The following is a 72,089-nucleotide window of genomic DNA, read 5'->3' as shown; positions in this document are numbered from 1 at the left end:
CATCAAATCTGCTTCCTGCAGGACGTAGGGTTTGGAACCAGCAATGAACGGTCTCGGAACCAGCTGCAGATGGGTTTAGAACCAGCTGCAGATGGGTTTGGAACCAGCAGGAAATGGGTTTGGAACCAGCAACGGATTGAATCGTCAATGTCAGCAGAGAAGTTTTCCATGAAGCAGAATTCAGAGAAAGTCTGGATCATGCGTCGCTGTGGCTTGTCAGAACGGCTCGGTTTGGGACCGGTCTGCTCAGGACAGTCTGGGGCGCGGGGAGAGGAAAGTCTGGGTTTTCCTGCTTGGGCTGCTGACCCCGCGACCCGAGCCCGGATAAACAGAAAATGGATGGTCCTTTAACAGAATGTTTAAATAAAACATATTGGTCATACTTGCATCCTAATATTTTGCTCCATGTTTCCCAACCTGCAGCTTATTTAGCCGTTGTTGTCCAGCAGGTTTAAACGAAGAGATGAACAACTCCATTTGGGTCTGAACGTTTGGATTGGTCAGAGTTTTTACAGATTTACAGTAAACTGAGGGGTCTAACTATATTTCTTATTGTTCATGATTACAGAATGTATAGACTACTATCAGGACGAGGAACCAGTTCAGCCAGAGGAATATGTCTCTCAGCAATATTACCTGCTAGAGCAGATCAGCTCAGTGGTTAAGGCTAGCGTCTTTCAGCTATGGCTTCTAGCCAAGTTTAAACCTTATCTGATGAAGACTGAGCTGGAGAAGTTCATCTTCTGCTGCTTATCCGGGGTCGGGTCGCGGGGGCAGCACCCTAAGCAGGGAAGCCCAGACTTCCCTCTCCCCAGCCACATTTGCCAACTCTGCGGGGGGATCCCGAGGCGTTCCCAGGCCAGCCGAGAGATATAACCCCTCCAGCGTGTCCTGGGTCTTCCCCGGGGTCTCCTCCCAGAGGGACGTGCCTGGAACACCTCACCAGGGAGGTCCAGGAGGCATCCTGACCAGATGCCCGAGCCACCTCAACTGGTTCCTCTCGATGCGGAGGAGCAGCGGCTCTACTCTGATCTCCTCCCGGATGACCGAGCTCCTCACCCTATCTCTAAGGGAGAGCCCGGCCACCCTGCGAAGGAAACTCATTTCAGCTGCCTGTATACGAGCTGTGGGTCGTGATCTTTCGGTGTATATATATATATATAGGAAATCCTCTGTATGGCTGGCGGTAAACTCTGGGCCCCCGTCACTGGAAAGCTCCTCCGGTACACCGAAGGTAGCAAAAAACGTACGGAGGTGGCGAACCAAGCCAGTCGAGCCCCCTAAGCCAGTGCCCGCTGTGGAGCTCAGGACCTCCACCCATCCAGAGAGGCGGTCCCTGATGACCAAGTAGTGGCGGCCCCCGTAGTCAAAGAAGTCATCGAACACAGCTTCGAATGGTGTGGATGGTGGCGAGGATGGGATGGGGGGCGTGGCTGCATGTGAAGGGGCATTGCGGTTGCAGTCCGCGCATATACAATTGCTGACACCGTAGCCTTCGAGCATGAACCCCTACTGCGGGTGCCGCTTCCGGCCAGGTTATCAATCGAGACGCGAGGGTGGTCCCTCAGTTTGGCGCGTCTCCACTCACCCCTCGAGAAGATGTGGTGGTCAAGCCTGATGGTCGTGGGCCCGACGGCGCCAGGAACATGGCAACAGGGCTGGCCCCTGCGACGTCTGGTAGGCAGGGCCTTGGACCAGGACAACATGATCTGAGAGATCGGCTCCGGTAGCTTGTTGGCCGACGTGTGGCAGCTACAGCCGCCTCTGGCGCCGACGGGCCCTGAAGCAGTCAACGCAGACTCGGTGGGGCTTGGTATTCCAACCGCGAGGTCCCTCCAAGAAAACTTCAAAAGCGTTCTTGCAGACTGGGCATGAGGCCTTTTTAGCCCTGTCAACCGGGGCTGGGGTCAGGGTAGGCCCCGTCTGCTGAACCTTGTTCAAGCGTCTGAATGAAGACATGGCTGAAAGGTTGGGTGATGGGAGTGCATTGCGAGCCATTTCCTTGTTCTCAACGAGCGCGATCACCTCATTCACTGGTCTCCGCAGGACATCAGGTATCCCCAGCGTTTCACGGCGCATGTCTGGGTCATAAATGCCATTTACCAAAACATCACGGATAATATGGTCCGTATAGTCCACAGTCCTGCCGCATACACACGCTGCATTGTAGGCACAGGTCTCCGCCTTCCCCGGCACCCTGGCAGAAAAGGTGCGGAAAGATTTGTCGCGCTCCTGGTGTAATTGAAGGAGCTCGGTGCGCAGGACGCACGTGGCCACAGGAATGACTGCGAGTGAGCGCATGGCAGCTAACAAATCTGGCAGGGGTCCAGATGCGGCATCGTGGTTCGCCTTCAACAAACTATCTCCAAGTTCGGGACCAGCACACTGGAACAGCTGGAAAGGGGCTTGGGCGTCTCCTATGCCAGAGCCAACGCGGAAGACATCCCAGCGACAAGTGAACACGTTCCATTCTTCTATCGATATGCTGATGTCGACCCTGGGACGTTCGAGTTTGGGGCCCAGAGGAGCACGGAGCTGGGCAGACGTGGCAATTCCAGGCGGGCCCTGATGGGCGAGCCCGTGATTCGTCAGCAGGGCAACGGCGAGGGCCTCAGACACATCATCTGTACCGAAGGTGCAGCCAGGAACCGAGCACTTAACCATGGCTTCCTCATGAAGAAACACGCTCCTCGATGTCAGACCACTTTAATGACAACGATGAGGAAGCCCTGTCACATTACAACAGTATGAGCGTAAACTAATGCAATTTCACCATAGAAATGCCTAATACATAACGTAGAAACTTGAATCAGCTTAGCAGCAGTAGTAAAACATAAGCAGACTTACAGGAAATAAGCCGGACAGGTTAACATCTCTGTCTTGACATGAACACGGTGTAAACGTGGCTACTTCATCTGCTAGCTTAACCATGTCTTGTTTCCCTAGCCTCTAGTGACACCCAGTGGCCGGTGGAGAACTCTGCACAGGTCAGTGGTTTGAGTCCTGCTCTCCTATGCTGCAGCTCTGAGGGGTACACAAGTGTTCTCAGAGGGCTGGTCCCAAGCCTACATAAACGCAGAGGGATGCATCAGTGAGGGCATTCTACATAAAACGTGTGCCAGAGCACAACTGTGCACATAGGGGTTCTGTCGCGGCTTGGTAGCTGTAAGATGGCAGTGGCCCCTTCAGAGGGAAAAGCTGTAGGCCAAACATGTTAAGTGATGTTTTCTATCAGGTTTTCATGGTTGAGACCTACCTGAGCTCCACAGCAACACCAGGGGATGACTGAGTTCCCTCCTTATCTAATCTTAAAGATTAACTTCCTTTTCTGAGAACATGTAAACACTTTGTAAGCATGATAAATAAAATTAGAGATCACAAGTTTTTTTTTTTTTTTTAATGAAGCTGAAAATTGAACAGTGTTTGATCATTTGCCGGCAAAATCTCATTTGTCCTGGAAAATTAAGTTTGCAGGCAAGTGATGACGGGATGGAAGGAATACAAACCAGAGTGTCATCTGCATAGAAACTTGCATTATGTTTAGCCTGTTTTACACAGGAATTTATCACAGAACAAACATGCATAACGAAAGAAAGGCAGAGGTCCGCATGCTTACCCCGGTTGAACCTCTAAATGTTAAAGTAGAGAAATAAACCCTTCATCACCCTCATACTTGGGTGTAATTTTCATTTTCAGAACTGTCAAAAAATGTTCTGAACAGCAAATCCATCTGAACTTCTGAAACAGCAATATAGCAATAATTAAATTACAAGGGGTCAAATCTTAGGTTTATAATCCCAAATTTTCTTTTTGTTGAAGCATTATGGGAGAATGGTTTCCCATTATAGATTATAATGTACAAATAAAGGCAGAAAAAAAAACAACTCATTTTTATCTTTATTAAATTCAAATTGTTTTGTGGCATATTTTCAGTTTATCTGAGCAAAAATAAGACGGTTTTTAAACAGTTTATTTGGATATTATTTCTAAAGATTTAACGAGTTATTTGCACTTGATCAAACCTAAATAAATGAAAAGGTAGAGACGGCTAAGTCAAACAGGAATATAGATTTTGTCTACTTCCTGGAAAGTAGACATCTCTTCCTCCCATTTGTGGATATGTCTACTGCCTGGAATATGAATTTAACCATTTCCTGCAAACCCTTTGTTAAGGGAAGATGTCTCTATGGGACAAAGCTGAGGTCAATGCTCACAACCAGGTTAGATTCAGAAGAAAAATCGGGTTTAGGGTTTGAATTAGGGCTGAGCGGTTTTTATATCACGGTTTTATCAGAAATCATGTCGGTTTTACATTATTTGACATACAAGAGTGTTCTTACCCTCATCTTCTATTAAGAAAAGGATTACTGCCCTTGATCACTGTAAGGGACTGTAGACAGCTTGGTCTGTAATTTCCCTGTGGTCCAGGTACATGGTGGGAAAGCCGTGTTGCTAAAATATTTGCGGTCTGGCAGGACATACCTGGGATCCAAAGTTTTCACCATCGTCTTCAAGCCGTCTTTCTCTACGGTATTTATAGGAAACATATCCTATGTGACTGTTCGTTATCTCGACCCATTGCTTTTTTTTGTCATACGCAGTTGTTTTAGCAATCGTGTGTTGACTGGATGTCTGACTGCAACTTGCAGGTTTAGCTGTGGATGTGGATGGTGCGGATCATGACCTAGGACATTCCTGGTACTCTACAATGTGTTTTCGGCTAAGTGGTGAAGCAAGTTGCTGCTGTTATCACCACCAGCTACCACTTTTGCTCGGAACATCTGCAAAAGATTGCTGTTTGGTCCATGTTCGACCTTTTAAAGCCAAAGAACTTCCAAGCCGGGCTGCACGGTGGCGCAGTGGTTAGCACTGTGGCCTCACAGCAAGAAGGTCGCTGGTTCAATCCTTGGCTGGTTTGGTCAGTGGCCTTTCTGTGTGGAGTTTGCATGTTCTCCCCGTGTATGCGTGGGTTCTCTCCAGGTACTCCGGCTTCCTCCCACCATCCAAAGACATGCATGATAGGTTAATTGGTCACTCTAAATTGCCCCTAGGAGTGAGTGTGAGCGTGCGTGGTTGTTCGTCTCTCTGTGTGTGTCCCTGCGATGGACTGGCGAGCTGTCCAGGGTGTACCCTGCCTGTCGCCCAAAGCCAGCTGGGATAGGCTCCAGCTTCCCCGCAACCCTGAATTGGAATAAGCGGTTCGGAAAATGAATGAATGAATGAATGAACTTCCAAGCCACAGATGTGGCTCCTCTTTTTGGAATTAGTTGGTCTTGGGAGCTCTTCTGTTCGGTCCAAATCTTTCCTTTTCACACGCTGTGGTGTTTGTGTCCAGCAGTGAAATCAGTCCCCGCTGAAACACTTTCTCACTGCGCATGTTCTGGCCGTTGTTTGAGCCGGTATAGCAGTATTTAGTTTCCTAACAGAAGTGAACACTGGGTCTGTATGAACTGGTTTTCTGCCAGCAGCAGTCAGCCATCCTGCAGACTGAGTTAGCTGTTAGCTACATCATCTGTTAGCTGCTTATTGTGTCCAAATATGGGACTACCGTCCCACGCTGATGTTGCAGATCTTGCAGCTGGGGTCTTTTTTGGCGTTGAGGGTGGACAGGCTCCTGAGCTGGTGTCCGCTGATCTGGGTCACCGTCCCCAGAGACAAGTCCAGTGGCTCTGTGTAGATCACTTCCAGGATGACATCTTGAGCATGATGGAAGGACAGCGAGCCGTCTTCTTCCTCGGTACAGGTCAGGAAACAGTTGTTGGACCTGTCCAGAACTGGCAGCCGGCCCTTACAGAACACATCTCCTGTAGAACCGTTTGGAGCCAGAACCAGGATGACATAGTGGTATGATGTGTACATGCAGTAAAAATCCCCAAAGTAGATGTTGGTGTTCTGGTTGAAGAGATTCCTAGCCTGGATCTGTAAAACACCACAAATCATGTGATCATGTTTATTCAGCATCACAACCGGACGTTCGCTGCACTGACTGCAGACTTAAGTCAACAACTCAGGTCTCAGGTGAGATTTTACACTGACCTGTACAGTCAAGATCCTTCAGTGTTTCCAGAAGGCCTTTATGCGCCCCCATGCAGGGACATTACGATGCATTTAAAGGTAAGTCATGAACTAATGGAATTTGATCAGGTTCATCTCGATGACAGTTTGTGGGTTGAATGGTAGATTGTGAATGGTGCATTTAGGTACCTGAAAGCGGTAGGGTCCATACGGGGAGTCCTGAGGAGGTTTCCCCGTGTTGAACTCTGTGTTGCAGCTGAAGAAGATCCCCTCTAGCTTTCCACTGATGGGTGAGCCATGGCTGCCGCTGTTGTCCTTTACAGACGGCAGCATGCGGCAGCTCTGAGTGTCTCTGGAACGGTAAGCAGGGTTGTTCACAGCACACACAAGTGTAACCTGGTAGAGCTGTATCGCCATTTTGTTTTTTGTGTGGTTGCTGTGGAACTGTGTGTGGGTGTGGTGAACCAGGTGTTTTCCATCTGCTAGTAAATCACTGTCCTATGTAAGAGGCAGACACACAACATTCTGGCTCTCTGTGGCTCGGTGAAGTGTGTCCAGGTGGGCTCAGAGGGAGACCTGCAGGTTCTGCTCAGGAGGAGGAATGGCAGAGGTCTGAGTCGGTGGTTCATGGCTGACAGACTTAGCTTCGCTACTGCTAGCCTGATCAAGGCTTTGCCACACAGATAGGAGCTGCATAACAGGCCCAACCTCCTCCATTGACTCTCCAGTTGGCCTACTGGCACGCCAACACTGAAGGACATGTGCCTGTTTTTTAGTTTAATTTTAACCATTTTTGTAATAAAACTTAACCTTTTTAAGCTTGACTTCTGACTCTGTGCATTTTGTCCACTACTCACTGGTTGGTCAGAAGTAACTGGCGTTACACAAGATTAAGACAAAGTCCTGGTACAGCCACTGCTACACACCTGTCCTGCTGGAAGTACTCCTTCTCCTGGTTTCTGTAGAAGATGGTGAAGGGTAGCATCCTGCCAGCGATGGCTTCAGCTTTCTGCAGCAGCTGCTGCAGATGGATGCTGGAGTAATCTGCAAACACATTTAAAGGAAACTTTAGAGGAAACTCTAAACAGAAGGGAAGCGGCTGGAGCAGCAGCTCCATGTTCCAGGCCTGTCTGACCTGCTGTGCAGAAGTCGATGATCTCGCTCCATGGAGAAACGGCATACTCTCCATCGGGCTTTTTGGTGGCGGTCTGGACGGCTATGGTGTACTCTGTACGTGGACTCAGGAACCAGTGACCTCTGACTGTCATTGGCAGCGGGATGGCCTTGGCCACCAGCTTGGTGGGAACATCCTGCAAACCAACAGTGGAAGCAGAAGCTTATTTTCCTTATTTTCTTATTTTTCTGTCTGAGGGCTGATCAGTCTGAAGGTTTCGCGGCCCCCACCATGTGTTTGAACTTATTGGAGCTTTTGTCCTCCCTCTTGTTGAGGTCGATGAAGTAGTGTGTGATCCGGTCCCGGCCGCTCACGTCCATATGCCAGCTGATCTTGAAGGAATCGCAGGTGATATTGGTGATCTGGATCTTCTGAGGAACCGGCAGGTCATCCACGTGTCCAATGTGGCTGTCTGCAGACTCTGTTCCTGCCGGTGATATGCAGATCACAGATCAGCTGGTTCCTATCAACTGAACCACTTTTGCAGATACTCCTGCATGCAACTCTGCCCTGTGCTGCTTCAAATCTAAAGTTGCCTCCAACTTCATGCTTGTACTTTACTTATTATTGAAGCTGTATCAAGTTGCATGATAGCTCTCATTGCTCCCGCCTGAGCGTTGCAACTGGTAGTCTGCATGCTGCACAAAAAAGTGGATAGAAGCTGCACAAAATAGACATTATTTTATGTTCAAAAGATTAAATAAAGCATGATTCGGTTATTTTCTGCATTTAACAGTGGTTGATGCAACATTTACACACAATACTACTGCTATTGGCTGAAGGTCTGTAATTATTTCTGCAAACTTTTTTCAGCCATCTTTAGTTCTTCAGAACATTACAGTTAAACATTTCACATTTTTCTACAAAGTCTCCACTTCCATAAATGCAGAATGCATAATCTTCCCAATGGCAAAACTTTGTCTATTTCTATCTGTTCCCTCAGTGGTTAGATCTCAAGTTTGTGTTTCAGAGGATCACTGGTTCAACTCCAGGAGGAGCACGTGATCTGAAATCAAATCTGGACAGGACACTAAAAAATTAGCTCAGCGGTTGGTTAGTTTTTGCATATTGAGGTCCAAACGGCTTCAACAGGGTTCAGAAGTCTGCACCAGGTCACAGTGCCCAGTACATGGCAGTTTTGCCTCCATTATCTTTTCTGCAAAACTTTGGCACGCTCCTCCTTCCTACACCTATTGTGCCACTTCACCCGTTCAAATATTAAACTTTTAGGCACATTCAGCAGAAGGGTGTTATGACTTTTGTCATTTATAACTTTTGAGATATTTACCATTTTGTACAAGTTTAAACCCACTTTGCTGGACTTCACAGTATTATAGTTAAACGTTTCAGATTTTTCTGCAATTTCTGTACTTGCACCATTGAAGAATGCATCATCTTCTCAGGGGCAAAGATTTATATGTTTTCACCCATGTGTCATGGTTTTCATCTGTGGATGGTATTTCCTAGCTGTCCCTGAAGGCATCCCCTGTCAGCTCTGATTTGCTGATGCCTTCTGACCTGTGCCACTCTCTACTTAAGCAGCAAGGCCAGAACTGCTGATTGCTGGATCGTCAGAGATTCTCTGTTCATCTCCTGTCCTGATAAACCTGTACCTGTTCTCAGTGGATCCTGACCCCTTTCTCTTGGTTTCCAGAACCTACCTACACCAGCATTTTCCTGACTTCCCATCCCCGTGGCTCTTCTTGGTGTTTTGGGGATTGGATTGTTCTTGGACTTAGACTTTGGATTTCAGACCCTACTTCCTCCTTTCACATTGGAATCATATACCCTGCGTACCACTCTGCCAACCCTCCTATCTTCTTCAGCTGCTTTCTTTCCTGGATATCTTTAAGGGAGGATTCTTTGCATTCCACTGAAGAACTGGCTGCTTGCTTCCCGGCTCCTGTCATTGTTAACAAAATGATCCTGAGTTTCGGATTTGTTTTTCGGTTCCATCTTCTGAGGTGTTACAGCTGCTGCTAGCCATCTGGGGGCCCTAAGCACAACTGCTTTGTGGCCCCCACATTCAAAGCAGGAACCCAGAGTTAGTTTAATTAGTCAATGCGTCTACTGTTGTTGTAGACAACACTTTTCAAGACAAAATGTCCCATAAAGCACATTAAACATTTGACACACAAACAACTGGCAGCCGTTACACAACATAATGATGCATTCTTTAATGTTCAAGTTTCACTGGTACAGGTGCACAGCAGTGTTGAAGTATCTACTTATATGCAATCAAAACTTATATATTCTGTGAAGAGAGACTTCCTATTAACAGTTGTGCATGCAAGATCTGCCAAACACCAGCATATTCACATATTTAAAACAAGGAATTCCCAGTGCAGTTATCTTTATTTATATTTCAAGCTTGTTGGAGACATGAAAACCTTGACAACATGAAGCCACTCTTCAATTAACAAAGTCAAACATGAAATAAAAAGAAGAATAAAACGTAAACATCAGAATATGAAAGATCTTTGCAATGACTCCTCTCAAAAAAACAGAACTTTTCTCCATTTAAAGTGTCTGAAACTAAAGACTTGTATGAAATGTTCCTTCATCAGGTCCTTTTGCAAAACTGAAGGCTAGACTTTATACAGACCTCTCCGTACAGTTTCCACCTGATCAGCATGTAAAGTGTGTGCTGGCCAAAGAGCAGGACCAGCTGGAGGGTCCTATAGTTCTCTATAGGGTCACTGGTTGGTGGTCTCCCTGTAGCAGGTCTCTCTGAGCCTTCAGAAGTCCAGAGTCCACATAGCTGCTGGTTGGTGTTGGGAACGTGAACAGGAACTGCTGGTAGATTGTTGCTCATCTACATCTGCCTCCTGGCCTCATCTTCCTCCATAAACACACTTCAGCAGCAAACCTGCAATAATTTAGGAAAACAAAAAGATTAATAAAAATACTCAAACTTCAAGAATTTATTATTGAAATACAGCTTGGGGGGTTGAGTCCCTTGTCGTGTGGCATGATGGTCGGCTGTTTGAGTCCTGCCCCGAGGAGGGCTTGTTTTGGCCGGTCCCAAGCCCGGATAAATGCGGAGGGTTGTGTCAGGAGGACTTCCTGACACGTGTGCCAATTCACCGAGCGATGATTCGCTGTGGTGGTCCCTCCAATGAGGGAGAAGCCGGAAGGGAAACAATTGATTCAATATGGCTATTTACTGTTGTCTGTCAAAGATGACGTGGCATCCATCACAACTAACCAGTCGGGAGTGTTTTTTTTTAAATGTGCTTGGGGGAGGGGGCAGGTCTGTGTACTTCACGGCCATCCATTTTTTGTGAAAATTGAAAACTTGTCTGATTTCCAATTTTAGTTTCTTGGAAGGCAAATAAAAAACGAGAAACAAGTAATCTCTCATTTTTGTTTGAAAATCGGAAATTGAAAAACAGAAAATGAGCCTTTATCTGATTTTCTATTTCAGGTTTATTCTTACACAAAGCAGCAAATAAAAAACAACAGTTATTAATTTAGCCAAGATTGCGGTGGATTGAACCAGAAGTACCTTATACTTCTTCTGTGGCTGAAACTACACTACGATGTGTATTACTGCCCCCTGGTGATGTGGTTGACTTGCTGCTCAGTTTACTGTAGACCTTCGATTCAACCTGAAAACACTCATGTTGACCAAGTGATGGAGTCATTTGTACTTTTATGTGGTGGAAGAAGAGTCAGTTTACGAGAGGACGATATGATGGTGGAGAATGTTCCACCTTGTAAACTTAGCTGAAACACCTTACGCACCTAGCTTAAACTTTCTGACTTAGTTCACAGGTTCCTGAATAAGCAGGAACCTGTGAACATTATGAAAATTAAAGAAAAGTGATGTGATTAATGAGAAAAGAAAAAAAATCTGACACACCTTGTAGAATAGGCCACTACCCCATTGCAAAGAGTCATTTTTAATGGTTTCTAATTCTATTCTGTGAAGATTTTGGAGTTTTAGTTTATTTGTTTTTGGTTTTGCTTTTTGCAACAAAAATGTGGGAATTCTTATATGAAGCATTCAGTGATATAAATGGCAATAGTGGGGTGTGCTTGGAAAAAAAAAATATTGTTACCTTTATTACTGCTCAGTATGATGGCAATAAACTGATATAAGATGAAATTTCCAAGTATTATAATTAAATAAACTATAATTACTGAGTGTGTTCTTTCTTAAATGGTAGGCATATTATTTCCATTAATACCCCTTCCAAAGATGATTTGCTGTAGTGTGTTATTTTACAGTCTGTCAAAATAAATAGTAATGTCATAGTTAATTTCTAATGCAATTTGTTGTCATTTCTACGTAATCATACAGGTTACCGATGGCAGTATGTACATCACAGATGACACAAACACAGACATCTTCACAGAGGTTTCTGGGAATTTTTCTATGATGAACCTCACAAACCTGGGGTATTACAAGGTGCACAGAGATCAGGGGCCAAGTATGACACCTAGGACTCCTGTAAACAGAGCACCTGTCCTGGTCATGTTATTGATATGTTAATACATACAAGTAAATGAATGTAATGTTATTAAATCCATCTATTATCCTGAAATCAGTTCACTGTTCTTTCGGATCTCAGGTAATAGTTATACATTATTTTTTATTTCTTTCTAACTATAATTTATGCGTTAAATATCTATAAATTGTGCAGTACAAAAGAAAAGAAAATTCAACTTTTTTAAAATCACTTCATTGGGAGAGAAATTTAACTCTGTAGGAATAAATGATCCATTAAAGTAATTTGCATTTTGTCTTTCATTCACTGCATACATGGACAAGGTATTGCAGCGCATCCAGAAAGGCCCTTGGGTTGTCATTGATTTCACCATCAAATAATACTGTAATGTCCTCAAAAGCCTCTGAAAATCGCCTACCAGCCTGTTGTCTTCCTTCATCAGTCATAAAAGGATCTGTTCTAAAACTTGAGATCTTAGTCAGAGATTAACCCTCCTCAGCATCATACTACCGTCTGCTGCGACTGAAGCACATGGAAGAAGGTTCTCGGTAAGCTCGACTGGACAGCCATCTGATGCTAAAACATTGGGGATCCGTCTCCCTGCAATATGTTATTTTTAGACAGCAGACATTTTTGTCATGTTGTCATTTTTAGATTCATATGCAGCATAATTGTCACAAAGCAGTAATGTTTACTTCTTGGTTCGTTTTCAGTCTGTTGGAATTCATTTTTAAATCCACAATTAAATTAACTTAAATATATTCTGATGGAGGAGCCGCTGCTCCTTCGCATCGAGAGGAACCAGTTGAGGTGGCTCGGGCATCTGGTCAGGATGCCTCCTGGACCTCCCTGGTGAGGTGTTCCAGGCACGTCCCTCTGGGAGGAGACCCCGGGGAAGACCCAGGACACGCTGGAGGGATTATATCTCTCGGCTGACCTGGGAACGCCTCGGGATCCCCCCGCAGAGTTGGCAAATGTGGCTGGGGAGAGGGAAGTCTGGGCTTCCCTGCTTAGGCTGCTGCCCCCGCGACCCGACCCCGGATAAGCGGCAGAAGATGGATGGATATTTTGATTGATATTTAAGTTGCAGTAAATATTTAAAAAATCTAATTTAGTTCAACAAATATATTTTCTCATTGCAAAGGGGAAAAACATTCATGTTGTTTTACACATACAAACCTCTACCTAAACCCACTATGTGATAGTTCTGAAATTGAAAGAGGAAAAAAGCTGCAATGTGACAAATGACCAGAGTTCATAAGCTAAACATGAAAACTTGAAATGTATGATTAAGTATATGATTAAAACTGTAAACAATGTAATTTCTGCTGAGCAACAGCATGCTATTTTGACAATGTACCAAGAGCAGAAGAGGAACACAAACAATGAAAACTTACCGATGTCTTCAGAAATTCTGGCCTATCTGTGTTAAATCTGTAGCCAGAGAGTTTGTCCAGCATGAAACGACTCAGATGAAACTGTGTCCAACAGTCTGCTCGGAGCTGATCCCAGAACCTGTAGGCCATTGTTGCTTTCCTTGAAGAAGAAAAAAAAAAAAAGAATAAGAAAACACCAAAACAATATGAATTGTACATATGTTTACATAACTGTTTTCGAGAAAAACAATCCTAAGACATCAGGATCTAAAATCATTCTTACATGCTCAAAACATGACATTGTGTTTCTGTTTGGAATTACTGCACATGCAGCAAATAACACTATACCTGTACACTTCTTTATATATTTTGAGGTTGTTCCTTACTGGCATAGTGGAATGAGCCAATAATTTCCCACTGTATCCATCGATGGCTAAACCACAGGTAACCCCAAACATCACCAACTTCTCACTCTGATCCATGTGCAGTTTCTGTCCAAAGTAGTCTGCCCGGTATGGGGTTGGATTAAGGTCCGGGCCCCCTCAAAAAAACAGCAAAGAAGCTTTAAAATAATCAGTCAGTATGCTTAACTACTGCTGAATCCATTTAATATGGGTCGTGTGTGTTTGAGCTGGGATCTATGGGAAACACTGGCCCTTGTGGACCCACTTTGGACGGGCCTGCTTTAAATGCTTGCTGTAGTCACTATCAGGCCTATTAGATTATCTTTGCAACTGCAAAAATTTGGCACTGCATTTGGTGCAATGTTGGGTGATTTCATGGAAAGGGACAAAAATTTCAACAGGAAAAGGGCGGGAAAACATCTTGGAAGCCTTGATTCTCCAGCAAATGGGCTTACATGTTGCCAAGCTTCATAAATTGAATTGAAATTGAACATGAATTGCTTGCAAAGCTGCTCCCACTCTCTTTTTACTGGGATGTGTGCCTTTTGAAGATCAGTATCCTGTCATCATTTTTCTTCCATATGATGGCCCAACCGATCAATTCAGGTAAAATTATGGATGTATTGATGGATTGGATGGGTGGGTGGCTTTACTAATATCACATAGAAATGAACAAATGAACACATTTTAAAGCAGATAATCAACCAACATGCAAAACAGTATCAATTGTCCATTAGAATGTGTAAATATTGTTTTACTGCAAAATGACCATTGAGAACTGGAGATTCAGCATCTGCAGAGTATATAATGGATGTATCTACAAGGTAACTGGAGCTACAAACAAAATAAGATTAATGCTACTATTTTAAATAGCTTAAACTATATTACATGACATATCAAACATATAATAATAATAATAATAATAATAAGAAAAACATGTAACATGGCACTTTTGTTTCTTTTTGCATTCCCCTTATATACTGTATAAAGAAGATATGAAGTTCCCATGTATTTTTTTCCGTTACTTAGTAATAAGGTGTGCAGGTCATTCTGCTCCACGGTAAGCACTGTCAGAACAGCTGCAAATCAGCTGCTACCGCATTATTGATGGTTAACAGTGGTTGGGAAAATGCAAAAGTATTGCATGACAACCTCTTTTATATACAGTCTATAGTGATAACGCAAAAAGAAGAAGATAAATACTCATGTTCCCTGGGGGGCTCCGTTAGGATAGACACATTATGAAATATTATATATTACGAATCAAGGATGCTACTTACCTCAGCAGCAGCTGTAGCTACTTCATCACTGACGTAGATAGGGAGACCCTGCTCTAAGATCCACCTGCAAACATTTCTCTCTGAGAGACCTCAAATGGGGCCGAATAGTCAGCACAGTTGTGCTGCAATTTCACCAGAAGTCATGCCATTAGTTTTCATTTTCACGCTCATGTTGCTGTGACCATCTAAAGCCAAAGCGGTCCCAGAAAACTGGTTTAGTTGGGTTAAACACACAGCAAGTAAACCATATCACCAGGGGGCAGTAAAACACACAGTAGTGTAGTTTAAGCAGCAGAAGAAGTAGAGGGTAGTTTGGTTCAAGCCACCACATTATGGCCTAAATATTGCCAAAATAAATAATTGTTTTTTATTTCCCGATTTTTGAAACATAAACTTGAAATAGAAACTCAGATGAAGGCTCATTTTCCATTTTTCAATGTCTGATTTTTAAACAAAAAACGAGAGATTATTCCCTTTTTGTTTTTATTATTTACCTTCTAAAAAACAGAAATTTGAAATCGGATGAGTTTCTGATTTTTGTTTTCAACACGAAAAATGGATGGCGGTGAAGTACATGGACTGGGGAGCTTATAGACCTTCATCTCGGGCGGTATATTTTTTAATGTTAGTTTTGTATTAATTATATTTTTTATATTAACACATAACTATGGATATGGAACATTTATTTTGCTTCAACCTGATGATTTTTGGGGCCCCCCCTCCAGTCTTGGGGCCCTACACGTAGTGCGTGATGTGTGTGGTGGGAGCTGCGTTACAGGACTTGTAGGTACATCTTGTACAGAGGATCATGGGTTTGAATCCTAGAGGGGCATTTTATCTAATATGTCTGCACAGTACCTCCCGTGGGCTCACCATCTGCGGGAGGAGCCGTAGGGGTCGGGTGCAATGTGAGCTGGGCGGCAGCAAGGGGCGGGGACCCTGGCGGTCCGATCCCCGGCTGCAGAAGCTGGCTCTAGGGACGTGGAACGTCACCTCTCTGGTGGGGAAGGAACCTGAGCTTGTGCGCGAGGTTGAGCGGTTCCGACTAGATATAGTTGGACTCACCTCGACGCATGGCTTGGGCTCTGGAACCAGAACCCTCAAGAGGGGCTGGACTTTCTTCCACTCTGGAGTTGCTCATGGTGAGAGGCGCCGAGCAGGTGTGGGCATTCTCATCAGCCCCCAGCTTGGTGCCTGCACATTGGGGTTTACCCCGGTGGATGAAAGGGTAGTTTCCCACCGCCTCCGGGTGGGGGGACGGGTCCTGACTGTTGTCTGTGCTTATGCACCGAACAGCAGTTCAAAGTACCCACCCTTTCTGGGGTCTTTGGAGGGAGTGCTGGAGGGTGCACCTTCTGGGGACTCCATTGTTCTGCTGGGGGACTTCAATGCTCACGTGGGCAATGACAGTGAGACCTGGAGGGGAGTGATTGGGAGGCATGGTGTCCCCCCTCTGAACCCAAATGGTGTTTTGTTATTGGACTTCTGTGCTCGTCATGGATTGTCCATAACGAACACCATGTTCCAACAAAAGAGTGTCCATATGTACACCTGGCATCAGGATTCCCTGGGCCGCAGTTCAATGATCGACTTTGTAGTCGTATCGTCGGACCTGCGGCCACATGCCTTGGACACTCGGGTGAAGAGGGGGGCGGAGCTTCAACTGATCACCACCTGGTGGTGAGTTGGCTCAGGTTGTGGGGGAGGAAGCCGGTCAGATCTGGCAGACCCAAACGTGTTGTGAGGGTCTGCTGGGAACGTCTGGCTGAGTCCCCCGTCAGAGCGAGCTTCAACTCCCACCTTCAGCAGAGCTTTGAACATGTCCCGAGTGAGGCAGGGGACATTGAGTCTGAATGGGCTGTGTTCCGTGCCTCTATTGCTGAGGCGGCCAGCCGGAGCTGTGGCTGTAAGGTCGTTGGTGCCTGTCGTGGCGGTAATCCCAGGACTCGTTGGTGGACACCAGCAGTGAGGGATGCCGTCAAGCTGAAGAAGGAGTCCTATCGGGCCTTCTTGGCCTGTGGGACTCTGGAGGCAGCTGATGGGTACCGGCGGGCTAAGCGGCATGCGGCTTCGGCTGTTGCCGAGGCAAAAACTCGGGCATGGGAGGAGTTCGGCGAGGCCATGGAGAAAGACTTCCGGACGGCTTCGAGGAGATTCTGGTCCACCATCCGGCGGCTCAGGAGGGGGAAACAGAGCTCCATCAATACTGTGTACAGTGGAGGTGGGGAGCTGCTGACCTCAACTCGGGACGTTGTGGGTCGGTGGAGGGAATACTTCGAAGACCTCCTCAATCCTACCAACACGTCTTCCGATGAGCAAGCAGAGCTGGAGGACTCAGGGGTGGACTCTCCTATCTCTGGGGCTGAAGTCGCTGAGGTGGTCAAAAAGCTCCTTGGCAGCAAGGCCCCGGGGGTGGATGAGATCCGCCTGGAGTTCCTTAAGGCTCTGGATGCTGTGGGGCTGTCCTGGCTGACACGCCTCTGCAGCATCGCGTCGACATCGGGGGCAGTACCGCTGGATTGGCAGACTGGGGTGGTGGTCCTCCTTTTTAAGAAGGGGGACCGGAGGGTGTGTTCCAATTACAGGAGAATCACACTCCTCAGCCTCCCTGGTAAGGTCTATTCAGGGGTCCTGGAGAGGAGGGTCCGCCGGATATCGAATCCCGGATTGAGGAGGAGCAGTGTGGTTTTCGTCCTGGTCGCAGAACAGTGGACCAGCTCTATACCCTCTCTGGGGTCCTGGAGGGGGCATGGGAGTTTGCCCAACCAGTCTACATGTGCTTTGTGGACCTGGAGAAGGCATTCGACCGTGTCCCCCGGGGGCTCCTGTGGGGGGTACTCCGGGAGTATGGGGTACCGGACCCCCTTGTACGATCTGTCCGGTCCCTGTACGACAGGTGTCAGAGCTTGGTCCACATTGCCGGTAGTAAGTCGGATTCGTTTCCGGTGAGGGTTGGACTCCGCCAAGGCTGCCCTTTATCACCGATTCTGTTCATCACTTATATGGACAGAATTTCTAGGTGCAGCCGAGGTGTTGAGGGGATCCGACTTAGTGGCCTCAGGATTGGGTCCCTGCTTTTTGTGGATGACGTGGTCCTGTTGGCTTCATCTGGTCGTGATCTCCAGCTCTCGCTTGAGCGATTCGCGGCCGAGTGTGAAGCGGCTGGGATGAGAATCAGCACCTCCAAATCTGAGACCATGGTCCTCAGCCGGAATAGGGTGGATTGCCCTCTCCGGGTCGGGAGTCAGGTCCTGCCTCAAGTGGAGGAGTTTAAATATCTCGGGGTCTTGTTCACGAGTGAGGGAAGGATGGAGCGTGAGATTGACAGACGGATCGGTGCAGCGTCTGCGGTAATGCGGACTCTGCGCCGGTCTGTCGTGGTGAAGAAGGAGCTGAGCCAGAAGGCGAAGCTCTCCATTTACCAGTCGATCTACGTTCCTACCCTCACCTATGGTCATGAGCTGTGGGTCGTGACCGAAAGAAGGAGATCTCGTATACAGGCGGCTGAAATGTGTTTCCTCCGCAGGGTGGCCGGGCTCACCCTTAGAGATAGGGTGAGGAGCTCGGTCATCCGGGAGGAGATCAGAGTAGAGCCGCTGCTCCTTCGCATCGAGAGGAACCAGTTGAGGTGGCTCGGGCATCTGGTCAGGATGCCTCCTGGACCTCCCTGGTGAGGTGTTCCAGGCACGTCCCTCTGGGAGGAGACCCCGGGGAAGACCCAGGACACGCTGGAGGGATTATATCTCTCGGCTGGCCTGGGAACGCCTCGGGATCCCCCCGCAGAGTTGGCAAATGTGGCTGGGGAGAGGGAAGTCTGGGCTTCCCTGCTTAGGCTGCTGCCCCCGCAACCCGACCCCGGATAAGCGGCAGAAGATGGATGGATGGATGGATGGTCTGCACAGTAACAACTCTCACCACGTCCTGCCTCTTTATAATCCATTCATTCACTGTCCGAACCACTTAGTCTAATTAAGGGTTGCGGGGAAGCTGGGACCTATCCCAGTAGCTTTGGTGAGAGGCGGGGTAAACCCTGGACAAGTCGCCGGTCCATCGCAGACCTCTAAAATCTTTCAGAAATGATGTTTTCTGCATACTTCTCCTCCCTCCAAAATTTACATTTTTTTCTTTGGATTTGTTTTATGCTTTCTTTGATAGTAAAGAATGGTGCATGGCTGCTAGTTGCAGGAATATGCTGCTGCAGTTTCCTCAGAGGGAGACTTGCATCCACAGATAGTTTATGCATAGGGTGGTGCTTCCAACATACAATGACGGTGTTAATGAGACTGTGGAGTGCTTACGTTTTAAAAAGCAAAAAAAAAAGCAACAAAAACAACCAAATGAATACAAAACAATCATATTATGTTGAAATGACAGTTCTACACTGTCATTTCAATAAGCTGCATCAATGCCCTGTGAGCAGACATGAAATGAAACGTGCGCCCTTGATTTGTCACCAGATGGGACCAGAAATAAATGTGTCACGGGGGAATTTGGGATATGGTCTATTGTGGGGTTTTATGTTATATTTTGTGTGTGAGCCTGAGACTTTTGACTGAAGGCGGACTAAGCCAGAGTACTGTGGACTCATTGACTGATCAGTGACTGCAGCTGTGAGATATCAGGTCATATCATCAGGTGGTTGGCAGGTACATAAGGAGGACTCATCAGAGTTCAGCAGAAGAAGTTGGCAGAGGACTGGAAACTTACCTTAGCCTCTGGGAGAACGGTTTGGAGCGGCAGAGCCAACGCAGAGCTGTAGTAAGCTGAGCTGAGAGATGGGAGGCATCAGAGACAACGGAGGGCAAATAACCTGCGGACAGCAGGTGGGCCGAGAACTACGGCGGCATGACAGGCAACTCAGAGATCTGAGATCAACGCCTGCTAAGTATTCCCTAAAGGCATGTGTGTTTGCCTGACAGCTGAATAAGAAGGTTGGCCATTGCTGCATTTCTGAGGTCTCATTGCTCCTGTTTGCTCCCCACAGCTACCCGTGACTATCTGAGGGCCAGCGGAAGACATGAACCAGCAAGCGGAGTCACGCTTGTGCTGGGTATAGATGTTTTATTTTTGTACTGGTTGCGGGAGGCAGTGACCTGGCCCGCCAGACTGGAGCGCTCTACATATTCAACACTGAGCGCCTCAGTCTGGAGTCCCTCCCCTTCACAGATTCACATCGGTCTTAAACAAACCGGCCACTCTGATTGGTTGATCTGGGGAGAATCTTGCCTTGTGTCACCACACATTTTTCAAAACATTCAAGAGGGCGCTTGGACGTAGCGGAAGTTTGTTTCTTACGATTAGGTTCTAAAAGCAACGGCGAGTTGCCAACGCCATGTAGCCTCAGGTTTGTACAGCAAAAACGACACGGCTCATTTATGTCTTCTGTTCCACACGCCATGTTTGCTTCTGCTGCGTTCGCTCTACTGAACACTTCCAGACATTGTAGGCTGCCGCTTTACTGACCGCCATCTTTGATGGTGACCCATATTATCATCTCCTCTCTGGAATCCGCTGTCTTTCCCTCTGTCTTCCAGCAAGCTCGGGTCACCCCGCTGCTGAAGAAACCCACACTCAACCCAGTCCAGGTTGGAAACTACCGGCTGGTCCCACTGGTGCCGTTCATGTCCACACTACTGGAGCGGGTCGTCTTCAGTCTCCCAGTTCCTCCATGATAGAAACCAGTTAGATCCACATCAGTCTGGCTTCACTCCACTGGAACTGGTCTCCTGTCTGCTACTGGTTCCCTAACACCAGATCCACCGGTCAGTCCTCAGTCCTGGTCCTGCTGGACCAGAACAATAAGTCTGGTTTACAAAACAAGTCAAACGTCTACCTTCACTCCTTCATCCAGAGCTACACTCCCTCTCCACAGCTACGCTCTACCAGTGGTAGACGCCCAGCATGACCATGGAAACATCTTAAAATAACAATTTGGAACTAAACTGAATTCCAAATGAACTGGATGGTTTATTCCCATTTTAAATTTGAGTTGCTTAATTCCTCCGCTCTGAGTTAATTCCAGGGAAGTTCGGGCAAATGTGTTGATTGGTTGCTCTGGTTAACACCATTAGTCCCAAATGAACAGCTAATATGAGCTCCTATGGCGAGTTCTAAATTAAACCATAGATAATCAGAACAACAAAACCAAGAACAGGACAAGGAAATGGCAGAAAGTCACAGACAAATTATAAGGACAAAGCGGATACTAGCGACCACGACTATGGACACCATGGAAACAAACATAGTTGGCAAAAGGAAAAAAACAACCCCCACTACTCCAAGTAACATTCAAGTATATAATAAAAGTAAGGGTGCAAAACAAGACGAGGGTGCGTCATCGTCCACCATATTAAAAGCCATTTGAAACAGCGTGGAAATTTGAGGAACAACTAAAGTGGGATGTGTGGGATAATAGTTCAGTCTACCCCCGGCCCCTTCCTCGCTTTTCCTCCGTGAGTGAGACGAACCTGCTCACAACCTCTGCAGTTGCGAGTTGATCTCCCCTCCCGTCTCCCCCTGCCTTTTCTTTTGACACACACACACAACCTGTACAGACCTGCATGACTCTCAGCAGCAAGTTGACATGGTAATATTAACTATTAGTCTGGAGAACCGCTGATTTTTAATTTTTTTCAGGACGCTCGTGCGCCTCTCAAAAAAGTTGCGCCCTGGGCGGCCGCCCACATTGTCCATAGCAAAGACCGTCCCTGCCAACAGGCTACTAACTTGCCTGCAAGCAGGACAGCAAGAGAGAAAGGTGTGAAACGCAGAAGGCGTAGCTGGAGCTGGAGCCAGGTGAAACCAACCAATAGAAACTCTGCTGTCATTCACCAGCGCAGGCCCCGCCCATCAAATGCAGTAAAATTCACAACCAAAACTTAAGAAGTTGCAAGCAAAGAGGACTGATTTGCAAACAAAGCTTTACAACTTGTGACCAAATGTTTTTAACTGTAAAGAGAAAAGGACTTTTTTTAAGCACAATGGTTGTAGTTTTTTACTCACAAACATGAGTTTTCATTGAAGAAAACTGTAGTTTTGATTGAAGTTGGAGAAGTATGCTTTCTCAAATATATATTTTTGTAATTTGAACCTAATTAGTTTCTATCTCTACAAAAAAATTTGAGTCTCACTTTTTTTTTTTGCTCTCAAAAATAATTTTTGGTTTTAAATCTAACTTATGTGATTGGATAATAAAGACACAAATTTCTCTCCATAGACTCGTCTATCCAGGGAAGAGTGTCTTCACTGCTCTAAGGAAGGTAGAAACTTCAATTGTGGATTACTCGGGCACTTTATGGACCAATGTGATGTCAAAAGAACCAAATCCTCACCTAGCAAGCAGCTTAGGGTGAGCAAAAACATTATCAATAGAGACCCTTTTTTTCTGATCCCAGGGTGAAGCTCACCACAGACTCTGGTGATCTAACCATTGGTGTTTTAACTGATTCTGGTTCGGATGCTAACTTCATGCACCCCTCGCTTGTCAGGCAATTGAGGCTCAAGACATTCTGTCTCAAAAGTCCCTTGGAAGTCAAGGCTGCTAATGGTGCTGTCCTGGGAAGGGTCGCATACTGTACAGTCTATCCGGTTCTCTTTTCCATATTCCCACACTTTGTTTCCACACTTTTGAATGCCATGTCACACCAGGTAATTTTTGGGCGGCCCTGGTTAAGCCTCCACAATCCTGATATTGATTGGAGTAGTGAGAAAGTCACAGGATGGAGCCCCAGGTGTTCCAAAGCCTGTTTTCTTGGACCCAAGTTTTCATCTGGCTCACAGCAAGTCCAAAGTCAAGATTTACTGAATGTTCCTGCTTGCTACCATGATTTAACTGAGGTTTTTAGCAAAGCGAAGGCTACTTCACTACTTCCTCTTTAGACCTTATGATTATCCCATTGATTTGCTTCCAGGTACCAACCCCCCCGGTAGGTTATGCTCCCTCTCAGCTACTGAATGACAAGCTATAGAGCAATACATCCAGGAATCCCTCGCAGCAGGCATCATTTGTCCTTCCTCTTCCCCTGCTGGAGCCAGTTTCTTCTTCGTGGAGAAATGAGATAAGTCCCTTCGCCCCTGCAGCGATTATCGTGGGTTGAATGATATAATGGTAAAGAACAAGTACCCTCTCTGTCTTAACTATTAGAGGGGGCTATGATTTTCACTACACTGGATCTCTGAAACGCCTATTATCTCATCAGGATTAAAGAAGGGGACGAATGGAAAACAGCATTTAAACACACCTACAGGACATTATGAATACCTGGTTATGATTTTTGGACTTACTAATGCGCCGGCTGTTTTTCAGAATCTAGTCAATGACATCCTTCGGGACATGCTTGATGATTTTGTGTTTGTCTATTTGGATGACATTTTGTCCTTTCCCCCGACGCTAACGGTGTGTTCAGACCAAATGCCTTTTGAGCGTCAAAAACACTGAACACTCGCTGCTGGTCACTAAACTGTCACTTTTGAGTATGACACCCAAAATGCTCCTGACACTCCCGCCGCGTTTGCCACTTGTCTAGAGCGAGCGGCAGACGCAGCGGAAAAGAGAGGAGGGAGGCGGAGCTTTCCTTCCGGTCAGTCTGAATGATGGCGGTGCAGTAGACAGACGGCATGGTTTTATTTAATAAATAAAGCTGGAGGACGTCGTCGTAGGGCGGTGATAGTCACTGTTAATGCAACAAGAGCCGCACCCCCCCCCATCCACGCTACGTATCCTGCTACGTTGCCAGATCAGTAACATTCAGCTTCTTAGCAAGGAATGGTTATCCTAAATGTTACACGGAGTAACGGCGTTCTTATGCAACAGTATCTGGTGAAAATACAACAATGCCTCCAGAATGTGGGCGTTTCTTTTTCATCATATATACGGAGCGACCGACGGAGCGGCTCTGTGGTGGAGTTCACTGCAGCTGAAATCAGCCAGAACTGGCAACCCGGACAGGGTCAGTTAGGGCCGTTAGGACAGCAGAGTTTCTGCAAGCAGCCTGCAGCTCTTGTTAGTGGAGAGAACTGCAGCGTTGAGGATCATCATGACGTGTTTAGATGCATTTTCTGAAACGTGCGACGAGCTTAAAAAACTTCTTAAATTTTTGGCGGTAACACACGTCACGCCGATGCTCAAAATGCGACGCAAAAAGCTCACCACCTCCTTGACACGCCTCTTGACACTCCAGAACAAACTGTATGTCAAGGCTGAGAAATGTGTGTTCCACAAAGCCTCTCTCTTTTATAGGGTCGGTGCTGGCTGAAGGGGAGATCAGAATGGAAGAAGGTCTCTGCTGTGGCTGATCGGGCCACTCCTGTGTCTCAGAAGGAAGTTTGGAGGTTTTCTTTGTTTTGCAACCTTCTATAGAAAGTTCTTTCGGAATTATTGTTCCATTGCAGCTCCCTTACACGATCTAACTTCTTCCCACAGACAATTTGAGTGGATTCATGAATGTGAGGCTGCCTTTCAGAAGCTCAAGAGTTTCACCTCAGAGCCGGTCCTCATTCTTCCAGTGTCCAGCAGTTTGTGGTTGAGGTGGATGCTTCTGATGTGGGAGGTGGAGCAGTTCTGTCTCAGTTCAGCCCTCTCTTCCTCAGAGAGGAGCTATCACATCGGGGACCGCAAACTGCTGGCTGTCAAAGTTGCCCTGGAGTAATCATAGACATGATTACTAAGAATTCACTTGTAGACATGGAGAATCCAGAATCGAGGGAAGAAACGATTTATATATTAAAAAAAAAAGCTGAAGGTAGGTTTGTAAGGTCAAGAGCAAAGTGGATCGAAGAGAAAACTACAACCTATCCCAATAACTTTCAACAAAAGAAGACAAACAAAGCTGGAACAAGTCTGTGTTGGGGAATTTAAAGAGTCACAAAATAGAATAAGAAGTTTATAGATTTTACAGTTCTCTCTATACATCCAACCCCTCCCTCCCAGATTCTACTGCTTTTATTATGACCATCAAAGAGCATACACCAAAAATAAGGGCTTATAACACTAGTCCCAAAATACAGTAAGGGCAAGAGACTGCTGGAAAACCTGAGACCTACTACACTACTAAACATAGATTACAAATGACTATCAGGATGTATTGCAGCTAGACTCAAGACGCATATAACCCAAATCATAAGCGAAACTGAATCTGGCTTCCTGGTGTTACAGCCCTCAGTCTGCAGGGCTGCAGACCTGAATGCAAATAGAGACTATGACTGGCTGAAAGCAAGCACACCTGGTTAACTGATGAATCTGTCAATCAGTCCTAAATTTGATCGACAGATTAATCAACCAATGGTGACATTTGTTGTCCTGTGACGTCAGGGGAGTCTCAAAATCCACCAAACACATTTCTCCCACAAATGCAGAGATGTTCACAAATGAGAAGCAGCTTGTAAATGCACATTTACATGTCAGAGTGTGTGTATTTGTTGATCAGAAAGCGTGCATTTCTGAGTATTGATACTGATCTGGCCTCATATCCCCGCCCCCCCCTTTCTGTCTCCTCTTCATCGCTCCATCCTGCCAGTCAATGGCGGAGAGAAGCATCCATTCAGCCGTCCTGGGAAAGAAATTGTCGTTGGTGATGTGGAGACCAGCTCCTGCCAGATCAGGACAAACATCTTCACCATCTTTTTCTGGTACATCAGAAATCACCATGACGACCAGCTTTTCCACCGTGAACCTTGAAATGATACTCTGAGATCCAGGACAGGAAACTGGGAGGACAAATCCTGAAAGGGTCACTGAGGATTATGGTCCAGGTTGGTACTGTTGGTTTTCCGTCCCATTTTATCTTCAGAACCAGTTTGGTTCTGTCCCACTGCTTTCTGGTTCTGGTTCTTTTTGGTTCAAGTTTAATTCAGATTTAAATTTATTCCCATTAATGGCGACCTGGTTTTGATCCAGAACTCTTGATTGGCTCATAGAGATGTTTTCCATCTGAGTCCTACGGGACAGTCTGACGACCTGCTAGTCACATGACTCTGGTCAGCAGCAAGACTCCTGCTGCTTGTTGTGACAGGAAAGTCAGGACTTCATTTATGTATATTATAACACATCAACAATTATAACAGCAACAGTAACAATGACATTTAAGGGTTGGTTGTGTTTAACTGGAGCAAGAGGGACTTGTTTACTGGCAGATGAAGACAGAACACATTTTACTGATCTTCATTGTGACTTGGAAATGGTTGTCCCTTTCTCTCCTCATCCTTTTCACACGTGGAGGAAAATGAGAAGAGGATTTGTATTTTTCTCATGTTTGCTTTCTCTTAAAATGCTTTAATATGAAATAAAAAGTACAGAAAAATGTTCGTTTCAGCCTGAACCCTATTTTTTATCGTTCATGCTGTCATTTCTCCAAACTGTAGAGAAACTGAGCATCTTCTCCAGATCAGTTGAGAATCTTTCATTTAAACCCAGAAAACGTGATGCAGATGATTCCAGGTGTCCCCGTGTGGGAGAAGCAGCACGAGTCCAGATGTCTGGCCTGAACGTGATGAGCAGGATTATAATCCAGCAGATGATGGAAATGCTCCGATGCTGCGTTCACTGACTCTGCCACAGCTTGGACACAAACTGAGAACAGATACCAGGAGCCTGTCTGATGGAGACTTGTTAAGTCCTGACTGTGTGAAAGGTCCTCAGAATATTAGTAAAGTCAACACACACACACTGACCTGTGCGATCATCCAGCTGCAGACTCTTCAGCTCCATGTTGGGACTGAGCGGAGCCTCCATCATGATGCGCTGGAGACAACAGGAGAACCAGAAGCAGCGAATCAGCTGTTAGAGAGCTGCCCAGTCCGACTACAGCTTGCTCACCTACTGCCTCTCTCTCTCTGTCTGACTCCGCCTCCTCTGATGATGAAACCTTTAATCTGATTGTTGTTTTTCTGAGTTTCACATGTAAACAACTTCTGATGATTAATAATGACTTTTTTAAAATAGGAATTTTAATAAATATATTTTCTAGATGCAACATATTGATGGCAGAGCAACAGCTCACTCCTCTGATTGGTCGTTGCAGGACCACTGCAGGTCTGCATCCAGCTGCACATCCTGGAACCTGAATTTAGATTCCTTCTACTTCCAAATGGGCGCCAGGTTGGTCTTTGTCCTGCTGAAGTCAACCAGTGTTTTGTATTCAGAAGTCTGAATGACCATGTTGTTCATGCACCACCCCACCAGATTCTGGATCTCCTCCCTGGACCAACGTCACCAGAGAAGAACCAGGCCAAGGTGAACTTTATAAGGCTTATAGACAGAAGGTCCCAGCACACCTGTGGGGATCTGGTGTTTAAGCTGGTGGCTGTGGAGAGATGGAGGCCCTGACTCTGGAGCAGGCCAGCAGGAAGTCTCTGGTGGCGACAGGAAGTCCATTGTCCAATAGTTTTACTGTCAGTACGGGAGGATTGTGTTGAACTGTCTCCAGCATCTGTTGCCATGGTGATATGACATGAACCAGATTCATGGTGCTGATCCTGGTTCGGATTATTTTCTGTTTGTTTTATTCAAACAGTTTTTAATGGCATGAAAAGTAATAATCTATCAAAATCTGCTGATCTTTGCCGTTCCCCTGGAAACAGACACAAAGCTCCCCTCAAGGTCTGGTGCAGTTGTTTACATGAGTGATAAAAGTTCTTCCATCGTCGTGTACTGGAAGCTTCTGGTTGATGCCTCTCAGACAGAAGGTCCACTACATGCTCGCTGACTTTCATAGTAAAGGAGAGTTTTGTAGTTTCTGTACTGCAATGAGACATCCGGAACAGCCCATGGACATGTTGGATGTCAGCTGGCTCGGATTAACGCTGACGGGGATTACAGCGAGTAGTGAATGAAATGATCTCTTACATAAACAGATTAAATCCAGCTCAGAGGACATCTGACTCAGACCCGATGAAGAATCTCACTTCTTTATTTTCATCACATCAACACGCTTTGTTCCCTCTTTAATGATGTGGATTCTTTTCATGCTTCTTCCTCCTGTTGTCATGGTTACGGTTGTTAAGGACTGAACCCAGAAACATGGTTCACAGTGGACCACCTTTCCTGCCATCAACCCTGTCCACTCACGTCTGGACCGCATGAATGTCTGTTGTCATCCCTCCCTGTCCCCTGAAGACAAATTTGTCCTCCTGGTCTCAGTATGGGCCTCAAGGTTCCCGACACCCTGCTGAACACCTCAGAGCCCAGGCAGGGCTCTGAGGTGTCCTCAGGTGGTCCTGATGGCGCTTCTCTTCCAGGTTCTGGTTCTGATGGCGCTTTGCTTCCTGGTTTTGGTTCTGATGGCGCTTTGCTTCCAGGTTCTGGTCCTGATGGCGCTTCTCTTCCAGGTTCTGGTTCTGATGGCGCTTTGCTTCCAGGTTCTGGTCCTGATGGCGCTTCTCTTCCAGGTTCTGGTTCTGATGGCGCTTTGCTTCCTGGTTTTGGTTCTGATGGCGCTTCTCTTCCAGGTTCTGGTTCTGATGGCGCTTTGCTTCCAGGTTCTGGTCCTGATGGCGCTTCTCTTCCAGGTTCTGGTTCTGATGGCGCTTTGCTTCCTGGTTTTGGTTCTGATGGCGCTTCTCTTCCAGGTTCTGGTTCTGATGGCGCTTTGCTTCCTGGTTTTGGTTCTGATGGCGCTTTGCTTCCAGGTTCTGGTCCTGATGGCGCTTCTCTTCCAGGTTCTGGTTCTGATGGCGCTTTGCTTCCTGGTTTTGGTTCTGATGGCGCTTCTCTTCCAGGTTCTGGTTCTGATGGCGCTTTGCTTCCAGGTTCTGGTCCTGATGGCGCTTTGCTTCCTGGTTTTGGTTCTGATGGCGCTTTGCTTCCTGGTTTTGGTTCTGATGGAGCATTTCTTCCAGGTTCTGGTTCTGATGGCGCTTTGCTTCCAGGTTCTGGTCCTGATGGCGCTTCTCTTCCAGGTTCTGGTTCTGATGGCGCTTTGCTTCCTGGTTTTGGTTCTGATGGCGCTTCTCTTCCAGGTTCTGGTTCTGATGGCGCTTTGCTTCCAGGTTCTGGTCCTGATGGCGCTTCTCTTCCAGGTTCTGGTTCTGATGGCGCTTTGCTTCCTGGTTTTGGTTCTGATGGCGCTTCTCTTCCAGGTTCTGGTTCTGATGGCGCTTTGCTTCCAGGTTCTGGTCCTGATGGCGCTTCTCTTCCAGGTTCTGGTTCTGATGGCGCTTCTCTTCCAGGTTCTGGTTCTGATGGCGCTTTGCTTCCTGGTTTTGGTTCTGATGGCGCTTTGCTTCCTGGTTTTGGTTCTGATGGCGCTTCTCTTCCAGGTTTTGGTTCTGATGGCGCTTTGCTTCCAGGTTCTGGTCCTGATGGCGCTTCTCTTCCAGGTTCTGGTTCTGATGGCGCTTTGCTTCCTGGTTTTGGTTCTGATGGCGCTTCTCTTCCAGGTTCTGGTTCTGATGGCGCTTTGCTTCCAGGTTCTGGTTCTGATGGCGCTTTGCTTCCTGGTTTTGGTTCTGATGGCGCTTCTCTTCCAGGTTTTGGTTCTGATGGCGCTTTGCTTCCAGGTTCTGGTCCTGATGGCGCTTCTCTTCCAGGTTCTGGTTCTGATGGCGCTTTGCTTCCTGGTTTTGGTTCTGATGGAGCATTTCTTCCAGGTTCTGGTTCTGATGGCGCTTTGCTTCCTGGTTTTGGTTCTGATGGCGCTTTGCTTCCTGGTTTTGGTTCTGATGGAGCATTTCTTCCAGGTTCTGGTTCTGATGGCGCTTTGCTTCCTGGTTTTGGTTCTGATGGCGCTTTGCTTCCTGGTTTTGGTTCTGATGGAGCATTTCTTCCAGGTTCTGGTTCTGATGGCGCTTTGCTTCCTGGTTTTGGTTCTGATGGCGCTTTGCTTCCTGGTTTTGGTTCTGATGGAGCTTTTTTTCCCAGGTTCTGGTTCTGATGGAGCTTTTTTTCCAGGTTCTGGTTCTGATGGCACCTTTCTTCTAGGTTCTGGTTCTGATGGCGCTTTTCCTTCCTGATCCTGGTTCTGATTGCGCCTCTCTTCCTTGTTTTGGTACTGGTGGCACTTTTCTTCCTGGTTCTTGTTCTGATGGCGCTTCTCTTCCAGGTTTTTGTTCTGATGGTGCTTTGCTTCCTAGTTCTGGTGGCACTTTTCTTTCTGGTCCTGGTTCTGATAGAGCTTTTCTCCCTGGTTCTTGTCTTGATGGCGCCTCACTTCCATGTTCTGGTTCTGATGACGCTTTTCCTTCCTGGTCCTGGTTGTGATGACGCTTTTCCTTCCTGATCCTGGTTCTGATTGCGCCTCTCTTCCTTGTTTTGGTACTGGTGGCACTTTTCTTCCTGGTTCTTGTTCTGATGGCGCTTTGCTTCCTAGTTCTGGTGGCACTTTTCTTCCTGGTCCTGGTTTTGATGGCCCTTCTCTTCCAGGTTTTTGTTCTGATGGCGCTTTGCTTCCTAGTTCTGGTGGCACTTTTCTTCCTGGTCCTGGTTTTGATGGCCCTTCTCTTCCAGGTTTTTGTTCTGATGGCGCTTTGCTTCCTAGTTCTGGTGGCATTTTTCTTCCTGGTCCTGGTTTTGATGGCCCTTCTCTTCCAGGTTCGTGTTCTGATGGCGCTTTGATTTAAGATTATTAAGGAACATACCAGCTAGTCAGTAGAGCCACGGAGTGATGTTTGGGTCGCGGTACAACTGTCCATTGATAAATAATTTATCCACGGCGATGACAGCACAAGCTCCTTTGGCGATGGATTTCCTCCTGATGGGGAACAGGACTCTCCGCCGATCCAGGATCTCTCTTGGAAACTGGTCATTAACTGGATAATGGAGGCCCCGAAGTTCACGACCCTGACTCTTCACCTGCTCCTTTTGTTTGTAGTTAACAAACTTGGCTATGATGGGCCAAGATCGTTAACAATTTTTAAAAGGGCCGTCTCAGTACTGTGGTTTATTCTAAAGCCAGACTGATATTTTTCTAAGATAGTTGTTTTTTTCAGGAACTCATAATTTAATAAAAACTTTTTCTGTCAATTTACTTAAAAATGGTAAAGTGCATACAGGTCTATAATTATTTGGAATGTTTCGATCTAAGTGATTTCTCTTCAGAAGGGGCCTCACCACCACCGTTTTACGGGCAGATGGGAAGACACCTGTCTCAAGAGAGTAATTCATTATATTTAAAAGCTCATACTCAAAGAAACCATAAAACATTTTTAAAAGTGATGTGGGAATGGGTCTAAAAGGCAAGTTGTTAAGTTTAGCTTGGAGAAAACTCAACCAAGCATTGTTGCATCCAGCAGCACATAACTCTCCAGTGTTTCCTCGGGTAAAAACAATACTTCAGATCTGTTAAATTCAACATCGTGTTGAGATTAAAGATTGGGTTTAATAGCATTGAGCTTCCTTTAAAGTGGTCTGTGAAGTCCTCAAATGCAGCATTCAATGGCTGCATGGAGGACTTGTTACTATCTGAGTTAATTAAAAGGTTTCTTGTCCTAAAAAGGAATTTTGGATTATTCTCATTGACTGTAATGAGATTTAAAAAATTAATGGTTCTTGCCCGTTTAACTGTCCTATTGTAAATTTTGAGCTATTCCTTAAAAATGTCCAAATGAACAATTAAATTAGTTTCCCTCCATTTCCCCTCTGTTCTTCTTCTTCTTTTAAGATCTTCAATTTCCTTATTTATCCAGGGTGGTGTGGGTCTGGATCTTATTGTTTTAATTCTAAGTGGAGCTACAAGGCTGATTTAATTTTGTTGTTAAAATGATCCACAATAAAATCACATGATGCAGGTAAAATCAGGAGTTTGGTTTAATATATCAACAAAACTTACAGCCACTTCAGAAGTAATATATTGTTTCCTGACAGGTCGCACCGAGACCTCCCGCTTTGTAAAACTGGTGATGTTAAGAAATACACAAAAATGATCAGACCCAGCCAGGTCAATAATAACAGAGGACACACTAATAGCCAGACCATAGGTTATGACCAGATCTAGGGTGTGTTCTCTGTTCAGTGGTGTCAAACGTATTCACATTCATTACTCAGGTAGAAATATAGACACTCAGGTTAAAAAAGAATTCTGTAGGCTCAAACTCAATTGGTTTTACTTAAGTAAAAGTGTAAAAGTACTGCTTTAAAAAAAAAAGTAGGGTATGAAAGTAAAAGTAATGCAAGTGTGAAAATACCATTGAAAAGGAAAGCTTAAACTGTGGCACCAGGGCCTACAGCGCACTCCCCAAAATAACATTTTTCTAAAAGTTATATTGACAATGTTATATCAGAATGTTACCACTGAAAAAGCTGGGAAGTACTATACCTTTTCAGCCACATAGATTGTGATGAAAAATTAACACATTTGAGTGCAATGCAAATATTTTAAAGAACCATATACGAGTGTGAAGATGTGTTTCATGGCCTGGATGGTATGTTGCAAAGAGGCCAACATCAAAAGGCATGTTATTAACAACCTTTTTTAGAATAGAGGTCAAGCTTTGCTGCAGGAATCAGTGAGGATCACAGATATTTTTATTAGGAGATAAACAAAAAAATGAAGTGATAATTGATGAAAAAACCCCCACCTAATATCATTGCCCTTATCATTCATTCATTCATTCATTTTCCTAACTGCTTAATCCAATTCAGGGTCATGGGGAAGCTGGAGCCTATCTCAACAGTCCCTGGGCGAAAGGCAGGGTACACCCTGGACAGCTCGCCAGTCCATCGCAGTGTATTTATATCGGACACAACAATTAAGCACAGAACATGCAAAAAAGATTTACCATTACGCTTTGTTAAGTTTCAAAAGTAGCTGGTTCTCGAAGTTCTTTGAGCCAATGCATGCTCTTCTTGGCCTGAAGATGAGGCTGGCAACGAGGGAGGGAGTCCCATATTAAGCTTTAGTGATGGTTGGCATACAGCTGGGAGAGATTTGAGTATCTCGACTCTGTCTCCTGGACACCCCAGGTATGCATCCAACTGCTGAGTTGCTTCAAGAGAACCCATCTTCTTGAAAGAAGAAAAGAAGTCCTCCTCCTCAGATGACTGGGATCCATCACTGATGTGACTCTGGACTTGACAGTCCAGGTGGCTTCTGATGTACCCAAGACCTGTGGACCTGTGGAAGAAAAACCAATAAAAAAAACGACAAATCGGGATTATTTATTTTTCATCATTTTCATTTCACTGACTACATCTACAAGAAAGGTCAGAGCAGACTGTACTTCTTAAGGAAGTTAAGATCTTTTAATGTCTGCACTAAGATGTTGCATATCTTTTATAAGTCTGTTATGGAGAGTACAGTCAGCTTTGCAGCATCAGCATCATAAACATTACCCAGACTAAGAGACAAGAGGCTGTGGTTTCACTGGGATCTACTATGAATGATATTTAAATGAGTTTTAATAAGATTATGGCAACACTTCAATAATGTTTAATATAAAATCCCCAAAATAAAGATCTGTATAAATATGTGATTACAAGAAGTTTAATTGACATTGTAAAAAAAGCCGTTGTATATGATAATCTATAAAACTGTTTACTCAGCTAAAGTTAACTTGGTTGAGATTGTTTAGTTTAGTGCAGTGTTTTTCAGTCCTGGTCCTCAAGTATCACGGCCCTGCATGTCTTAGACATGTTCCTACGCCAACACGAACCTCTTCACCAAGCTCTTTGCAAGCCTGCTAACGACAGATTTGATTCAGGTGTGTTGAAGTACTCTTGCTTCTAAAATATGCAGAGCAGTGGAACTTGAGGAGCAGGATGGAGAAACATTATTTTAGTGCAAAATAAGAATGCATGTAGATTTTATCTTCAAAGCCATGTTTGGGATACAAAGTGTTGACTTGGGTGTCCAGTAAAACTTGGATAGTTTAAAACACCTTAAATATTTTCTTTGTCCAGAATCTGTCAGCTTGTAGGATGGATCCCGCCCGTGTTCAGACAGACTGGGGGGAGGTTACGAGGTCATGTCATCTGACCACAGACACAAGTTCAACAGCTGCAAGTTGATCAATGTTTGGTAGGCTGATGTAACCTAGAGACTGAAAGGGTCTCCTTAGAGATCTAACACTGGTCAGACTGGTAGTGCTTGTGCAGTCTGCCAGCCTACTTTGGTTTCATCTAAAAAAGGTGATGTTTGATCAGAAGATGGTCCAAGATGAACCCACAGATTGTGGTAGACCGAGCAGAGAAAGTCAGCTATGCTGCTGTCTCCTTGACCACCAGGGGCAGGAGGAGGCTTCTCAGTAACAACAGTGGTGTTCAGAGCAGGACCAGACTTCCCAGTAGCACCTCCAGTATATTAAGCATTTCATAGCAAAGTAATTTTTAGCATCTTCTTCCAATTTCTTCAGCTAAATTTCATTTGTACCTAGTTTTAAAATGTCTTTACTCAGTCAAATTCTGTTGCACACATACAGTAAGCATGCTACAGTCAAGTTGAATGTTTAAAGCCTGAAATAAGAGCCAACTGAGGAACAGATCCTCCAGTTTGGAGTCAGCAAGACACCATTCTGAAGAGTCCTCCTTAGGAAAATGAAATTCGAAGTATCTAATGCGGGACACTAATAGGGGAGAACAAATTTAAGCAGTTCACATTCCAGACCAGTTTTTACAAGCCACAAGAAACAGGTCTTCTCTATCCCAGATGGAGGAAAAAAAAAAACAAAAAAAAAAACAAAAACTTAATCCAGTATTCTGGTAGTTCAGGGAGGAAGACAAGCAACTGCTGGGATTCAAGAGCTGGCCTGCATGTGCTGGGAAGGTGGAGTCTTGTGACAAAGTCAAAGCTGAGAGCTAGCAAGATGTGAAAGCGGTGCCCTGTCTTGGCTCCTCCGCCTCTGGTTTTGAGCCTTGCGTGATCCAAGGCCTTCTTACCTCCAAGAAGGTTTTTAAAACCAGTATTTGTCTTCAAGTTAAGGACTGCGTTTAAGGTTTTATGAGTTGTTGGAAATGTGAAATTTTGGTGATCCAGGAAATTGAAATGCTGTGGTGGAGTTGTGCACAGAGTGCTTTTCCAGTTTTCCCCTTTCCAAAGATCTTCCTCTCGGCTGTTTAGCAGGAGGAGGCAAATAAACCGAGCCGGGTCGGAAAATCCTTCCTGCATTTTCTCAGCCAGGTTTACCTGCCGAATTTCTTCTTCACTACTTTGTATTTTCATCCTAACACGCTGTTTATATGCAGGGTGTGGCTATCAGGTATGCGCTGCTGGAGGGGGAGGAGGGGAGCCGGGAGAAGCTTAGAAAATATAACTGAACTCCATTTGGGTTGGAACGTTTGGATTGGTCAGAGTTTACAGTAAACTGAGGGGTCTAACTATATTTCTTATACACCTTCCCCCAAAACAAGGATAAACCAGATACACATGATTTCACAACTTTATTCTCAGCTACACAGACAATCAGTTCACAGTCAAAGTTCCATTTCTGCACTCATCTCACCTCAGACCGGTCCTTTAGATCCAGTCCCACCCTTCTGTCCCAGGCGGACTTCAGGGAGGGGAATGTCTCCAGAAGTATCCTTGACATATTTCTGATCAGTACGGCCGTCCCTTGCTCGTTGGTAGCCGCTGTTGTAGTGGACGACGTGAGAGGCAGCATACAGAGGACGTTTCTCAACACTGCCAAAGGCCACCTGATTGTTATTGAGCCAGCCCTGACCAAAACTCCTCTGACGAGCCTTCAAGTTCCTACCCATGTTGGACAGTTCCTGAAAGACCCCCGATCCAGAGAAGGCCCTGGAGCCGCCAGAAGACCCAAACATGTCATATCCAGGTCTAGAGATGACGTTTGAGCTTCCACTGCCTGATGGCACGGGAACCTTCTGTTCTGCTGTGTACCAGGATCTTGGGTAAGGTTCAGATGTAGAGAAATCTGTAGTCAAACTAGAACTTCTTGGCCCAAATGCAGGTACAGAACCAGTGTATTCAGAGCTAGGAGGAGCCAGGTGTCCAGAAGAATATGCAGATGGGAAGCTTGACAACCGAGTCTCAGCAAAGTAAGATGAACCATCATCTTACTTCACACACACACACACACACACACACACACACACACACACACACACACACACACACACACACACACACACACACACACACACACACACACACACACACACACACACACACACACACACACACACACACACACACACACACACACACACACACACACACACACACACACACACACACACACACACACACACACACACACACACGAAGTTGAATCTAGTCTGATTCAAAACCAGAGTTGTGGCAATTTTGACTCACCTGCAGGAAAACCAGCAGCCAAACCAAAAAGCAGGTACAGCCAAGAAACCCTGGTGGACAGTTTAACAGGTAAACATCTCAAATGCTGCAACAACTACTCAGATTGACTCCAAACCTAGACAACTAACCTTTCAGGTAGCTCCATCACTATGTTTTCCTTAGAACAAAAACTCCCCTTCAGCAAGCAGAGACTGCTCTTATACAGGTGCTCTGCGCTAATTACACCAACAAACACACCTGGATGCAATCAGTGGCTGTAGACATAGGGTATTTCTCAATTCAGGATTTGCACACTTCCAAGTGAGGATTTGTCAACTGCATACGTCATTGTGGTGCGCCAAGTGCTGTCCCAATCCAAAGGGTCCTTTGAGTCCACCCTTCAAATCTGCACTTCGTTTGGCTCCAGATTGGCTTGTAGGTGTAGGTACCACACCAGCGAGGCCATTTATAAAGTTTTTTTTTGTATATATACACACACACACACATATTTGTCCCGGCAGACAAGCTGGGAGGACATTGTCTCCAATAACCACAAATGGATTTCATTCCAGTCGTCCTCAGATGTCTTCGTCCCCTTTCATTAAAGAAAAGGTTGAATTTATTACAGTCACTTAAATAACTGAAGACTGGAATAAGGAACAGTAATTAAAAATGTACTGAATTATAATCCAGTGATAAAAGACACTGTTTTGTCATTTAATAGAGTTAAAGAAAAAAAAAAAAATCGATCCTGGACAAATTACAGCATTTTTCTGAAGAACAGAAGGACAAAATACCTGTCAACAGGTGCATAACTGTGACTGGGAGGAACAGTGGGCAAACGGTTTCTTTTTTTAAAGCATGTATATATATATTAGTTTGAGTGTAACATATGTTGTTTTATCATATTGGTTTGCTTTTTAAAAAATATTTTTATTGAACCAGAATTACCAGAATTAGAAAATAATGTCATGGTTTAAATAACACTTTTATTTAATATCTCTATGGTCAATTTAATCTTATTTCCCTGGCAGCAGTTTTTCTCCTTCTTTAATGGGAGGGCATGAATACATATGAGGACGACTGTATATGTGTCTAACAAGGATTATTTTCCACCAAAGTTAACGTCAGCTAGACAGGATGAGCTGTCAGCCAGAGGAGAGCTTGTCTAAACCGCCTCCTCCTCATGTTGCTCATTTACACACAAAGGAAAATAAAAATAAATCAAAGTTAAATTACTGGCATCATTTTCTGTCACTTAAAAAATATTTTTGTGTCTTTTTGTGGAAGAATGGGATCAGTAATTAGATAAACTTGTCATATGTCGTTGCCAGGCAACGGAGGACTGGAGCACTATGGGTAATTCTCGTCCACTAGAGAGGCCGTCTCATTTTACTGGCAGTAAGCGGACTTTGGTGTGTGCAGACCACATAGAACACTTCTTTGCCTACGCAGTCTGTGCACTTGGAAGTGTGCAGACCCTGAATTGAGAAACAGCCATAGAGTCTGTCTGCTCTAAGCAATCATGGGACAAATAAATAACTGGATTTTGCATTAGGGGTCAGACTAAGCTTCATGTGCACAAGATGCCCCCTACTGGCGAAGGTGTACAAAACATGTAGGTTAGACATGATCCAGAAAGTCCAGGCCTTAAGGCCCACTATCCTGCTGACATTCAGTACTTCCCTGTTGCAACACACCTGATTCAGATTAATGGGTTGATAGCTTATCAGACATCTATTTCATTTGAATTGGGTGTGTTTCAGCAGGAAACAAACTTCCATATACATCCCAATTCAAGGTCTGCGCAGATTATGCAGGCTAGAGTGTCCTGCAGAGTCTGCATACTCCCAAACCATTTACCGTTCATGAAACGAGACAGCTTACCTAGTGTACAAGACTTACCCACAGTGTTCCACTTCCCTGTTACCTAGCAACAGCAGATGTGCTTGCTATATGATTAAAGCTTTCCAAGTCTATCCCAAAAATGGAGCCAGAGTTTTAATTTTATTTCTCTTCATTAAACTGTAGGTGGAAAGAGAAAGCATGTGAAAGAAGGGGCACCTTGTGTAGCTAACTTCAGACCCATGTAATTAAATCCATATCTTGCCATCAAGTAAACCACAAGCCAATGCTACCGCACAGCTCGGCTGCCGTCCCAGCTCTTCTGTCCATGTGTCAAATGAAACTGAACTTGATCTAATTATCAAAACTTGATTTTTACCTTAAAGAAATGACCCAAAGTCCAGTGATAGAAACAGATCTGTGCTTTCCTTTTACTGGGTTCTGAATGCATAATATTTATGATATTTATGCACATTAAAAGGTGCTCTTTGGCACTCAACTGCTGCTTTGTGTCATCACTGACCTTATCAATGTCTTAGCCAGTCATGCACTGCAGCAATCTGACATTGTTTTGGTCTGCCTGGATCTGGGTGGTTACCATGGTGATGACTTCTCTGGTGATGCTGGGGTTCCTCTTGGTCTGGACGGACTCCTAGCATATTGTTTCCTAATTTGTTTAGCAATGCCAAGATATGAGTCTATTTACTATTATTTCAATAATTCTGTAGTTAAAGTAAGTTTATGTTGGAGTGGGGTCAAGGGGCGGTGGTGGGGATAGAAGTCTGTTAGTGTGTGTGGGTGTTTTGTTTGTGATAAACTTGGTTGTGAGATTTCTCATGTCTCTAAGATGGAAAAACTTGCTTTTATGATGTGAAACATAATGACCTGCTGGTATGCGTGAAAAGTGCTACATAAATAAAGTCTGATTTGATTGTTTGTTGAATCAAACAGGAACACTGACACACTGAGTATGACTCAAATATAAGATCCAGTCATTAAAAAGACAAATAGAACAGTAAACATTGTGCTTTCTTTAGATGTTTGTTTGTTTGTTTGTTTATTTATTTATTAGGAATGATGTATGAATACAATTAACAATTAATGAAAACAAGTTTGCTTTAATTGCATGAAAACCCTCCAAGTTGCTTAATGCTTTCCTCTCATGACAGATTACTGATTCAGCTTCACACATTTCTGTTTACAAGACAAACATGTTGTCAAAGTGAAGGGAAATTACTGTACATAGCTCAACTGCACATTCACACTCTTTTCTGCTATAAAAATAAGTTGTAAGTGCTTCACACACTTTAATACTGTCTGTGCTTTGGCATGTTCACAGCTTGGATGCCAACGTGTGTTGTCGCTTCTAAACTCAACAACTTTTAGACAAAGAAGAAATTATGGAGTTGGACTGATACGATGCCGGGTGTCCAGAGGCTTGTGACCAGCACAGAGTTAATTAAAAACAGGTTAATTAAATGTTCTGCACACCAAAGTTCATAGCCACCAAGATATTTTCGAAACCTAAAACTGAATAGTTTTTACTTTACTGGAAACCAGACATAAGATGGTGACATAAATGGGAATATGTGAAGTATATGTTTGATACGAGAAGTTTAATTTACATCGTATTTACTCTTAGTCTACTTTCCTTGTTTTAAAAATATTTATTTTTCATCTTATTTTTGTGAAATATATTCATTATAACTTCACTTCATTCAAGTATTCATGTGAAAGGGTTTATTCATATATGACATGACTTTTGTAATAAATATATTAATGCACAAACAAGGTGCACATAGTCCTGATACAGATGGAAAATGAGCACAAAATAACAGCTTTGCATGGAAAAGCTTTGGTATGGCTCTTACCTACAGAGAGTTAGTTTGATAAAATTGGAGAAAAGTAATGTTATACAGGGAGACGCTAAAACAGAAGGCCCGTCCCTCTCCTTCAGGGTCCTCCCTCTTTTTCAGTTGCCTTGAGCTCCTAGATGTTTCAGAGGCTTTTCTGTCTATAAAACTTTCACATTTCCTGACACAATGAGGATTAAAGTCATATTTTTAAGATGACACAGTATACTAAGTCATGCCATCTATCTGACACGCAAAAAAACAAAACAAAACAAAAAACCCCCAATAAATCCATGTTTCTCTGAGATCAGAAGTCAGGCTTAAAAACCAAATGTGAGAAGCACTAGCATGAGAGAAGAAACGGATCATTAATTACAGCTGATCACAAACTGGTGGACGAGCTCACAATTCTGATTGGATGAAGAGCAGAAAGATGGAACTGGGTCATGTGACAGGTTTGTTTCTGGATGATTGGTGAGCCCAGCAGCAGAAAGAAGAAAGAATTGTAGTGTGAATGCAGCCTCTGGAAGCCAGACTTCTAGAAGACTCCGTAACCATCAGTGTGGCGTGTTGCCATAGCAAACGCAGGGTAGCCCTCGTAGGTGGTGTAGGCGGTCAGGTCCTGACCTAAAGAGATGGCCTGTTTCAGCTGGGAGGCCACCGCTGAGGATGCCGGGTTCGCCAAAGTGTAACCTGCACAGAGACACCACATGCGCCAAACCTTAAATTGAAGAACCAGCAAAGACTGAAACCATCCTTAATATGGTTTGATTTGTTTTTAATCTCAGCCTTCAGCATGTCTTATCCCAGACAGCAGACACTTTTGGTCCAAATCTGGGCAACATTCAGCTCAGTTACAGCATGGATAAGCGTTGGGTTGGCCGGATTGGTTGTTGAGTTGGTTCTATTACCGGCCTCCTTCCTTGTGCAAATTTTAATGTGTGCCAAATGTGGCCATGCGTATAGATCTACATGTACTGATCATCTGTATGGATCTAAATGAACTAGATAGATAGATAGATATGGATAATAATAAACAACGTAATAATCATCATCATCAGTCTGCTCTTAACGTATTTCAGACATAAAAGCTCCACCACCCGTTCCTCCGCCTGACAATCTAATGTCCACTCCACCTCTGCCCCCCTCCCTCTCCACGCCCCTGCAGAGTGTTGTACAGTCTGATAGCAGGCGGGAGGGAGAATTTCCTCTGTCTGTCTGTGGTACATCAGACCGATAGCAGCCTGTTGCTGACTGTACTCCTGCTCTGTAGGAGGACAGAGGATGTGTAGTATAGTCTATGATGGAATGAATCTTGGTCAGTATTTTTTGTTCTGTCCCTGCCTCCAAGGTTTCCAGCTTTAGTCCCACAACCGATCCTGCCTTTTTGATTAACTTATTCGGACGGTTAAGGCTCCTCCTGCAGCATAAAAGAACATGCAGGCGACCATCGACTGTTAGAACATGTGCAACAGCATGTTGCAGAAGATAAAAGATGTCAGTCTCCATAGAAAGTAGAGCCTCATTTGGACCTTCCTGTAGAGGTAGTCAGTGTTTTGAGACCAGTCCAGCTTATTGTCCAAGATGAGACCCAGGTATTTGTAGGATGTGACTGTTTGTATATCAACACCACCAATGCAGACAGGTTGTGGAGAAGGCTGCTGTTTTCAGAAGGCCAGGACCAACTCTTTGGTTTTGGAAGTGTTGAGCTGCACTTGGTTTCTCTCACACCACTCTGTGAAGTCACTCATCAGTTTCCTCTCCTCCCCCTCCTTATTTCCTCTGATACATGCAATAATAGCAGTGTCGCCTGGGTATTTCTGCATGTGACAAAGATCAGAGTTGTACCGGAAGTCAGTAGTATATAGGGTGAAGAGAGCAGGTGACAACACGCTCCCCTGTGGGGCTTCGTGCTGCTGATCAGGGTGCTGGACATTGTGTTACTAATCTTAACAAACTGAGGTCTGTTTGTTAGGCAGTTGATTATCCAGGAGACTAGGTATGGTTTTACTTCCATGCTGGTCAGTTTTCCCACAGTAAGGGAGGCTGAATAGTATTAAAAGCATTGGAAAAATCAGTTAAAGAATCCTCCCTCATCCTGGTGGGAGAGAGTCCAGTGTAGAGGATCTTGGACAAGCTGGACCTGCACCTTCAGTAGTTGCAGTACTATTGTCTCCAAGGATTTCATGAGATGTGATGTAAGGACCGAGGACGTCCAGTTGTCTGGATTGTCTCACATTTAGATTCTTTAGCACTCCGCTCACCTGTTGTGGAGTAATATGAGGAAAAAGTGGGTCCAGGGTGGAGGATGAACATCCTGTTGATGAAGAGGGTAGGTTGGGTACTGGGAGAGGGGAGGGGGACTGATGATTTGGTCCAGATGATGTTGGGACAGAGAAAGAGGGTACAGCAGTACTAAAGATAAACCTATTAAAAATGGTTGAACTCAGTTGCTCTCTCTAAATCTGCACCAGTTACTCCACTACTGCAACCTTCATTCCCTCCCTAAACATCTCTCATATTTTCCTCCCTCAACTTCCGTTGAGAGGACTGGTAAATGGAGAGCTTCGCCTTCTGGCTCAGCTCCTTCTTTCCCACAACAGACCGGCGCAGAGTCCGCATTACTGCAGACATCGTACCGATCCATACCGATCCAGCCAATTCCAAGTGCTCTTAATCATAAGAAGGAAGCCACAGTGAGGCTGACGAAGTAAGCTTGGATCATAGAGGTTGCTTGTCTGGTCTGAAATGTCAGAGGAAGCGGGGTAGCCATTGGGATAGATTGATGTGGTTAGACACTGGATGAGTACCTCCACCTGCCGTCTTAATTTGGATGCTGCTGCTCCCACAGTGACCCTACCCAAGGGATGGAGAGCTGGCACCGGGACTGAGTGGCCCTGAGGAGGGGGGCGTTCCTCCAACCACACATCATCTGTGTGTCTGCATGAGTCCCAGTCAGGCTTAAACAGACCGAAATAGGGCTGTAAACAGGTGAGGATAATGAGCCAGTCAGGTTGCAGACCAGTGATTAGTATGCCGGCGACACAGAGCGCTGGAGGGAAGGAGGAGAGGGTGTTAGATTGCCTTTTCTTTTCCTGGGTGGATGGGCTCCATTAGGAGTGTTTTTTGCTTTCAAAAGCTTCTATATAGGTTTTACAATCCTCAAGAAGTCTTGGAGGTAAGTTCGATAATAGCAAAGGAAACCGCGAATCTCACCACCAGTACCAGGAATTTGTTCTTTTAAGGTCTAAATGGCCTCCAGATCTTTTGAATCCATCTGAACTCCTTCTGCTGAGACAAAAGGTTCTACATTACGAACCTCCCTCTTGAATCAAGGCCAAGTTTGGGCCAAACATGTTTTGCTCTCTGGGCTGTTAGTAGTTAGGTGAGTTAGTGGGTTTTGGTGGGCTTTAGGTACGGACCTTCACATACCTGGGAAGGCTACTGAAGCCACAGTGGCTGCAGTAGCACAGCTGGCGTCAGCAGCGCTTTCTGTTTGTAGGCCAAGGGTCTGTAGGGTGTGTTCGGCTGCATGCACTTTGGCTTCGTCTACAGCTGCACATAGTTTAGTCGGAGTGAAGGGATGCCTGCAGAGAAATGCACAACCCTCAATACAAACCAGATAAACAGTTCAATTATAAGATGTTTTACCACCAACGACCTAAAGCTTACTTCATAACCATATATTTATTACGTGTTTCAGCTGAAGTGACAGTCATGAAATTGAAATAAACCTCTCTCATTTGGAAGGTTTTTCTCATCAGGATATGTAGTTAAAGCAGCAGAAGCATGGCTTACACGCTAGGATACTGAGTGGCCAGAGCTGGAATAGTAATCTTGTAGAGGAAGAGTTGTCTCTGGTCTGGACTGATGGCCGAGTGGAGTTGATAAACAGGCTGACCCCAGTTATTCTTCTGACACAGCTCCTCCAGAACCTGTAGAAACACCACCTTTATTTCAATAACTGGTGGAAGCATGAAGCAGATGGATGGTTCATCATGCAATCAACCACCCACCAGCAACACAACCAGAAAGCTAAAAATACACACAAAATAAAGATAATAATAATAATAATAATAATAATAATAAATTTGAGAAATAAACACACTGAATTGAGCTGAAAACGTCTTTGCTGTATTTTACAGAATTAATAAGATGTTTAGTTAAACATGGAGTAAAGCTCCTCTTGTCTCACATATAAGAAGTAAAATAATAACTAATAAGTCAGGGGTTTGTGATCTGATTTAATCCTGCAGAATAATCCAGGTTTATGGGGGTCATCGTCGTGGGGTTCCTACAGGACCAGATATTTAGTTTGGTTTCACTTTAAAGTTGAGTGAAGTGGATCAAAACACATGGACAACATCACACAGTCACAGCTGCTCACTAGGGGGCAATCATCAGAGCAACCAGAGAGCAGGAAGAAAGAGGAAGAAATCCAGCTTACTCCATTTTACAGAGAATGGGTGTTTCTCGATTCAGGTTCTGCACACTTCCAAGTGTGGATTTGTCAGCTGCATGCATCATTGTGGCGCGCCAAGTGCTTTCCCAATTCAGATGCTCCTTCCAGTCCACCCTTCAAATGCGCACTTCGTTTGGCTCCAGATTAGATTAAAACAAAGGAAACAAGAGATGTATCCTTTGCACCCTATCCCAGAATTCATTGCATTCCTGATATAAAATAATGAGCAGCAGAGTGCCGGTGTGGTGGTACCTCTGCTGCTCATTATTTTATATCAGGAACGCAATGAATTCTGGGATAGGATGCATCTCTTGTATCCTTCGTTTTAAGCCAATCTGGAGCCAAACGAAGTGCGCATTTGAAGGGTGGACTGGAAGGAGACGTTTGCAGCCGACAAATCCGTCCTTGGAAGTGTGCAGAACCTGAATTGAGAAATATCCGATGTCTCATCTGGTCTGTCTAGTTTCTGTCCAGAACCCGTGTTTGCCTCATGTGAAGCTAAAGCAGCAACAGGTGTTCTCTTCTGAAGTGTGTCCTGTTACCTGTGTTGCTGGTTTGATGCCAGCTGCCTTCAGGTTCATGGCAGCTGGGTTCATGGGGGTCAGCTCCATTCCCGGCAGCAGGTCGAACAGCTTCTCCTCCGCCTGCTTGTCCGCCTTCAGACTGAAGGAGGCGCTGCCACCACGCCCTATGGCTCCTCCCCCTGCAGCATAGGCCAGGTAGCCCCGCCCACCCAGTCCCCGCACCCCCGCAGCCCCTACAGGTACAGTCATGTAAATTTCTACAGGAGACCGAAAAGGCAGTGAAATCAATCAATCAAATCACCAGAAATCAGCCCAGAGATAGAATCACAGTCACACAATTATCCAATCAGAGTGGTAACCATGGTAACGGGTGGTTTTTCTGTCTGCTTTGAACTGATTTTACAGTAAAACTGCTGATTCAATAAATCTTCATAGATTCTTCATTAATGAAAATATTCAGATTTCTACACATTTTATATTTGAGTGATTCATAGAGGTTTCTGAAGCCCCACCTGTCCCATCTAGTCAACCTGTCTCACTTGTCCCACCTTGTCTAATTTTGTCCTAGTAGTGTTTCTAAGGCAGCAGGTCAGGTGAAGGTTAAGGTTTTTTCTGTTCCAGCTTTGTGGTATCTGCGTCTGCAGCTATGCTGTGATTAAACACTGTGCTGAGAGGCCGGAGCTTCACAAACATCTGTTCACAATCAGAAATGTCATCTGTTGTCCCACCAAACCCCTCTGAATCCTCAGACTTTGATTCTGTATGATTTGGAGTTCTGGGGGTTTTACTGGACAGCAGTCTATAAATCTCCTTTTATCAGGATGGACAGGTTCAGAATATCCAGGTGTGATAATCTGTCCTCACCTCTAACCGACGGCGTCCTGATTAATCCTCGACCTCCAACCGGAGTTTTGGCTGCAGGGAAGCGGAACTGTCCTGGGATGGCAGCATAGGCCTGGGGTGCATAGAACACTGGAGCTCCTATGTACGCTGCTGAAGGATCGTATACCTGCAGAAGGAAGAGGAACAAGCGGTGGAAAGGGAGGAAAAGAAGGAGGAGAAAGAGGAGAAGGAAAGTGAGCTGTTTATGGTGGCTATTCTTTTTCTGGTCAAAGTTTGTGCTTCTTCAACCCTCTTAGCGACTAAATCCTCTTCTGGATTGGACTCGGTTGGATCACAAAACTCCTGTCCATCCGTTTGCAGCTGGTTTGGGAAGGAGGTATGCCCTGGAATAGACTCGTTAGCCCACTGAGACTGAACTTGATTAAGTGGGAAATGGATGGATGATGAACAGATAGACAGATGGAAGGATTTATAAATAGATAGATGGTTGGATAAATGATGGATGGATAGGTTGACATATGGATGGATGGATAAAGGAATAGATGGGTACATGAATGAATGGATGGATGGATGGATGGATGGACAGATAGACTGACAGACAGATGGATGGATGATATCCTTCCTCAAATGAAGAAGAAAAAGAATCAAGAAGGTTCTTAGGGTTTTAGCTGATAACTGCTGCTCCACATGATGAGTCAGGTCATGGACAGTCTTTGTCTTCATACTAAGACTCCTGCTGCTGCTGATCTTCCACCTAACTGGGAACGAGCTGTGTTATGGTGCTGCTCCTGCTATGAATGAGCTGAAAAATGGCTCTGCCTGGTCTGTTATGAGGCTGATGATGTGTTTGTTTTCCTACCTGTCCCAGGGTGTAGGCGCTATAGTCCGTCTGCAGCAAAGAGCCCCCTCTTCCTCCTGTCCCTCTGGTGTATCGAACATAGCTGTCCTTGTCCACCGGCTTGGCCAGAGTCACCTCAATGGGAGAGCCATCCACCACCTGCAGCATGGAGGAAAATGATGCTTAAAAAGGAAATGAAATCTGTCGTCTGCAGGGAGACAGAAAACCAGGAATTCTGTTGCTGGTAATTCAGACGATGTAAACCTGCTCCAGATTGATATAATAATCACCCCAATATCTCCAGAGATTAGTTATGATAGAAAATCATCTTTTTTATTTTCTTTTAATTTTAACCTTTATTTAACCAGGTAAAATCAGTTGAGAACAACTTCTCACTTACAATGATGACCTGGTGAGAGGCCCCCACGATTTAAACAAAGATCATCAACTTTTCCTTTTCTTTTTTTTTTTTAACCTGTCCTGTCCAGCATCTCAGCAGACAGAACAACAATCTGTGTGCCATATTTTTGCCAGACAGATTTGCTCTGTCAAGGGAGACATGTCATGTATATAGCTGCCCTTGATAATCTGAATATTTTTATTATTATTATTATTTTTATTGTAATCATCATCAGTCTTGATATGGCCGTGCTGGACATGGCAGGGGAAAAGGAAAGAAGAAGTTGAAGGGAGAGAAGGAAAAGAGAGAGAGAAAAGAAAGGCGTGTCTAAGCTGCTAAAGTTACAGTATTCGCAAAACAATATAAACTACTACAGGACTGCAATACAACAAGATATAAGTTGAACAGTGACAATATGCAAAACAAAATAAATAAATAAAGAAATAAATGAATAACGAAAATAACAACTATAATATCAACTGTTATCAAACACACCTGCAGAGAATCATCATCAACTTTTCCTCCTGACAATGCCAACTCAGCTCCTGCTGATCAAACAAAAAACTAACGTGTCTTGTCACAGTCAGACACACCTGTCCATCTACCTGGTCATGAGCTGGAGAACAGGACTAGCGTCAGCCTTTCATTCTGCAGATCATCACCTGCCCCAGTAATCTGTCCTGACCGAAAGCTGGTCCATGTGAATGCGGGGTTTCTGTTATAATTTATTCTGCTGTTATCTTACTGTCTAAGCTGCTGGAGACCAGTTGGAGATGAATGTGGAAGATGGACTACATGAGTCTGACATCCTGGTTTATACAATGTATTGTTTGTCAGTGTTGGTCATTGTGGTTGTTCCAGGTTAACAACACGACTGCTGACCTTCCCGTTGAGCGCCTTCATGGCATTAATAGCATCCTCTCTCTGAGTGAAGTGCACAAAGGCATAGTCTCTGATCTTCTTCACCCGCTCCACTGCACCTGCAACACAAAAACCAGTTAACCCAATAAGACCTTCATGAAAAGAAATGTTTTTAATCTCAGAAAACCGTAAACTGCAGCTTGACTAAACCCTGATGAGAAGATATTACTGCTTTGGAGTGTCTTCATTTGGTAAAGATAAAACAGAAAAATTAAAGATGTGTTTAATGTCTGTTGTAAAAAAAACTGTACAGGACCTTTACCATCCTCTCCATCATTTTTCATTTAATTTCATTAACAGACTTACAACCTCATCTTTCTGCAAACTATCAGAAAAACACTCCTCATTAAGCATACACTACTCACAAAAAGTTAGGGATATTTGGCTTTCAGGTGAAATTGATGGAAAATGCAATATGTTCATGCTACAGTGATATAATATCATAAAAGTAAGACATTTAAGTAGAAGGATGCACTACTGATTTCCTCATCTCAAAAAATTCATCCAACACAAAAGGTAACAACAATGGTAGTTACACCACAACAAAAAATGTGAACGTCTCAATATCTGGTCATGTGCCCTTGAGCATCAATTACAGCTTGACAACGACGTCTCATGCTGTTCACAAGGCAACTTATTGCCTGCTGAGGCATGGCATCCCACTCTTCTTGAAGGGCAGCCCTCAGGTCATTGAGGTTCTGGGGTGCAGGGTCTCGAGCCTCTACACGACGGCTCAGCTGATCCCACAGGTTTTCAATGGGATTCAGGTCTGGAGAGAGTGCAGGCCGTTCCATTTGAGGTCCACCAGTCTCCAACAGCCGTTCCCTGATGATGCGGCCTCGATGAGCAGGAGCATTGTCGTCCATGAAGATGAAATTAGGCCTGTGCTGTTCATGTAGGGGCACAATCACTGGATTAATGATGTTATTCAGGTAGTATGGGCTTGTCGCTGTACCATTCACAAAGTGTAGGGCAGTTCTGTACCAAGTGGACACCCCTGCCCACACTGTAACACCGCCACCACCAAAAGCTGGCCTGGTGACAACAGTGGCTGATGCATAGCGCTCTCCCTGACGTCTCCAACATGGTTGCCGGCCATCATTTCTGCTCAGTGTGAATCGACTTTCATCAGAGAACAGCACTGAGGCCCACTGGTTCCTCGTCCAGCGTAAATGCTCCCTGGCCCATGCAAGACGATGATGCCTGTGCCTGGCGGTGTGGTCAGGTACCCGTGCAGGTCGTCTAGCACGCAGACCACGCTGATGGAAACGGTTTGGAATGGTCTGACGTGACACTTGGGTGCCTCTCACCTCTCTTAAACGTGCCTGGAGTTGAGTGGCATTCATCATCCGGTTTCTCAGGGCAGTGTTCACAATGTAGCGGTCATCAGCACGGGATGTGGCCAAAGGACGTCCACTTCTAGGCCTTTCTGTGACTCTTCCAGTCTCTCCATATCTCTGTTGCAACCTGCTGATGACACTCTGTGACACTCCAAGCTCAGTGGCCACTTCTGTCTGAGAACGTCCTGTTTGAAGCATGGCAATGGCAAGGGACTGTTGTTCCATTGTTAGGTGTCGTCTTGGTCTCATGATGTCAAAATGTGAACAGCATGATGAGGACAACTGTTTAAACACCAGCTCTAATTGAACCAGGACATTTATTGGTCAATTCAAGGATCAAACACCTGCCGTGATTTTTGCCGTTAAGCTCCTTGTTAGAGAACAGCAACTTGTGCAAAATTTATTGAAGCATTTAACAGTTGGACATGTGCATTTAAAAGCTTAGAAAAGATCACATTAAGTTCACCTGTACAGGTTTGAATGCATTTTAGGCTTGTTGTGAAATTTCACCCAAAAGCTGAATATCCCTAACTTTTTGTGAATAGTGTAACTTGGTAAACTTGTGCATTTAAGGACAGTTGGCCATGAGAACCTTCACAAGCATTGTGGTATGGTACTGCAGTACCTGGCTTCAGGCTATTAAACTCCTTTTCGATAGTTTCCTCCGTAGTCTGCAGCATCAAGTTCCTCACATACAGAATCTTGACTGTTGCCATGGTATCCTCATCCACCTCCACCTCAGGCTCTGCCCAGTCCACTGCAATGGGATGTCCCCACAGCTGGATGCGACCTGTGAGTAGAGTTCTAATCATGATGGGTGGATACTCGGTCAGATGTATTCACTTTATCAGGTTCAACTTCCTGTTTACAGATATCTAACCAGCAAATCGCATGACTATTTTATTTAACTTCCTGTTAACTAGCCAATCAGATGTCAGCATGTACTCTTTGTAATGTTGTTCTGAGTATTTACTGTGATTTTGCACGCGCAACCATCTATAGGGTTTGCAGAGAATGGTCTGACAAAGAGAAAATGTCCAGCGAGCAGCAGTTGTCTGTATAGTAAAAGGCTAGCTAGGAACCTTTGCCTGGGTATGTTTTCGGGAGGAGGAAGTTATAAAATAACTATAGTTCCGGCAAAATAGATGTGCCCTCTCCTTCTCAAAGGTTTCTATGTCCTTACACAAGGATACAACATGGTGTCAGAAGTAGGATTACATGCTTCCCGAGGAGAGATGAGTGATGGATGCCAGTTACCAGCATGAAAGGACTGAGGAAAGTTAAAAATAACTAGCATTTTGCAGCTAGCAAAGCACAGTTAGGTGGTAACAAGGCACCGAAAACACAGTTTGCCAAAATGGCACAATATCAAGTAAAAGAGTCAGAAATGTTTTTTGTTGAAGGCAGAACACTGGACTGTAAAGGGCAGGGAATGGACCCAAAAGCAGCACCACATATATAATGTCAGATAAAAACAGTTCCCTAGTGTTTTGAACACAGAATGGACCTGAAGGCAGCACAAGAGATCCAGACAAGTTAGCAATCTTCATTAGATCCACTTGGAGAAGTAGGTTAAGTGTTGGACTTAAACTCTGGTTTCCAGCATGCCAAACAGAGTAATATCCTCTTGGCCAACTGAGCAGGCAAATAGCAAAAGCAATGTCTGAGACGAAAACCACTAACTCACAAGTGGTGGTCCTCTAGGACAGAAAACCAGTAGACTGTGGGGTGCAGGTTCCAAGGGCAAGACAAGGGCAAGACAGAAGACGGTAGTCGGGGGCAGATCAGGTAGGTAGCAGGCAGGCAGTTCAGAAAAGAGTGCTGGAAGGTCAGGCATGAAGGCAATAACAATCTGGTGGAAGCTGCATATATACAGGCTACACTGATAGGGGATGATGAATGGTTGGCAGTGGCAGGGGAGGGCCCTGAAGTGGGGTGTGGCTTTGCTGCAAAGCAGGAGGAAGCAAGGCTGATTGTGACATGAACCATGTTAAAAACTTTGAGGGATTCTGATTGTGTCTGTACTTGAGACCTAAGGTGATAAAAACCAGGTGAACACACTGATTTACAGCATGGGAGAAGAAGCTGAGAACATTTACATTTTACCCCAGAACAAGTGAATAAGTATGATACAGTCCAGCAGAGGCTAGATGCTCACTTTGTGGCTCGGAGGAATGTTTTATTCAAAAGAGCTCAGTTTAATCAATGGTAGCAAAAGATAAGTGAGTAGGCAGATAGATTTATAACCGCACTACATTGTATAGCTGAATATTGTGGCTACAGCCCACGACATGATGAGATGGTCAGAGACGGACTCAGAGACAAGTGTTTATTGGAGGAGCTACAACTAGACTAAGCTTTGACTCTAGAAAAGGCTCTTGTAAAAGCAAAACAAGGTGAAATTGTCAACAGACAAGAAATTCTGAAGATGAATTTCAAAAGGGGAAGTTGTCAACACTTAAATTGACAGTTTATGACTAAGACCACAAGGGGGAACCAAACCTAAACAAACAAAAATGCCTCAAAAAGAAAGACTCAGCAATGTCAAACCGAGCACAAGGTGTGGACACATAAAAATCCACATGTTTCACCAGTGTCCTTCCAAAGTGTCACATACAATCACTGCAAAAAGAAAGGACATTTTGTTAGGGTGTGCAGGTCTTAGAAAATGCAGGAAGTTCAGGTGGAAGCGATTTCAGAGAACTCTTCATCGGATGAAATTGCATTGCATTTTGGGATCACTATCTAGTTAGTCTTCATAACCATGGATGACAGAAATAAAAACGACAACTCCAGTACTGTGTTTAAAATTTACAAAGTGGCTGATTGAAAGAAGTCCCAACAAACATGTATGAAAACAAACACAGTTCAGTGAACTTGTACCAACTGAAAAAGTACTGTTGGGACCTGGAAGGTCTGACCAGGAAAGATAAAAGCATAAAAGATTACATTTTAGTTTAAAGAATAAGTCAAGTTTCGCTGAGCTAACAAGCAACAATTGCACTACAGCTGGTAGCTAGGCATTGATACAGCTACCCTCAATTGTAAAGAGACAGTGAGGCAGGGATTTCCAGAACTGTTCAGTCTGTGCCGAGATTCGTTCCCTGGCCCAGCAGATTGGTCATCTCTAGCCAGCGTCCCCACATCCAGCCGTCCAACACGCAGAGGTGGGTACGTCCTCACCAGAACCCACACCTGTTCCGGTTCCAGTCCATCCCGCTGCCGGATTCATTCAGCTGGCTCGGCCTGAGAGGTTCTCCGGAGACTCTGGAGACTGTTGGGCCTTCCTCACATAATGTGATCTTCACTTTGAACTCCAGGCGGAGCACCACTCTTCGGACTGAGCCAAAATTGCCTACATCATCACTCACGAGCCGAGGCCTGGGCCACAGCTGAGTGGCAGCGCAAGTCTCCAGTCTGTGACTCCCTCAACGGTTTCATTATGGCTTTTACCCAGATTTTCCAGCATACCAGGGGTTTCCTGTTCCTGCGCTCATTGACTCCGGTTTTGAACAAAGCCTGCTAGACCACGATTTGGTCAAACAGTCAGGCATCAAACTGGAGGCATTAAATCACCCCTTTGCAGTCACCTCCCTTAATGGTCGGATAGTTTCTACCATTAAATTAAGCCTGTTCATGTTGTTGTTTCTGGTAACCACCATGAGCACATCCGGTTCTTTGTTTTTTCCTCCCCCCAACATCCTATTGTGTTTGGCCACTCCTGGTTAACCCAGTGCAACTCTGTCATTGACTGGAGCTCTGGTCTTGTTGGGTGGAGTGACCACTGTCATGCCACCTGCCTCCAGTTCGCCCGGCCTCCTGTTGGGGTCCCATCTGGCTCGGTGGAGACGCCGCCCTCTCCTGACCTGTCCGCGGTTCCTCCAGAGTATCACGATTTGGCTGAGGTATTTAATAAGATTAAGGCTCTATCTCTGCCGCCTCACAGACCGTATGAAATCACTATTAAGAAAAAGTACCCTCTGCCTTTGATTAACTCTGCTTTTGAAGTCCGACAGGAAGCCCGGATTTTCACTAAGCTGGATCTACACAGGAGATACCCAGGACTTTGTAGCCGCCTGCCCCGTCTGTGCCCGAAGCAAGTCGAGCAACCAGCCTCCTGCGGGCCAGTTGCAGCCACTTCCAGGTCAGCCTTGGTCCCACATCGCCTTGGATTTAGTCTCCGGGCTACCCCCCTCCAATGGTAAAACTGTAATCCTAACTATTGTAGACCGGTTTTCAAAGGCTGCACACTTTGTAGCACTCCGTGGGTTCCCCACAGCTGCTGAGACAGCTAGGCTCCTGGTCAAACATGTCTTCCGCCTCCATGGTATCCCTACTAACATTGTCTCTGACCGGGAACCCCAGTTTGTTTCTCAGCTTTGGAAGTCCTTCTGCTCTGCTTTTGGTTCTTCTGCCAGCCTTTCCTCTGGATACACCAACCGCAAACCAACGGGCAGACGGAGCAGACGAACCAGGCCTTGGAGGCTGCACTCCGCTGTATCTGCTCTCGCCGCCAGACCACATGGAGTTCTGAGCTGCCCTGGGTAGAGTAAGCCCACAATTCTCTAACCTCCTCTGCTTCTGGTCTCTCCCCATTTGAGTGCTCCCTGGGGTACCAACCGCCACTGCTTCCGGAGGAGGAGGCACAGACATCTGTTCCATCTGTCCAACACCAACTCCGTCGATGCAGGCAGATCTGGAAGGAGGCCCGGGCAAAGGAGGCCCCATCAAAGACCAACAAAAGGCTGGCCGATCGTCACCGAACCCCCGCTCCTGCCTACACCCCGGGTCAGTTTGTCTGGCTCTCTCACTATCAGGCTGCGAACTGAATCCAGGAAGCTATCCCTGAGATTCATCGGCCCATTCCAGTTCATCAAGATGGTAACCCCTGTGACTGCTAAGCTGCGCCTCCCAAGGTCCCTTCGTGTCCATCTTGTCTTCCACGTGTCCCAGCTCAAACCCCATGTGACCAGTCCTCTGCAGCCAGCCGTTACTTTGCCCCCTTCTCCACGCGTCCTTGATGGTGCACCAGCCTATACCATCCGTCGCCTCCTGGATGTCCGTCGGCGGGGCTGAGGATACCAGTACCTTGTGGACTGGCAGGGCTACGGCCCAGAGGAGAGATCATGGGTGCCCACCTCCCAGATCCTTGAATACTCCCTTGTCAGGGACTTCTATCACCGTCACCCAACAAGAGGAGTTGTGCGCCCAGGGGCACTCCCTGCAGGGGGGTGGGGGGTACTGTCAGGATCCAGTTCCTGGGTGCCTTGTCTGCCCCTCCCTTGTGCACAATTTCCTCCTCCCAGCTTCCTTATTGCCTCATATGTTTCACCTGTGTGTTCTCTCCCTTGTGAGTACTTAGGTGCCTGGCTGTTTCTGTTTCTTTGCCAGATCATTTTGTGTCCTCACCTCGCGATCCAGGCCTTTTCTCTGATGTTTTTCTCCAGATACCTTGTTTTGTCCTGAACCTTGGGTTTCTTTTTTTTCATTAAAGAACTGTTGGCGCTAACTTCCTGTCCAGCCTGTGTGTCCACCCCCAGACCTGACAGCAGATTTCTCTTTCTAAAGATTCATCCCTACTTACAGCCTTCCTCTGGTTGCTATTGCTACAATAATCTGTACTTTAGACTCTCTTCAGCCTCAGAACACTTCCAAAAATGCATGCAACACATTCTGGAAGGCTTGGAGGGGGTTATGTGCCAAATTGAGAATGTCCTCATCTGGGGGGTGGATCAAAACCAGATGGATCAAACCATGGTTGTGGCAGTCATGAAAGAGCCTACCAACATTTCTGAGGTGCAACGTTTTCTTGGAATGGCAACCTTGGGAAAACATGTCCACTCTGAGATCGGCTGAAATCTGCAAAGACATTGATGCTCTATCTAGAACACCAGTAACATGTTCAGAGGATCGACTGCAAGAGGAGGAGATCGATTTCTATGCCTACGCTTTCATGTCCAGCCTTTCTGCAATCAAAAGACTCAAAGAAATACAGGCCCACTGCTTGAGCTGCTGACTGATGTGATCAGTCAGCAGCTCAAGCAGATAAACATCAAGAATTCACCATCTTCTCTCTTGCTTCTCATCATAAAATACTTATCTTATCATGAGGCCCATAAGTTTGAGTTACATTAGACAATGACGCAGTAACTTAGGCTGTGACTGGCTGATAACGCAGCCTTACAGTCATTGTGTCTGCTCTTTTATCATCAACCAGGCTGTGACTCACGCAGTGAGCCACTACTATGTAAAAAAAATTTTTTTTGGTCTACTTAATGTTAAATGTATTTCATTATGATTCATCATTTTATCACTGTTGTATGGTTTGATTGTTTTTGCACCACGTTATTTTTTATTTACTTTGACACAAGAGCTGTTACCTTCATTTCTTTGCATCCTGTGCAATCAAAATAAAATGGGTTGTTTGAAAAGCGTAAAAAAAATCCCCACATTACTTTCACATTTACATTTATCAGATTTGACATGGGGTCACATGACCAATTAATTTCAACTAAAGGTGCCTGCTGATGACTTTTTTCGTCATCTGATCAGGACAGCAGTAGTGGAGCCAAAATATCTGCTCCAAACAAAATGTTTTGTATCTCTATCTGACAAGTGGAATTTTGTGAGATGAAATTTCACCAGAATTATGGCTTATGCACTGAACACCATTCAATGCAAACACCTGCAAATTTGCAAATGTCAATATTTATAAATATCACTTTTATTTTGGTAAAAAAATTCATAGAAAGATATTGAGATTCTTTGAATGAAATATTTAGCAGTTTTTATGTTTACGGTGTTCATCTGATTGGTTTGATTAAGGTCTGTCAATGCAAAGTCTCACTGATGAGGAAACTATGAGGATAAAACTAAAAACCCGTAATGTGTTCTCTCACCTGGCAGCAGTTTGCGTCGAGCCATGGCGGCCGATCTGTGACTCTCATACTCCACAAAGGCGAAGCCTCGATTCTTGGACTTGTCAGCAGCACTTGGGTACACAATAACATCCATGACCCCTTCGGTGACCTTCTTCATTTCTGTCAGGATCTCATCACGCTTCTTAGTTTTGGGAATTCCGCCCACAAACAGACGACAGTTGTCAACGCTGGCACAAACCCCAAGGAGGCGGCCGTTCCTTGAGAGAAGAAGTCAGTTTTAAAACAAGTCAGAAAAATAGTTGCTAAGAAGTTGCTTGTTTACCGAGTCTGGATGTGTCTGTAGCCCTAAAGTTGTGGTGGGGTGTTTACCGGTTTTGTGTGGTTAGAAGTTCTGATGCCTGCTGGGTTGAATTTGGATGGTTGATGTTCATTAACTGCTAGCAAGACTCTAACCTGTTAATCTGTTTTTTTTTTACAAGATTGTAGAAGGTATATAGATAGTAAGTAGATTGTCTTAGCAGGTTGTGAATGGTTAGTGGGACGTTTATAGGATGTTGGTAGAGTTTATTGTTCAATGATTCTTGGTTTCTGTGCTGTTAGAAGGTAAAGAGAATATAAACAAACATCTCATGAAAACATGTTAACAAACACCCCAAGATTTTAGCTGAAGGCTAGCTTCTTTTATTGTCCCTGGATGTTAAAAGTTAAAATTTGAAGTTGGGTTTCTTGCAGTTCAGCAGGAGACAGAACTACATCTCCATGGATATTACATAGCAGATACTGACCTGATCTCATAGTTGTTGAGCTGTTTCATGGCTGTTTTGGCCTCCTGTTTGGTGCTAAAGGTGACAAAGGCATAACCTCTGTTGTTCCCATTGAAGTCCATCATCATCCTCACCTCATAGATCTTTCCAAACTGAAGTGAGGAAGAAGAGAAGGTAAGGAGATGAGAGAACATGGAATACAGCAAACTGTGGTGACAGAATCCTCCTTTTAAACCTTTTCACAGAGTGGAACCAGTTCATCTTCAAACAGATCCCTGGGTAGCTTCCCCACAAAGATCTCGCTTCCTCTTTCAGGTGGAGGTCCGTCCCAGCCGGGTGGTGGACCGCCATACCGCCGCTGGCCATTCTCCTGCAACCAGAAACAAACTAAAACATCAACCAGATGAGATATAGTAAAGTTAGTTTGTCTCTGATTCCAGTTCAGTTCCAGTCTGTATCCAGTCTGAGTACAGAGCGATTAGAGTTCAGTTTCAGTCCAGTCTGAGTCCAGCCTGAGTCCAGTCTGATTCCAGTTCAGTTCCAGTATGATTCCAGTCAGGTTCCAGTCTGATTCAAGTGCAGTTCCAGTCTTGTTCCATAATATGTCTGTAGTGTAGTTGCAGTCTTCGTCCAGTGTGATTCCAGGCTTATGTCTGAATCAGCCAGTGGCTCATGAGGCAACGCCAGTTGGTGACCCAAAGGTGACCTAAAAGGTCAGTAAATGGAACCCTGCTCTCCCAGTCGGTGAATAAACGTGAATGTGTGTTTTGGTTGACACACTGGTGGCCATGTTGGCTTTAGTCTGTTTCAGGTACAGTTGTAGCTACACATATAGCTTACCAATTAATAATGGATCCAATGTAAAGTACTTTGGGTCCACTATAGAATTAAAATCCATCATTGTCTAAATTACGTCCAGTCCACCTCCTGACCTGCTGCAGCTGGTACCCGGTCCGTTGGGTCAGTGCCCGCAGCGCCGCCTCCTTCTGTGTCCCTGCCAGCCCGTCTCCACTTGCTTTCTGATTGGATTCCATTGGGTGTGATTGACAGGATATGTAAATCAGGGAAATTAGTGGTGCTCACTGGAAAACAACAGAAGAACAAGTCACTGTGGTCCTCTGCCTGTAGATTCTATGTAAGCTGTTAAACTTGGCAACACAAAGTGGAATTCATTGTTTCCAAACAATAAAAAAAAAGGCAGCTTTTTCGCAATGATGAATCCAAAGGGTCAAAAATCTTTTTACTGCACTTTTTATTTTCCAGAACATTTGTTTTTTTTTTTTTCATGCTTAATATTTAGTTGTGCATTAAAAAAGAAAATTTCATAAATATCTTTAAGTTCAGTCCATTGTACACAATATGAATTGATAAGAAAGTTGAGGGACTTTGACAGATTGAAACCCAATCACAGCACTGTTTTTAGCCAAATCAAATAGAAAGTATGACATATACATCTTTTAATTTCTCTTCTTTGTTTGATGTCCCTGGCTTTCAGAGTGTGGGATTTTATTCCCACTGATGTCATTTTTGTGGAATTATTTTTGCAAGTAAACACACCTCGCCACACATGCCATGAGGCATGTTGTATGTAGACTTAGTGCATCTCAGTATGCACGTTTACATCAAGGAAAAAGTTATGCCCATAAATAGATACTGTTGCTTAACTTTAACATACACTAATAATCAAACCAGATATAATCTAGTTTGCATGAAGGACATCAAAAATGAATAATTTACTGTGTGATTTATTCCATAAAATGATGTGACAAAAACATGGCATTTATATCAGTTAAAAAGGGCTAAAAGTGATCTATCTGTGACAGGTATAGTAAGAGTAAATGCTGCCCTGAAGAACTAAAAGTAAAAATAAAAGAAGATAAAGACATTTTCTTAGTTTTCTCTACTAAAGTTCCACATAAATGTGTTTTTATTCAAATATCTTTGCAGTTGAAAGTGTCCAGGCTGGAAAAGCTGTCTAGTTTTCATGGACGACTCTGATAATGTCCTTAAACCTGCAGGCTGGTAGTTTAAGCTCAGACTGAAGTCTTTGCTGATGCCGACAGATGAAGCTGAAAACCACCTAGCAGTAAATGCACCCAGCTGCTGGGTGGGAACTAAAACTGAGCTGGAAGCTGGCTTCCAAGCTGAGACACTGTGTCCTCTGCCTGCTTTCCAGCTCCAAACAGCAGATATGAGCGGAATCCAGATTAGGTCAAGGTCTGTACGGTAATCATTGACTGAGGTTGCTTCATTCTGATTGGCCTGGAAAATGTGCAGTTTCATCTGGAATTGAGACTGAATTGATCCAACAAAGTGTGACGACAGCTAACTGTGAAAGCTTCATCTGATGATGTGATGTGCAACCAGGACAGCCGAGAATCTGCTGAGTTTATCGTCATGTGTTTTAGCAGCAGGAGGACATAAGTTATGATAAGAAGATGGAACTGCTGGACTTTGACATTGTTCACTTTGCTTATCAGCTGAGGTGCTGACACAGTTTTTTAAAAATTCTGAAGGAGGAAGATGAAGGACAGCAACTGAACTCTGACTGGGTCAGCAGCAGCGAATCACAACAATCAGTCCAATCATGGCCAATCCACTGCATTGTCAGAGCAACCTTTTGCTTGTTAACGAAGGCTTCCACCAGGGGGCACATTAGAATATCACAGCAAGGTGGACTTTCATTCATTTTCTGAACCGCTTATTCCAATTCAGGGTTGTGGGGAAGCTGGAGCCTATCCCAGCCGGCTTTGGGCGACAGGCAGGGTACACCCTGGACAGCTCGCCAGTCCATTGCAGGGCCACACACAGAGAGACAAACAACCACACTCACTCCTATAGGCAATTTAGAGTGACCAATTAACCTAACATGCATGTCTTTGGATGGTGGGAGGAAGCTGGAGTACCCGGAGAGAACCCACGCAAACACGGGGAGAACATGCAAACTCCACACAGAAAGGCCACTGACCAAACCAGCCAAGGATTGAACCAGCGACCTTCTTGCTGTGAGGCCACAGTGCTAACCACTGCGCCACCGTGCAGCCCGCAAGGTGGACTTGTGTATGGCTAAAATGATCAGCTATAACCTGGAAAACTTGGAAAGGATAAAGGGGAACATTAAACTAGTGCCTGATCTACCTGATGCTGCGAGAAAAAAAACAGATAAAGGATGATGGTGTGAGTGTACAACAGTGAAAGTACAAAAGCTGGATTTCTCCATCACAAGCGCGAAGGCTACTGGGTGAAAGGATGTCATGGAGGATGCTAGTCTTCTTCTAGAAACACCACCAGTTTAAGTTTCTCTGAAAAATCTGTGATGAATCCCTTATCGTTAAAACCACTGCCTCTTTACCTCTGCAGGTGGAGTCTCATCACCTGTAAATAAAAGTTTTCTCAAACTGTGATTGGATGAAAGATCTTTCTAAACCAAAATAACTTAATTCAGTCAAACCAGCGTATTTGGTTCAACAGCAGACCTGCTTGTATAGAAGCCCAAATGGGCCAAAAGAAAAAAACCTAAAAGTGTCATGATGTGGTTTCATTCGGTGCCTTAGTTTCTGGTTTCCTGTTTTATTTTGTAGTTTTTCCTGTTTAGTTCTCTTGGTTCTTGTTTAGCTTCATGGATTTTCTGTTGATGTAGTTCACCTGGGTTCATTTACTAGATTTGTTTCACCTGTTTCTTGTGTGGTTTTCCAGTGTATTTATACCCCTCTGTTTCAGTTTGTTGTTGTTGGTTCATTTTGTTAGTTCTGCCCTCATCTTGTTCTGGAATAAATCTATCTTCGACCTGCATCCTGTTTTCCCTCATCTTTGCATTTGGGTCCACGCCACATCTCCACTGCCACCGTGACAAAAAGTGCCTAATGGAAAATGTTGGCTGAGACCAGGTGAAAACTTTAAGAAGTATAAGTGAGTATAAGTGAGCAGTGGCTCAGGAAGTAGAGCAGGTCATCCAATGACTGGAAGGTTGGCAGTTTTCCTGTACATGTCATCTATCATGTCCCTGGGCAAGACACGTCCCCCTTCTTGACTCCAGTCTTGGCATCATGGTAGTTGGAGAGGCTGCTGGCACGCATTGGCTGGCGTCTTGTTTCTGTCAATGTGCCCAGAGCAGATGTAGCTACAGATGTAGCTTACTGTCACCATGTATGAATGAGGAGTGAATGAATAGTGGATTCAATGTAAAGCACTTTTGGTGCTTTAAAATGCACTTTATCACCCTTTATTGGGCAAGTGAATATTTTGATCAGTTCCAGCCCTAATCCTAACCCGAAATTACATCCCTGCAGATTTTTATAGGGTTACAGTACTCTGGTCCACTAATTGGACCAGCCAATTATCGGGAATCAAAGTCATCACAATATTTACTACTTAACTTTTAAGGCTTATCACACCAAACTATATGCAACCCAGACATAAACACCACCTTCACTGCCAATGATGATGAGATTATGACTTTTGTGGGTATTATTATCGAACATGGGCGTTGTGGCGCTACCATCTATTGATGACTACGGGGGCTATGGACATCAGGATCCCTCAAGGTGTGCTTTTCATGTGACTGAAGAGATTCAAGCTACTCAGAAGGCTTTTCCACTTATAGACAACAACTTGATCCCTGGCACCACTGACTGCAACTTAAAGATCCAGCCACTGTTCACATTCCTCAGAGTTGCCTTCAGGGGTCAGCAGCAGACGCAAATGCAGTCAATAGATCAGGTGATGGTTGGCTACAAAGGAAAGACAGCTCGGGACCTCAAGGCAGTATAAATAAAACAAACCTAACAAGTGAGGCTTTAGGTTGTTTACCAGGGCTTCTGAGAATGGATTCATCCATGATATGGTCCTGTACCAGGGTACCAGGGTGTCTGAGAAGCGGCTAAAGAAAGCCTATTCTAATTCCAGCCCAGGTACAGTCTGATTCCAGTCTGGTTCCAATCTGGTTCCATTCTGATTCCAGTCTGGTTCCATTCCGATTCCAGTCTGGTTCCAATCTGGTTCCATTCTGATTCCAGTCTGGTTCCATTCCGATTCCAGTCTGGTTCCAATCTGGTTCCATTCTGATTCCAGTCTGGTTCCAGTCTGGTTGCAGTCTGATTCCATTCTGAATCCATTCTGATTCCACTCTGATTCCAGTCTGGTTCCAATCTGGTTCCATTCTGATTCCAGTCTGGTTCTAGTCTGGTTCCATTCTGATTCCAGTCTGGTTCCAGTCTGGTTCCATTCTGATTCCAGTCTGGTTCCAGTCTGGTTCCAGTCTGATTCCAGTCTGATTCCATTCTGATTCCAGTCTGATTCCAGTCTGATTCCATTCTGATTCCAGTCTTGTTCCATTCTGATTCCAGTCTGATTCCATTCTGATTCCAGTCTGATTCCAGTCTTGTTCCAGTCTGATTCCAGTCTGGTTCCATTCTGATTCCAGTCTGGTTGCAGTCTGATTCCAGTCTGGTTCCAGTCTGGTTGCAGTCTGGTTGCAGTCTGATTCCATTCTGATTCCACTCTGATTCCAATCTGGTTCCATTCTGATTCCATTCTGATTCCAGTCTGGTTCCATTCTGATTCCGGTCTGGTTCCAATCTGGTTCCAGTCTAATTCCAGTCTGATTCCATTCTGATTACAGTCTGATTCCAGTCTTGTTCCATTCTGATTCCAGTCTGATTCCATTCTGATTCCAGTCTTGTTCCATTCTGATTCCATTCTGATTCCAGTCTGGTTCCAATCTGGTTCCATTCTGATCCCAGTCTGGTTCCATTCTGATTCCATTCTGATTGAGTCTAATTCCAATCTGTTTCCATTCTGATTCCAGTCTGATTCCAGTCTTGTTCCAGTCTGGTTCCATTCTGATCCCAGTCTGGTTCCATTCTGATTCCATTCTGATTGAGTCTAATTCCAATCTGTTTCCATTCTGATTCCAGTCTGATTCCAGTCTTGTTCCAGTCTGATTCCAGTCTGGTTCCATTCTGATTCCAGTCTGGTTCCAGTCTGGTTCCATTCTGATTCCAGTCTTATTCCAGTCTGGTGCCATTATGATTCCAGTCGGGTTCCATTCTGATTCTAGTTTGGTTCCATTCTGATTCCAGTCTGGTTCTAGTCTGGTTCCATTCTGATTCCAGTCAGATTCCAATCTGGTTCAATTCTGATTCCATTCTGATTCCAGTCCAGGTACAGTCTGATTCCATTCTGATTCCATTCTGATTCCATTCTGATTCTAGTTTGGTTCCATTCTGATTCCAGTCTGGTTCCAGTCTTGTTCCATTCTGATTCCAGTCTGGTTCCAATCTGGTTCAATTCTGGTTCCATTCTGATTCCAGTCTGATTCCAATCTGGTTCAATTCTGATTCCATTCTGATTCCTGTCCAGGTTCAGTCTGATTCCAGTCTTATTCCAGTCTGGTTCCATTCTGATTCCAGTCTGATTCCAGTCTGGTTCCAGTCTGGTTCCATTCTGATTCAAGTCCAGGTACAGTCTGATTCCAGTCTTATTCCAGTCTGGTTCCATTCTGATTCCAGTCTGATTCCAGTCTGGTTCCATTCCGATTCCAGTCTGATTCCAGTCTTGTTCCAGTCTGATTCCAGTCTGGTTCCATTCTGATTCCTATCTGGTTCCATTCTGATCCCAGTCTGGTTCCATTCTGATTCCATTCTGATTGAGTCTAATTCCAAACTGTTTCCATTCTGATTCCAGTCTGATTCCAGTCTTGTTCCAGTCTGATTCCAGTCTGGTTCCATTCTGATTCCAGTCTGGTTCCAGTCTGGCTCCATTCTGATTCCAGTCTTATTCCAGTCTGGTGCCATTATGATTCCAGTCGGGTTTCATTCTGATTCCATTCTGATTCTAGTTTGGTTCCATTCTGATTCCAGTCTGGTTCCATTCTGATTCCAATCTGGTTCCATTCTGGTTCAATTCTGATTCCATTCTGATTCCGGACCAGGTACAGTCTGATTCCATTCTGATTCCAGTCTGGTTCTAATCTGGTTCCAGTCTGATTCCAGTCTGATTCCACTCTGGTTCCATTCTGATCCCAGTCTGATTCTAGTTTGGTTCCATTCTGATTCCAGTCTGGTTCTAGTCTGGTTCCATTCTGATTCCATTCTGATTCCAGTCTGGTTCCATTCTGATTCCAGTCTGGTTCCAATCTGGTTCCATTCTGATTCCAGTCTGGTTCCAGTCTTGTTGCAGTCTGATTCCATTCTGAATCCATTCTGATTCCACTCTGATTCCAATCTGGTTCCATTCTGATTCCAGTCTGGTTCTAATCTGGTTCCATTATGATTCCATTCTGATTTCAGTCTGGTTCCATTCTGATTCCAGTCTGGTTCCAGTCTGATTCCAGTCTGATTCCAATCTGTTTCCATTCTGATTCCAGTCTTGTACCAGTCTGATTCCAGTCTGGTTCCATTCTGATTCCATTCTGATTCCAGTCTGGTTCCCGTCTGGCTCCATTCTGATTCCAGTCTTATTCCAGTCTGGTGCCATTATGATTCCAGTCGGGTTCCATTCTGATTCCATTCTGATTCCAATCTGGTTCCATTCTGATTTCAGTCTGATTCCAGTCTGGTTCCCGTCTGGCTCCATTCTGATTCCAGTCTTATTCCAGTCTGGTTCCATTCTGATTCCAGTCTGGTTCTAGTCTGATTCCATTCTGATTCCAATCTGGTTCCATTCTGATTCCGGTCCAGGTACAGTCTGATTCCAACCTGGTTCCATTCTGATTTCAGTCTGGTTCCATTCTGATTCCTATCTGGTTCCATTCTGATTCCAGTCTGATTCCAATCTGGTTCCATTCTGATTCCAGTCTGGTTCCATTCTGATAAAATTCTGATTCAGTCTAATTCCAATCTGGTTCCATTCTGATTCCAGTCTGATTCCAGTCTGGCTCCATTCTGATTCCAGTCTTATTCCAGTCTGGTGCCATTATGATTCCAGTCGGGTTCCATTCTGATTCCATTCTGATTCTAGTTCGGTTCCATTCTGATTCCATTCTGGTTCCATTCTGATTCCATTCTGATTCCATTCTGATTCCAATCTGGTTCCATTCTGGTTCAATTCTGATTCCGGTCCAGGTACAGTCTGATTCCATTCTGATTCCAGTCTAGGTACAGTCTGATTCCAGTCTGATTCCATTCTGGTTCAATTCTGATTCCATTCTGATTCCGGTCCAGGTACAGTCTGATTCCATTCTGATTCCAGTCTAGGTACAGTCTGATTCCAGTCTGATTCCACTCTGGTTCTATTCTGATTCCAGTCTGATTCCAGTCTGGTTCCATTCTGATTCCATTCTGATTCCAGTCTGATTCCAGTCTGATTCCATTCTGATTCCACTCTGATTCCAATCTGGTTCCATTCTGATTCCAGCCTGGTTTCAGTCTGGTTCCATTCTGATTCCAATCTGGTTCCATTCTGATTCCAGTCTGATTCCAATCTGGTTCCATTCTGATTCCAGTCTGGTTCCATTCTGATAACATTCTGATTCAGTCTAATTCCAATCTGGTTCCACTCTGATTCCAGTCTTATTCCAGTCTGGTTCCATTCTGATTCCAGTCTGGTTCTAGTCTGATTCCATTCTGATTCCAATCTGGTTCCATTCTGATTCCGGTCCAGGTACAGTCTGATTCCAACCTGGTTCCATTCTGATTCCAGTCTGGTTCCATTCTGATTCCTATCTGGTTCCATTCTGATTCCAGTCTGATTCCAGTCTGATTCCAATCTGGTTCCATTCTGATTCCAGTCTGGTTCCATTCTGATAAAATTCTGATTCAGTCTAATTCCAATCTGGTTCCATTCTGATTCCAGTCTGATTCCAGTCTGGCTCCATTCTGATTCCAGTCTTATTCCAGTCTGGTGCCATTATGATTCCAGTCGGGTTCCATTCTGATTCCATTCTGATTCTAGTTCGGTTCCATTCTGATTCCATTCTGGTTCCATTCTGATTCCATTCTGATTCCATTCTGATTCCAATCTGGTTCCATTCTGGTTCAATTCTGATTCCGGTCCAGGTACAGTCTGATTCCATTCTGATTCCAGTCTAGGTACAGTCTGATTCCAGTCTGATTCCACTCTGGTTCTATTCTGATTCCAGTCTTATTCCAGTCTGGTGCCATTATGATTCCAGTCGGGCTCCTTTCTGATTCCATTCTGATTCTAGTTTGGTTCCATTCTGATTCCAGTCTGGTTCCATTCTGATTCCATTCTGATTCTAGTTTGGTTCCATTCTGATTCCAGTCTGGTTTCATTCTGATTCCATTCTGATTCCAATCTGGTTCCATTCTGGTTCAATTCTGATTCCATTCTGATTCCGGTCCAGGTACAGTCTGATTCCATTCTGATTCCACTCTGATTCCAATCGGGTTCCATTCTGATTCCAGTCTGGTTTCAGTCTGGTGCCATTATGATTCCAGTCGGGTTCCATTCTGATTCCATTCTGATTCTAGTTCGGTTCCATTCTGATTCCATTCTGGTTCCATTCTGATTCCATTCTGATTCCATTCTGATTCCAATCTGGTTCCATTCTGGTTCAATTCTGATTCCGGTCCAGGTACAGTCTGATTCCATTCTGATTCCAGTCTAGGTACAGTCTGATTCCAGTCTGATTCCACTCTGGTTCTATTCTGATTCCAGTCTTATTCCAGTCTGGTGCCATTATGATTCCAGTCGGGTTCCTTTCTGATTCCATTCTGATTCTAGTTTGGTTCCATTCTGATTCCAGTCTGGTTCCATTCTGATTCCATTCTGATTCTAGTTTGGTTCCATTCTGATTCCAGTCTGGTTCAATTCTGATTCCATTCTGATTCCAATCTGGTTCCATTCTGGTTCAATTCTGATTCCATTCTGATTCCGGTCCAGGTACAGTCTGATTCCATTCTGATTCCACTCTGATTCCAATCTGGTTCCATTCTGATTCCAGTCTGGTTTCAGTCTGGTTCCATTCTGATTCCAATCTGGTTCCATTCTGATTCCAGTCTGATTCCAATCTGGTTCCATTCTGATTCCAGTCTGGTTCCATTCTGATAACATTCTGATTCAGTCTAATTCCAATCTGGTTCCACTCTGTTTCCAGTCTGATTCCAGTCTGGTTCCATTCTGATTCAAGTCCAGGTACTGTCTGATTCCAGTCTGGTTCCATTCTGATTCCAGTCTGGTTCCATTTTGATTCCATTCTGATTCAAGTCCAGGTACAGTCTGATTCCAGTCTGGTTCCAGTCTGATTCCATTATGATTCCAGTCCAGGTACAGTCTGATTCCACTCTGGTTCCATTTTGATTCCAGTCTGATTCCAGTCTGATTCCAGTCTGGTTCCATTCTGATTTAAGTCCAGGTACAGTCTGATTCCAGTCTGATTCCAGTCTGATTCCATTATGATTCCAGTCCAGGTACAGTCTGATTCCAGTCTGGTTCCATTCTGATTCCAGTCTGATTCCATTATGATTCCAGTCCAGGTACAGTCTGATTCCAGTCTGGTTCCATTTTGATTCCAGTCTGATTCCAGTGGAGTTCCAGTCAGATTCCAGTCTGGCACCCAGCCACCAGCCAGATGGTCTCTGTCCTGGACAGTACTATGCCGGCCTTCTCCACCACATTCATCAGACTGCTGACAACTTTTTCACCAGCATTGAGTTTGTTCGGTACCTGAAAACTCTGCAGGTACACTGCAATTGCAAGGGACACCAGGAGAAAGGTGCTCAGACTTTTTCTACTTTATAACTTTGATATATTTGTTAAATATTTAACTTTTAAACAGCCCTGCAATGGACTGGCGAGCTATCCAGGGTGTACCCTGCCTTTCGCCCAAAGACTGCTGGGCTAGGCTCCAGCTTCCCTTCATCAGACTAAATGGTTAGGATAATGAATGAATGAATGAACTTTTAAAACATTTTTCCAATGAAATGAATAGGGTGAAACATACCTTCAGTTATAAGCATCATTTCAACTTTGTGCATGTCACAAGGGATTTAGCTTTTCAAAAGTGTCTCATTTTAATATCTTTTACCATTTTTGCATCATAGCAGTTTTAAAATCATTAAAAATACTGGTTTCACATTAATTTTCCTCACACTCTAACTGCACTCGAACTTTTCTTTGCAAACCTCAAACAAATTTCCATAGCAGCATATGTGTCTGTAGGACACATATTTTACAACAAAACAGTGCAAATCTTCTTGACTTCAAATGAGCATTGGTCACTTTGAGCTGGGACCTACAGAATCTGAGTTATGACCTCCCAAACAACCAAAACTCTTCTTTTCCATAGACTCCTCATATAGCAAGATCACAGCACTGATTTTTAGCTCACAGCTGTTTAAATTCTGTTCACAGTAGAATAACATAGGCTGTGTCCAAATGTCTATATTACTTCCAAACCCCTCATTTACTACACAGCGCTACGCTATATAGCAGACTACGTGGTGCACATATTCAGTTGGCATTCGGACACAAAGCTGGCTATTTTCTCTTCAGATCACATAACTACTGACTGTCATCACGTCGTTCCAAATCCAATCCAAACTCATGTGAAAATATTTTATTTTCTTATATTGTATTTTATTCTTTCTCTGATGCATATTTATTCAACAAATGTATCTATAGTTTTACATTTGTGCTACTTTGAGCTCCTGCCCACAATGCATTGTGGTCTATACTTGTGCTCACTACTTGCCAAGACGCATTGTGGGTAATTTTGAGTGCACTACTTTTTTGCTCCCTGGACATTCAGACACCCATAGACAATGGTGTGAGCACTATATAATGTACTATGAAGGGAATAGTGTGGCTATTCGGACACAGCCAGACGTTACATTCCTGTGTTCCTCAAAGCCTTGTGCCTCTAATGACAGAATTATTTGGATATCTCTTATAGTCTTCTCACTGTGATGTAGTGTTGTCATGACAACTAAGGAGCAGCCAGTTGACCTTTCACTGGATTCCTCCAGTACAGTCAGACCATAAACCTGTCTTTTCTATCTGTCCTCTTGTCCTCCTTGTCTTCTCCTCCTGTCTGTCATAGTCTCCTCTTCTGTCTGTCTCCTCCTCTGTCCTTTTCTTCTTCTTCCCTCTTTGTTAAATCACTCTGGAGCCGAAGATTGTCGGCAGTTTGTTGTGTTCTCTTCCGATCTGTCTGTTGTCTTTTCTTCTGTTCTTTTCTCATCTGTCATATTGTCAAGCAACAGATTTAAAACAACTGCCTTTTCCTCATATCAGTTCATCTTTCAACTCATATCACCACATTTATTTTGAGCTTGAAACACTTGTACAATTTGCTTAAGCTTTATAATCACATCAGCTTCAATGAGGACATTTCAACCATCTTCAACTGTTTTTCAAACATTTAGTAATTTTTAACAATTTTCAGAATATTTAAACACCAAATTCGAGTTTAAAATCTTTCTACTGTTGGCTTCAACTTCATAATTACTCCAGCTGAGGATCCAACAATCAAATTTCAGTCATCTTCAACTGTCTTACACTCATTTCACTTCAACTTACAACTATTTTTAAACATCCATTTTTGCTGTAAATGCTTTTATTCATCTTCTTAATCATTTCAGGTTTCTTTAGAATTACAGTACAAGTAACGTACAATAAGTAAAAGACATTCAGGACCAATAAATTTGAAAAAATTAACTTTCAGACAAAATAATTTAAGATTTTACAACCATATCCAAAATGTTTGGTAACATTTGGAGAAATAATTGAACTGACATTTAAATATTTAAGTAAATAATGATAAAAGTGTTCAATTAATTGATTTATTGATGTCATTACATATTATTTATTTTCATATTAACGGAATATGTGGTTTACATGATCACAGAGAAAATATTTAAACTTCTGACGAAAACAAATGGCTTACAATAAAATGTCCCAACAGCAAATTATAGATAGTTTTTTTTATTTTTTTTTATTTATAACATTTTTTTTCTATTTTGATGCAATGACTGAAACTTCCTTCAATAAAGTCCTGAAATAAAGAGAATTTTCATTTATTTCTTTTTCTACCTGAGAAGAAACTTTACAACTTAAGACGGAAAAAGCCTCCAGAAATTTTTCTTCTCAACAGTCTTGATTTTTAATTCTTTAGTTTGGTCTGAAGGGGCTTCCATAGAACGCAGTTCTGACTTGAGGAATGAAACCTATGTCTGACCAATGACATTTTTAGATCCACAGATTGACAGCCAATCATGCGTAGGTTATCACAGTGCCATAGAAATTGTCTGTGATAAATAAAATCTCATTTTAACCCCTCTGAGACCTAATTTTATTTTAATATAATGGATTTACATAATCTATCTTTATACTTATTTATTATTTAATATTTATTTCAATGTTAATTTTTTTTATTAATTTATTTAACATTTAATTATAGTTGTTGTGCCCCGTCATGTTTGTTAGGTTTGCTGTTGTGTGGTCTGTTTCCTGTTTTGGTTAGTGTATTTTATTTTGAAGTTTTTACACTCTTGTCCTTCCTGCCTTTGTGTTTGTTCCTGCACTGATTGATTTCACCTGGGATCCATTTCCTACTGTCTGTATATATATTCTGTATGTTCTCCTTAGCCCGTGCAGCATCTTTTAGTCCTGAATCCTGAGATGTTCATGCTTACCTCCCTGATCTGAATCCAAGTCTATTGGAAAAACACCACTTACCTGCTACTTGTCTCGGAAGTCCTGCTTCTGCCTGAGCTCAGTTTAACAATAGTTTATTCAATTTTTTAAATAATTTTGTTGTTTCCTTTTTAATTTTACTTTGTTTATCTTATTATGCTTAATTAATAAATGCTGACATTAGGAGGTGAAGAAAACAAGCCTTTTCTGTTTTTACTGTCTCCTTTTGGTTCCAGTCAAAGATAGATAAACTCTGCGGCAGGATGGACAAATACATCAGTTTCACTCCTAAATATATATATATCCTAAATATACCCAATCCAAGTTCTGGCCACGAAATGCTTCTTTTCACATTTCAGTCAGAATCTGGTCAGAGATCAGCACTGATCTGAAATTCATCTGTTTGGGAATGTGAATTTGATGTAGAAATATCACATAAGGGGCAGAAAGACTAATAATCAATCTCACAGTAAAATTCTTCCAGTATCTAACCTGGAATATCTGCCAAGAGTCCAGAGCCTTCCAACATGGCTGCTTTCTGTGAAAAAGTTCACAAACTACACAATGATATGGAACAAACAAATAATACATTTAAATATATCTCTGCAAGATCCTGAATGTCCAGCAAACCGAGCAGAACCGACCCAACACTAGACAGGATCTGGGCTCAGTCCTCCACAGCGACAGGTCACAGGTCAGACAGTTTGGCTGATTGGCTGCTTGTTAACCTGACCTCGACGCTGCGTTTGGAGACAAAATGACAAAATATATCTGTCACATGTTATCGGTGAGTATTACGCTTTTTATGAATCTTTAAAAATATACAATCATTAATTGCTGATCTATTTCCAAACCACTTTCACCCAAAGTGAACTAATTTCCAATGTAGAACAGAAGATATTATGAGAAAGAAGTAAAAAGTATTTAGCTACTGTACTGATGTGGATAATCAGAAATATTTTATCTGCTGCAATTAAAAACGTAAAGAAGAGAAAAACTCTCCAGAATCTAAACATTCCGATAAAACTTTTCCACCTAATCTGTCCTGAGATTAATCTTCCAGCAACGTGATGTCAGTTAGTCCAAGTTACCATGTTAACTAGGTCAACATGTTCATCATGTTAACCATGTTTACCATGTTTACCATGTTAACCATGTTCATCATGTTCTATGTTAACCATGTTAACCATGTTCATCATGTTCTATGTTAACCATGTTAACCATGTTTACCATGTTAACTGTAACGCTCACATTAAATGTAAGAGTGTTAGGACTAAGTGTTGCAATGTATGGAATGGGTGAACAGAAGACCAGATTCACTACGGGAGCTTGTGTGGTGAATGAATAAAAACAGGAGGCAGAAAAATTAAAGTTAAGGATAATTGTATTGAATTCGGAAAAAAACTAAATAAGGCTGATTGTGGTTCTGGAATGGTAGAAGCAGCTTCCAGCTGTGGGGTTACAATGTCCACAGTGGTGGTAAATCGAACTGGTTCAGAGGTAAGTGGTTCATACCAGGTTATTGGTAGAATTTCATCATCGGATAAATCATTTTCTGGATCAGTTTCAGGTATGGCTTTGATAACTGGTCTTTTGGCAGGTTCAGGTTGGATTTGAGAAGTAGCAGGTAAGTATCCACAGGGCAGCAGCAGATCTCGATGGAGCGTTCTTATCGGTTTATCAGCATGCTCAGGTCTGACAGTGTACACGGATAAGTCTGCAGCTTTCTTGATCACCACATAGATATTGGGTTCCCATTTGTCAGCGATTTTGTGTTTTCCTCTCAACCGGACATTTCGGACGAGAACACGATCTCCCACTTCCAAAACCGATGCAATCACACTTTTGTTGAAACGTGTTTTGTTCTTCTGCATTGATTTTTCAGCGTTTTCGGATGCAAGCTGATAGCTCCTCTCCAAATGCGACCTCAGCTTGTGCAC

At 44.2% G+C, this 72,089-nt stretch overlaps 2 protein-coding genes across 4 annotated transcripts; both read right to left on the bottom strand.

Moving 5' to 3' along the window:
- Positions 1 to 5,544: 5,544 nt before the first annotated feature.
- LOC306771502 (phytanoyl-CoA hydroxylase-interacting protein-like) lies at positions 5,545 to 8,620 on the bottom strand (the record flags this gene model as incomplete). The annotated part of the gene is made up of 6 exons (XM_079260668.1): positions 5,545 to 5,919; positions 6,205 to 6,367; positions 6,942 to 7,059; positions 7,151 to 7,325; positions 7,420 to 7,616; positions 8,617 to 8,620. The coding sequence occupies 6 exons, from the start codon at positions 8,618 to 8,620 to the stop codon at positions 5,545 to 5,547; spliced, it is 1,032 nt and encodes a 343-aa protein (XP_079116794.1).
- A 31,498-nt stretch (positions 8,621 to 40,118) lies between these two features.
- a1cf (apobec1 complementation factor) lies at positions 40,119 to 57,587 on the bottom strand (the record flags this gene model as incomplete). Of its 3 annotated transcripts, none has more annotated exons than XM_079260871.1 (12): positions 40,119 to 40,287; positions 43,009 to 43,167; positions 43,379 to 43,515; positions 44,585 to 44,823; positions 45,431 to 45,575; positions 46,269 to 46,406; positions 47,530 to 47,627; positions 49,534 to 49,698; positions 55,808 to 56,046; positions 56,575 to 56,705; positions 56,789 to 56,923; positions 57,486 to 57,587. In XM_079260871.1, 12 exons carry the CDS (start codon positions 57,585 to 57,587, stop codon positions 40,119 to 40,121), a joined length of 1,857 nt encoding a protein of 618 aa, XP_079116997.1. The 3 variants fall into 3 exon arrangements, with proteins under 3 accessions (XP_079116997.1, XP_079116998.1, XP_079116999.1); XM_079260872.1 differs by having other exon boundaries at positions 40,119 to 40,273; positions 43,013 to 43,167; XM_079260873.1 differs by having other exon boundaries at positions 40,119 to 40,273; positions 43,013 to 43,167; positions 44,585 to 44,799.
- Positions 57,588 to 72,089: the final 14,502 nt, after the last annotated feature.

Source organism: Telmatherina bonti (assembly GCF_933228915.1).
Source record: "Telmatherina bonti genome assembly, chromosome: 21".
NCBI lineage: Eukaryota > Metazoa > Chordata > Actinopteri > Atheriniformes > Telmatherinidae > Telmatherina > Telmatherina bonti.
Note: the sequence above shows the minus strand (reverse complement) of the source record. Positions and strands in the feature narration are given on the sequence as shown.